The sequence below is a fragment of the Gallinula chloropus genome (genome assembly GCF_964237585.1).
Source record: "Gallinula chloropus genome assembly, chromosome: 21".
In the NCBI taxonomy this organism is placed as follows: Eukaryota; Metazoa; Chordata; class Aves; order Gruiformes; family Rallidae; genus Gallinula; species Gallinula chloropus.
This window is the reverse complement of record NC_140106.1, coordinates 10,323,052-10,388,171: the sequence shown is the minus strand read 5'-3', so window position 1 is coordinate 10,388,171 and position 65,120 is coordinate 10,323,052. Positions and strand designations below refer to the sequence as shown.

The 65,120-nt window shown below is 65.2% G+C and overlaps 10 protein-coding genes across 11 annotated transcripts in view; 4 read left to right on the top strand and 6 right to left on the bottom strand.

Annotated features, from left to right (window-relative positions):
- LOC311199686 (histone H2A.V) overlaps positions 1–2,722 on the bottom strand; it is a 4,351-nt gene extending 1,629 nt beyond the window's left edge. For both annotated transcript variants that reach the window (XM_084273820.1, XM_084273821.1), the window contains exon 1: positions 2,672–2,722. In XM_084273820.1, coding sequence (XP_084129946.1) covers positions 2,672–2,674 — 3 coding nt within the window. In that variant the 5' untranslated portion in view covers positions 2,675–2,722. The remainder of the gene's footprint in view (positions 1–2,671) is intronic.
- An 8,003-nt stretch (positions 2,723–10,725) lies between these two features.
- On the bottom strand, positions 10,726–12,255 carry PURB (purine rich element binding protein B; the record flags this gene model as incomplete). The annotated part of the gene is made up of 1 exon (XM_084273942.1): positions 10,726–12,255. One exon carries the CDS (start codon positions 12,253–12,255, stop codon positions 11,206–11,208), a length of 1,050 nt encoding a protein of 349 aa, XP_084130068.1. The 3' UTR covers positions 10,726–11,205.
- Positions 12,256–13,670: 1,415 nt separating this feature from the next.
- On the bottom strand, positions 13,671–15,731 carry COX5B (cytochrome c oxidase subunit 5B). The gene is made up of 4 exons (XM_084273812.1): positions 15,585–15,731; positions 14,649–14,722; positions 14,047–14,146; positions 13,671–13,937 (listed from the first exon to the last, which is right to left on the bottom strand). Exons 1-4 carry the CDS (start codon positions 15,676–15,678, stop codon positions 13,825–13,827), a joined length of 381 nt encoding a protein of 126 aa, XP_084129938.1. The 5' UTR covers positions 15,679–15,731; the 3' UTR covers positions 13,671–13,824.
- Positions 15,732–18,069: 2,338 nt separating this feature from the next.
- On the top strand, positions 18,070–22,445 carry KCNIP3 (potassium voltage-gated channel interacting protein 3; the record flags this gene model as incomplete). Its single annotated transcript, XM_084274012.1, has 8 exons — positions 18,070–18,172; positions 19,334–19,458; positions 19,553–19,622; positions 20,747–20,817; positions 21,614–21,721; positions 21,857–21,961; positions 22,053–22,115; positions 22,381–22,445. The coding sequence occupies 8 exons, from the start codon at positions 18,070–18,072 to the stop codon at positions 22,426–22,428; spliced, it is 693 nt and encodes a 230-aa protein (XP_084130138.1). The 3' UTR covers positions 22,429–22,445.
- A 1,465-nt stretch (positions 22,446–23,910) lies between these two features.
- Positions 23,911–29,102, top strand: LOC311199896 (oxaloacetate tautomerase Fahd2a, mitochondrial-like). The gene is made up of 8 exons (XM_084274035.1): positions 23,911–23,923; positions 26,425–26,616; positions 26,715–26,931; positions 27,037–27,096; positions 27,199–27,358; positions 28,531–28,639; positions 28,764–28,851; positions 28,958–29,102. The coding sequence occupies exons 2-8, from the start codon at positions 26,432–26,434 to the stop codon at positions 29,018–29,020; spliced, it is 882 nt and encodes a 293-aa protein (XP_084130161.1). The 5' UTR covers positions 23,911–23,923; positions 26,425–26,431; the 3' UTR covers positions 29,021–29,102.
- A 29-nt stretch (positions 29,103–29,131) lies between these two features.
- Positions 29,132–37,448, bottom strand: LOC311199785 (glycerol-3-phosphate acyltransferase 2, mitochondrial-like; the record flags this gene model as incomplete). The annotated part of the gene is made up of 19 exons (XM_084273916.1): positions 29,132–29,248; positions 29,352–29,407; positions 29,543–29,596; positions 29,782–29,902; positions 30,013–30,141; positions 30,294–30,371; positions 30,459–30,607; positions 31,388–31,652; positions 31,757–31,827; positions 32,507–32,625; positions 32,713–32,798; positions 33,628–33,738; positions 33,822–34,028; positions 34,201–34,300; positions 34,426–34,743; positions 35,952–36,056; positions 36,384–36,494; positions 37,143–37,216; positions 37,335–37,448. The coding sequence occupies 19 exons, from the start codon at positions 37,446–37,448 to the stop codon at positions 29,132–29,134; spliced, it is 2,385 nt and encodes a 794-aa protein (XP_084130042.1).
- Positions 37,449–43,136: 5,688 nt separating this feature from the next.
- On the bottom strand, positions 43,137–44,506 carry ADRA2B (adrenoceptor alpha 2B). Its single transcript, XM_084273836.1, has one exon. The coding sequence runs from the start codon at positions 44,421–44,423 to the stop codon at positions 43,275–43,277; it is 1,149 nt and encodes a 382-aa protein (XP_084129962.1). The 5' UTR covers positions 44,424–44,506; the 3' UTR covers positions 43,137–43,274.
- An 847-nt stretch (positions 44,507–45,353) lies between these two features.
- On the bottom strand, positions 45,354–49,810 carry ELMOD3 (ELMO domain containing 3; the record flags this gene model as incomplete). The annotated part of the gene is made up of 9 exons (XM_084273828.1): positions 45,354–45,808; positions 46,413–46,540; positions 46,825–46,901; positions 47,488–47,618; positions 48,372–48,494; positions 48,691–48,814; positions 49,034–49,125; positions 49,370–49,431; positions 49,650–49,810. Coding segments are annotated over 9 exons (1,083 nt in total), but the record flags the coding sequence as incomplete, so codon positions are not given.
- A 494-nt stretch (positions 49,811–50,304) lies between these two features.
- RETSAT (retinol saturase) lies at positions 50,305–59,028 on the top strand (the record flags this gene model as incomplete). Its single annotated transcript, XM_084273915.1, has 11 exons — positions 50,305–50,467; positions 51,011–51,193; positions 52,348–52,589; positions 52,969–53,170; positions 53,710–53,907; positions 54,009–54,128; positions 55,057–55,195; positions 55,370–55,479; positions 55,731–55,897; positions 56,205–56,364; positions 58,737–59,028. 11 exons carry the CDS (start codon positions 50,305–50,307, stop codon positions 58,880–58,882), a joined length of 1,830 nt encoding a protein of 609 aa, XP_084130041.1. The 3' UTR covers positions 58,883–59,028.
- Positions 59,029–60,640: 1,612 nt separating this feature from the next.
- LOC311199783 (caspase-7-like) lies at positions 60,641–63,670 on the top strand (the record flags this gene model as incomplete). The annotated part of the gene is made up of 4 exons (XM_084273914.1): positions 60,641–60,830; positions 60,992–61,164; positions 63,194–63,323; positions 63,423–63,670. 4 exons carry the CDS (start codon positions 60,641–60,643, stop codon positions 63,668–63,670), a joined length of 741 nt encoding a protein of 246 aa, XP_084130040.1.
- Between the last annotated feature and the right edge of the window lie 1,450 nt (positions 63,671–65,120).

Sequence of the window (65,120 nt, the reverse complement as noted above, 5' to 3'; positions counted from 1 at the left end):
AATCCCTTGATTCATGAGAAGTCTGGAAACCTGGGAGGAATGTCCTGGATTTGCCAGGCTCTCTCACATTTCTGCTTGAAGGAAAGCCCTGGATTCCAGGGATATGGAATGCTGTGTCGCTTAGAGAGGTGGGAGCAGCAGGGCTTGGGAAGAACCCACGTGAGGGAAGGCGTGCTGCTGAACACGTGGGGCTGTTCCCAGAGGGAAAAGGGAACTGTCTCTTGGAGATGGGAATGACATTTCCCACACACCTGCTGCTCCCAACCCCAAATCTGCTCTGTAACCCCCAAATTAAGTCTCCTGGCCCACAGTGAGCGGAGAAGCCCCCGTACAGCAAAGGGAAAGCAGAGCCCTGCAAGGATCTTTATGTGTAATCCCTGTTTTTACTCAGGGTATTAATCCCACAATCCCTGTCCTCTTCAAAACTAAAGGGGAATTACGTTCTCAGTGGGAGTGCTGAAAGCTGCTGCCAGCCCTGAGGAGAAGCCACAGGGCTCCAGCCATCCCCAGGAGACAGAGGTGACGCTAAGTGAGCTTATTATTCCTTAAAAACAAGGCACTAGTTTAACACAGGGTGTTCCTGCTCCTGCCAGCCCAGTTTAAACCCCAAAATAAATCCTAAGGGGGAGAATATGGCATCTGGAGGGAACAGAACAGCAGAGCAACGCTGTGCAAACTGGTGGGAGAGCTGGGCTGGTGTCCCACAACACCAGGCACAGGGAGTTCCTCCCCGTGGCAGCGCCAAGGCCGCCGGCTGAGCTCCAGCTGTGGGAAGGTGGCAGCCAAGGCCAGGCTGGGAGTGTCTTGGGAAGTGTTTGGGTCCAGTTTGTTAGGAGGGAGACTGGGGGAGTGGTGTCTAGAAATGCTTTGAAGAGCAGCTCGATGCTCCCTTGGCGGCAGCGAAGCGTCAGGAGGTACTGTTATGGCTGGGAAATGTCCCTCAGCAAAACTTCCCTCCTTGGGAAGGGAGATTCAGGGATATTTCCTCGCTCTAGGAAGAAAAGGCAGCTCTGGGAAAAGCCCTGCCTGTTCACAAACAAGGGCTGTTATCAGCCAGCTGTGAACTTTCCCACTTCTCTGGCAAGTTTTCCAGCCGGCAGCTGCCCACCTGATGGTTCATTCCATGATACTGGACTAAAAATGAGGAATAAAAAGTCTCACAGCACAAGCCCTGAGGTTTGTCTCCGACTTCACCAACATCTAAACCCTCTGCAAGGTGTGCAAAGGAAAAGCCACAAGTTTCCCTACCGCTCCTGGCTCCCTGCAGCAGCTCATCCCCCTCCCAGCCACAGTCCTGGTGGAAGGAGGAAGGCTGCAGCATGGAGATTCCCTCCTCTTCCTCAGGAGAAGAGGGTCTCACAGGGGCTCAGTCGGAGCAGAGACAGCAGCGCTGCTTCTTCAGCACCCATTCCCCAGGCAGGGCGCTGACAGGCACAGAAACTCCACACCCTCCCTTCTCCCCAAAGAACCGGCTCTCTGCAAGCTCATTCCCACACCAAAACTACCCGACTGTAAACACCCAGCTGCCAGCAAGCGGCTTTCCCTCCCCCTTTTCGCTTCAAAAGGGGCTGAAACACTTCAAAAAAGCGACTTTTTATCTATTGCCACAAGTTACCGCGACGGTGGGGGGAGAGTTGCGTAATCTCAGCGAGCATAGTTAACCCTTCGTGATCGGGGCCCTTCTCTCTCTCTCTCTCTCTCTCGTATCTAAGCGACGGTTGCCGAGTCTGTGACTTCCACTAAAGTTTCAGACAGGGCATCCCAGTCTTCTCTCCCCCTCCTTCCCCTCCAAGAACCAGACTTCTCCTCGGGAAGAAGCCACTGCCAAGCTGTGCCGAGAGGCAGCGGGCACAGAGACCGGCGTTAGAACCCAAACCATGGAAACCAAACAGCCGGGGGGGGGGCTAGCTGGGGGAAGGCAGCCGGGAAGCTTCCCTGACATCCCTCGGGTCGCTCAGCCCCGGACAGCTGCTTCCTCAAGAAACAAATCAGAGCTCACGTAGTAGCGAGAAAAAAGGGAGCAGCTTCCCTCCAAAACTGTGAGCGGCGAGGTAAAGGCACCTCTCAGCCTCCCCGGGAACGCTGTGACAGCACCACGGAGACACCGGCTCCGCCACTCGCCTCCCACCGGCGGGGTTCAGGGCTGTGGGGAAGCGGCACACATCACCCCCGGGATGGGCTCGCCAGAGCCGGCGAGAGGCTTCGGTTACACAACGGCGGCAGCCGCGGGGAAGGCGGGGAGGGGGGGTGGGGAAACAGGGGAAAGGCAGCCGGGGGAAGCGGCATCTCGGGCTCCCGGGGAGTCCCTCGGGAAGGGCAGGGCGCGGCGCCGTGCCCAAGGTCACGGCTCGGTGACAGGAGCACCCGCCCGTCGTTCCAACACCCCCCCCAACACACCTCCCTCCCTCCCGCACCCCGCAGCAGCTCCAGCCCCTCGCCGAGCGGAGCTGCGGCCCTGAGAGACCCCCCCAACCGCGGCTCCCCACTGACAGCGGCGGCTCCAGGCCTCGGCCCTGTCACCCCTCCGGGCCGCCGCCGGTTGCCTCTGCCCAGGCCGCCCCGCCGCTGGGCTCGCCCTCAGCCTCCTCCCGGCTCCGCTACCGACACTAAGACCCTCCCCGGCGCCCCAAGAAGCCGCAGCAGCCCGCCCGGCCCCGCTCTCGCCCCTCACCATCTCACCGCCGCCCTCTCTCGAGTTGGGGTCCGGAGCCGCCTCAGGAGGTGCCAGACAATAACCCTCCGGAGCGCGAGGAGGAAGCCCGGCCCGCCGCAGCCTCCCCGAGCCAATCAACTCGCCCCATACTGATTTGAACGCCTCCCCGCAGCCAATCGCCGCTCCGCTTCTTTGCCGGCTCCCTCCGGGGCCCCGCCTCGCGGACAGCTCAACGGCTGTCGCGCCTCTCTGCACACGGCACGCAGAGGGAGGGAGGGAGGGAGGGGGGGGGATGAGGAGCGAGAGGCGTGCTGAGGGAGGGAGGGGGGGGGGGAAGAGGGGGGGGGCGGAGCGACGCGGGCACTCAGCAACAGAGGGGCGGGGAGGGGAGGGGGCGTGGCGCCCGCTTGACGGGCAGCCCGCGCAGCCAATGGGAGGAGAGAGCGGTTTCCCGCCCGGGCGCTCGGCCCGCCCCCTTGTTTGCTGTGCCGCGCGCGCTCTCCACAGGCCGCCTACGGATCCCCCCCCCCACCCCGGGGCTGGGCCGCTGCCGGTAGCGGGGCCGCCTCAGCCTCCCGCCCGCTCCCTGCCCGCCCTGGGGCCTTTCGTTTCCCCTCCAGCGGCCGAGCCTGAGGCGCAACAGGGTGCTGGGCTGCTCCCGGCCTTCAGGCTGCCCGTCCCCGCCTCATACAGGGGCAGGACGGAGCCTCCCGCCCGCTCCCCTCCCTCCCTCCCGCCTGAAGGTTCTCGGGTCTGAAGGCGACCGGTGGCCCCCCGGGGGCCCGTGAGGCGAGGAGTGGACCTGCGGGGAGGCAGCAGCCAGGTACCGGGCTGTCCCTGCAGCCCCGGGGGCCTGGAGAGGAGGGAACGGGATCCGAACCAGCCCCAAGGCTGCCCCCGGGCTGGGCGGGTTGGGGTTGGGGGTGTGTGACAGGGAGGGGGGGGGGGGGGTAAAACCTCCTGCTTCCTCCTCTTAGCCCGTCCCAGCATCGAGCCCGACCCCCCTGTGACGGGGTTGCAGGGAGCGAGGGGTGATGGCCAACAGGAGCAGCCCTGGGGGGTTGACATGCCCCAGGATAGGGGGGGGGATGGAGCTCGGGGAGCCTGCCCGGCCCCTCGGAGGAGAGGATGGAGCAGGTGCAGTGGGGGAGGAAGGGGTGAGGAAGGAACCTTTGGGCTATCACTTCCCTGCTCTGCGTGTCCTGGTTCGCGCCCTGTGCCTCAGTTTCCCTCTGGCATCGATCAGTGGGGTGCAGCTGCCACGGTGGGGGGGGGGCTCAAGAGTCCCCCCCACTGCAGGCAAAGAGCTGGAGGGGGGGTAGCCTGAGCCCCCTGGCCCCGCGGCTGTTCCTGATGCCCCCATGGGGAATGCAGCCCACACCTGCCCCACGGGCACCAACTGCTGCGGGCGCCGGCTGCCTATCCAGGGCCCCCTCAGCTGTCCCCCCCATGCTCCCCCCCCCCAGCTGTCCCCCCCATGCTCCCCCCCCCAACAGCCCCCTCCCTGGCTCCTTCAGCAGGGCTGGAGCAGCTGCCTTCCCCGGCATCCGGGGTGGGACGTGAGGGATGGAGTCCCTGTGGGTGCTGCCAGCTGCTCTGACACCAGTCAGAGGGCTGCAGCCCCCCTCCCCACCCGCGACAGGGTCACGCCAGGCCCCGGCTACCCGCAGCGCTGGGGACGAGCGGCTGCGGCGAGCGGCTGCGGCTCATGCGCAGGCAGCTCCCGCTCGTGTCCTCAGATGAGCCCGTGCCCGCAGGGAGCCGCAGAGCTAAATGCGGCGTGGGCTGCGGCGCCTGCGTCACCGCACGCCGGCCCCCCCCCCCCTCCACCCCGGCAGCGAGCTGCCATCCCTGCCACGGGCAGCACGGCTTCGCCAGCGCCCGGACCCGGTGCAGGCCGCACGCCACACACGTGGCCGCGAGCACGCCGCACGGCGCACGCGCCCTACGCACCCCACGCGGCCGGCTGCGTGGTAACTGTGGCTCCCCCACGCAGCACACAACAGTGTGGTGCACCAAACCCACCACCAGCACTACCAACACATGGTACCCAGCACTCACACCCCTACGTACCCCAACTCTGGGGACACCACCTCCTCACAGTATCCAGCCTTCACGCCCCTACGTACCCCCAACTCTGGGGACACCATCTCCCCACTGTACCCAGCCCTCACACCCCTACGTACCCCCAACTCTGGGGACACCACCTCCCCACGGTACCCAGCCCTCACACCCCTACGTACCCCCAAATCTGGGGACGCCACTTCCCCACGGTACCCAGCCCTCACACCCCTATGTACCCCCGACTCTGGGGACACCATCTCCCCACTGTACCCAGCCCTCACACCCCTACGTACCCCAACTCTGGGGACACCATCTCCCCACAGTACCCACCCCTGACACCCCTACATACCCCCAACTCTGGGGACACCATCTCCCCACGGTACCCAGCCCTCACACCCCTACGTACCCCTGACTCTGGGGACTCCGTCTCCCCATGTTACCCAGCCCTCACACCCCTACGTACCCCCAACTTTGGACTCCCCTCCCCACGGTACCCAGCCCTCACACCCCTACGTACCCCCAACTCTGGGGACTCCCCTCCCCACAGTACCCAGCCCTCACACCCCTACGTACCCCCAACTCTGGGGACACCATCTCCCCACGGTACCCAGCCCTCACACCCCTATGTACCCCCAACTCTGGGGACTCCCCACTGTACCCAGCCCTCACATCCCTACATACCCCCAACTCTGGGGACACCACCTCCTCACAGTACCCAGCCTTCACGCCCCTATGTACCCCCAACTCTGGGGACTCCCCACGGTACCCAGCCCTCACACCCCTACGTACCCCCAACTCTGGGGACACCATCTCCCCACAGTACCCACCCCTGACACCCCTACATACCCCCAACTCTGGGGACACCATCTCCCCACGGTACCCAGCCCTCACACCCCTACGTACCCCTGACTCTGGGGACTCCGTCTCCCCATGTTACCCAGCCCTCACACCCCTACGTACCCCCAACTTTGGACTCCCCTCCCCACGGTACCCAGCCCTCACACCCCTACGTACCCCCAACTCTGGGGACTCCCCTCCCCACGGTACCCAGCCCTCACACCCCTACGTACCCCCAACTCTGGGGACACCATCTCCCCACGGTACCCAGCCCTCACACCCCTACGTACCCCCAACTCCGGGGACTCACCTCCCCACAGTACCCAGCCCTCACACCCCTACGTACCCCCAACTTTGGACTCCCCTCCCCACGGTACCCAGCCCTCACACCCCTACATACCCCCAACTCTGGGGCCACCACCTCTCCACCAGGGACAAAGTGGCCCACAACCCCCTCTCTAAACTCCCACTCCAGAGCCCCAGAGACCCCTCAACACCACCCACCCTGCCCACCCATCCCAAAGATGAGTGAGGTGTGTCCCCCCCCCAACAAGGAGCGAGCCGGGGCCGGTGGGGTTTTTTTTTTCATTCACTTTTCCGCATACTTTTTATTTGTTACAAACATACAATTCTTTAAATATAGACTTGTAAAACTCCATTTTGCAAAAATCTGCTACGGTGAGGAGTGCTCGCTAGCATGAGGAGTTCGTCAACGTCGGGCGTCATCTTTGCCTAGTGGTAAAATCCAGGAACCTGCCTTCGGCAACCGCCGGCCGCTCCCCGGCGTCTCCCGAAGCCGCCCCGCCGGCCGCAGAGGAAGGGAGAAAAAGAGGGGTGGGGGTGTGGGGGGGGGGCATGGAGGGGGGGGTGGGGGGAGGACCGGGACACCCCCCCCACACACACACACACCCCCCCGGGGCGCCGGCAGCCCCGCTCTGGGCCGCCTAAAGTGCATGGTTTGCTTTTATTTTTTGTTTTTCTTTCATTAAAAAAATAAGAGGAATAAAACTTTTCTTCTCTCTTCAAGGTACTTCGGGGTGAAGGTTTTGGTCTCTCAGCAGATACTGGCCGAAGCCGGTGCCGGCCCCGGTGGGGCTCTTGGTAGAGGATCCGGCTCTCTTCACACCGATGTTGACCGCCTGTGGTCCGTTCCCCAACGCTGCCCTGGGGATGAGCTGTGTGTGCCAGACCCGCTGGTGGTGGCTGTGGCGCCGGTGCCGCGCTGGTAACGCGGTGGTTTGGATGTTGACCGCCTGTGGTCCGTTCCCCAACGCTGCCCTGGGGATGAGCTGTGTGTGCCAGACCCGCTGGTGGTGGCCGTGGCGTCGGTGCCGCGCTGGTAACGCGGTGGTTTGGAGGTCTCATCGCCACCACCACCACCACCACCAACTCCAAGCGCCTCCGACCGCCAGCCCAATGATCGCCGCCGCCGCCGATGCCGCGCTGCTCTCCCAGCCGCTCCTCTCCCAGCTCAGCTCAATCCCAGCTCCATCATCCCAGCGCCCGGATTCAGAGCTCCCACGCCGACACAACAGCTCCTCTTGGCGCAGGCACCGCTGGCTCAACCGGCTCCACGACGGAGGAGGAGGAGGGTGACGACGGCGCCCGCGGCCCAGCCTCGCCCTACAAGGAACATCTCCAAGACTCCATGGAGCCACCGCCACGCCGAGCCGCTTCAGCTTTCCCACGGGGACCCCTCTCCCGGCGAGTATCTGCTGAGAGACTCCTTGTGCATCAGCTCAAGTACCGTCATCATCGCTCGCTCACGCTTCTGTTTTTGTTTTTTTTTCTTATTTTTTCCTTTTTTTTTTTGAAATTTTCTTTTTTTTTTTTCTTTTTTAAAAGAGAAGCCAGCGAGGGTTTGGTTTGGTTTAGTTTGGTTTGGTTGGTTTGGGGGGGGTTGGTTTTTCTTTTCCACCAAACAAGAGAAACCACCGCTCTCCCCGACACGGCAGCTCCAGGAACCCATCACCTCCCTCCAAGTCACCCTCCGCTGCCCTTCGACTGGATTCTCATGCCCATCATCCCAAAACGGCTGCAAACAAGGCAGGATAATTCCCATTTTTTGATTTTCTTCCATATTTTTTTCTCTTGGGAAAGGGAAGGGGGGGAAGGAGAAAGAAACTGAAGCAGTTTGAACTTTAACGGAGCCGCCGCCGGCTCCCAGCCCGGACGCTGTGGGTATTTACACGGATTTTGGGGCGCTATACAGGATTTACAGCGTTTCTAGTTTGTACAGCGATAAGTTGCGCTCTCAAACCGTCCCTTCTGGGGCAACTGAAATCTGGAAGCTCCAAGAATTTGGGATATTACCCCCCCCAACCCCCCCTCACCCCCTTTTCTGGTTTAAAAAAAAAAAAAAAAAAGCTATTTGCCCATTTTCTCTGCAATCCAACCCAAAACCCCAGCCCAATCCCATATATACACACCCCCACGTGTGGATATACAGATATATATATATATAACGGCTCCGCGGAGAGACGCTGACAACAGCCTGACTTGGGGCTTAAGCATCAGCACCCCGCTTCCCTCGGCAACGGCGCTGCGGCACAAGGGAGGGGGCTCCCCGTTAGCTCCCCCCTCTCAGCAGCCAAACCCCAAAAAAACCCCAAAATTCGCCAAAATAAAACAAACACCCCCCCACACACACAATATTCTCCCTCACAGAACACCCTCCCCCCGCAAATCCTCGGCCGCCCGCTCTCCGCATCGCTCTCGCCGGCGTGGTAAAAAACCACCTTATTTTGGGGTTGTTTTTTTTTCCTCTTTTCTTTCCCATTTTTATCTCATTTCTCAGATGGTTTTGCGTTCGGTTTCCAGGGGGGGTGGTGGTGGTTTTCCCACTGCCAGCTCTCCCCCCCCCACAACGCTCTCTCCTCTCCTCTTCGCGCCGGAGGTTTCCGTGGCGCACAGGATTCCGGTTGCCGATGCGAACACCGTCTGCTGCAGCGGGGTCCTGGCTTCCATTGGGTGGTTTTTTTGGTCAGGTTTTCAGTTGCTGTTGGGGTTGTTGGGGTGGGTTTTTTTTGGCCTTTTTTGTTTCCTTTTCCATCTTCCAGGTATTTCCTTAGGCGGCTACCGCGAGGTGAACCGGGCCGGCGGCGATTGTGCCTCCAGCCCGGAGTAGAAAAGTAAGGCCAAAACCCCCACAATTCAGCCAAAAAAAAAAAAGGAAAAGAAGAATAATATATATATATTTTTTATGTATATATATATATATATATATGATCCTCTTCAAAAATAAAAGGAGAGGTACCGCCTGCGCCTTCGCAACCGGCTCCCGGTAGCCCAACACCGGCAAGTCCATCGCTGCGGAGCCGGGCGTCTTCCCCCCCCCCCCCCCAAACCCCCTTTCCCCGGTGCGGCTGCCGCTGCCACCGCCGCCGTCATCATCATCATCATCATCAATCATCATCATCATCATCATCATCATCTTGCTGCTTCCTTCCCACCCCCCCAACCCAAAACCCAGCACGGAGCTGGGATGGGAGGGAGTGTTGGGGGGGGGGGTGTTTTCTCAACCCTCCGCGGCGGCGGCGGCGGCGGCGGGGGGAAGCTGCGCGAACGCAAAACCAGACCGATGTGTGTGTGGATACAGCAGGACGTCACTGGAAAGAGCTGCCTTAGGGTACAAAATACAGTACGGACGCGGTTCGGACATGGAGATAAAAGACTATTGCTCCCGTGTTGAGTGAGGAAACCCAGTCCTGTGCCAAGGAGGAGGAGTAAAAACGGGAGAAAAGGAAGAAATTTTCGCTTTAAAAATCCCTTTAAAAAGAGCTACGGAGGCGACAAAGGGCAGGATGGATGGACGGACAGACGACGGTCCCCCCTGGGGCTCTGCTGGGTTTCTGAGGAAGGAGAAGGGGTATTGGGAAGGGAGAGTAAAGGGGGGGGGTGCAAGAGAGTCGGCGTCCCCTCCGTGCGAAGGTGAAGTCGCTGCCGGCTGTTCCTCGCATCCCAACGCACAGAGGGAGCGAGCGGAGAGACGCCGGGGATCCGCGACAATAAATTAAAGGAGGCAGCTGAGCTGGAGAGGGTGGGTGCTGGGCTCCCAAACAAGCAAAAGGAGGAGGAGGAGAAATTCAATTAAAAAAAAAGAAAAATAATAATAAACAATCCCCCCCCCCAAAAAAAAAAAGTCCTAAAATTGGAGAGAGAGAGAGAGAGAGAAAAAAAATCCACCTGAAAACTTTGGAATGGAGAGCGATGAACTCGGGTCAGTCCGGAGTTCCTGGGTAGGGAAAAACAAACACACACACCCCCCCCCCAAACACCTCCTGGAAAGGGCAGGATTCAGCTGATTAAAAGCAAAATTGAAAGAATTTAAAAAAAAATAAAAATAAAAATAAAAATAAAAACCGTTTTGAGTGGAAAAATCCATTTAATGGGAGAGGCACCCAGAGCAACACACCCCCCCCCCCCTCCAACTCCCAGCTCCGGGCACGGCTGGCGGGGAGAGGCAGCGCCAGCATGGCCAGGCTGGGAAATGACCCCAAAATCCATCATGAAAAGTGGGTAAAAAGGTGGATTTTGGCGCTTTCTGTGCCGGTAAAAACGGTGTAAGAGGGAAGGACGCCTGGCTGGGCGCTCCCGGGATGGAGCCGGCGCTCGCCTTATTTGGAGAGAAGGGGAAGATGTTGCACCCCGTGGAGTTGTCCTTGTGCTTTGTGCCTGTGTGAACCTGCCTCTCCCTACAACCCCCCCATCCCCCAGCAACACGGGGGTGGGTGGGTGGGGGGGGGATGGAAGGGGTGGGTGGAGGGGAGAAGAGGTGGGGGGGTTGGAAAAAGAATCAGGAATCCTCAATCAGAGAAAGTTCACCTCAATTTGTAGGGATTTGGCGGCGTGGTGCCGGCTCAGGGCAGGGAGGGAGGGGGGGTGGGTTCTGGTTTGGAGCACCCAGGAGTTTAGAGGTTTGCATCCCATAAAAAAACCCCACCACAACCCCCCTCTCCAAAAAAAAAAAAGCCAAAAACCAACCAAAAAATCACCTGGAAAAAGGGGGGAAAAAAAGATTAAAAAAGGAAAATAAAGGGAAAATGAGAGAAGAGAGAACGGACGTTGGTCCAGGAATGGCCTCCCCACCCCCCCTCTCGCTCCCGACAGCTCCTGCTTTGCCGGCTTCATCGCTCCCTTCACCCTCCCCTCCCTCCCTTCACCCAGCTCCTTTTCCGCTGGCGAAGGCTTCAGCGCGTGGCGGCCGGCCCGGTGAGCCGCGGCGACGGCTCTTCTCTGGCGCACCGTGGGCGCTGGGATGCTGGTTTCGATGGTGGTGGTGGTGGTGGTGGTGACGGGCACCGTGTTGGCTCTGGGAGAGCAGAGAGTATCCATCTGGTACCCCCCTTTGCCTCCCCGATCCCCTGGAAAACAGGGAGTCCTCGAGGTCCTGGCAGGAGGAGGGAGGGATGGCGGCGGCATCGCGGTTGGGCCGGTGTCTCTCTCTCTCTCTCTCTCTCTCTCCGGCGGCAGCGGTGGGGGAACACGGGGACCCCTTTGCCGGGCTGGAGGGGAGAGGAGGTATGGGGGTGGGGAAGAGGACTTGGGGTGGAAGTTTGGAGGGGGAAGGTGGGAATAGGTATGGGAAGGGGGTTGCAGAAGGAGGGGGGGGGGGGGTGTCCGGCGGCAGGGTTCAGGTCGAGGGGGAAGGCTCAGTCGTCGTCCACGTCGTCTCCGTCGGAGTCATCTCCAGCGCCGCTACCGCTACCGGGTCCCGGGGGTCCCGCACGTCGGTCGTAGAGCTTGTCCCGCTGGCGCTCCTGGATGTCACGCATCTCCTCGGCGTAGCGGCAGAAGGCGCCGCCAAACTTGGCCCAGGCCTTGTAAGGGACGGTGATGGCGTTGCGGTACGACGGCTTCACCTCGCTCACCCGCAGGAAGACGCCGTACTTGTTGCAACCCACGTCGAAGAAGAAGCGCTTGGAGTCCACCGTGATGGAGGTCCCCTCGGGCAACTCCCCGTAGAGCCCCCCGCCGCCCGGCCCGCCGCCCCCGGGGCCTCCCAGCTCATCCTCCTCTCCCCCGTAGTCGTCGATGAGCTTGGCCAAAGCGTCACGGAACTCGATCAGCCCTTGGGCGGGGAGGGCGATGGTTTGGCCGCTTTGGAGCCCCGGGGGGCCACCCGGGAAGCCTCCCGGCCCTCCCGGCCCACGGTTGACGGTCTGGCGGATGCGGAGGAAGCGCCCGCGCTGGTTCTCCTTCAGGTCCAGGTAGTATTTGCGGTTCTCCCGCACCAGGAACTCGCTTTTAAGGGCGCGGCGGGGGCCGGGGCCGGCGCCGTCCTCCCCGGGGGGTCCAGCGGCCTGTGCCAGCTGCTCGGGGCTGGAAGGGCCGAGCTGGGCGTAGTGCTCGATGAAGTCGCCCAGGTAGTCGCGGAACTCGGCGGCCACGGCCATGGAGAGGGTGAGGCGGCTCTTGGAGCCTCCCGCCCCGACCTCGGCGATCTTGAGGAAGCGGCCCTTGGCGTTCTGCTTCACGTCCAGGTAGAACCGCTTGTTCTGGATGTCCAGCCGCTTGGAAGCCAGTTCCTGAGTCTCCTGCTCCGGTCCGGCGCCTCCTCCGCCACCTCCGGAGCCACCCCCGGAACCGGAGCCTCCTCCACCCCCTCCTGAACCTCCTCCGCTTCCTCCTCGGGCGGCCGCGAACCCGCCGCTGCCGCTGCCGCTGCCGCCGCGCTCGCTGCCGCTGTCCCCGTCCGCCATCTTGTCCGCCCGCCCGCCCCGCGCCGGGCCCCTTCCGCGCGCGCGCGCGCCCGCCCGCCCGCCCGGCTTCCGGCGCGCGGCCCCCGCCCCGCCCCTCTGCGACAGGGGTGACGTCACCGCCGCACTCCGCCAGCGGGACTCACACCCCCCCCCCCTCCTTCTTCCCGGGTCACGTGGTACAGGACGGGCCCCGCCCGCCGCGTCCCCGCGCGCCCCCGGCAAAGCCCCGCCCCCCTCCCTCCGCCAGCTGTCAATCAAACGCCGCTGCCGGCTCCTCATTGGCTGCTCCGGCCCGCTCCCAGCCCCGCCCCTCCGGCTCGCGGGGGGGTGGGTGACGTCATCCAGAAGGGCAGCAGAGGGAGGGGCCAGAGCTGGAAATCTGGGGGGGGGGCCTTAGGGGAGGGGAAGGAGCAGCCCTGGTGCCGCCCCCCCCCACCCCCCCCCCATCCCTCCATCCCCACAGGGTGTGTGTGACCCCCCCCCGGGGCTGGGTGGGGGGCGGGGGGGGCTTGGGCACAGCTGGGGCCTGGGCAGGGACAGCTGAGGGGGGGGGTTGGGGGGGGGGGGGGGATGGGGAAGCGGCAGCTGCTCGGCCCCAGAAGGTGCTGGAAGGGCCAGAACCCCCCAGGGGTGGGGGACACGTGAGGTCACAGCTGTGACGTGGGGGGGGAGGGGGGGGGGGGCAGCAGACGTGCACCCAACAGCCCAACACCCCAACCCCCCAGCCCCAGCGTGGCCACCCAGGGGCTGTGCCCCCCCCTCCCCCCCCCCCAATTCCCAGTGTGAGGGCTGGTCCCAGAACCCCCCCCCCCAGCCCCAGTGCAGCCACCCAGGGGCTGTGCACCCTCCCCCCCCCCAATTCCCAGTGTGAGGGCTGGTCCCAGAACCCCCCCCCCCCCAGCCCCAGTGCAGCCACCCAGGGGCTGTGCCCCCCCCCCAATTCCCAGTGTGAGGGCTGGTCCCAGAACCCCCCCCCCCCAATTCCCAGTGTGAGGGCTGGTCCCAGAACCCCCCCCCCCAATTCCCAGTGTGAGGGCTGGTCCCAGAACCCCCCCCCAGCCCCAGTGCAGCCACCCAGGGGCTGTGCCCCCCCCACTCCCAATTCCCAGTGTGAGGGCTGGTCCCAGAACCCCCCCCCCAGCCACACACTGGGGTCCCCATACCCAGGGTGGAAGGACATGAAAGTGGGGGCCCCCCCAACCCAAATGCCCCCCAAGGTCACAAGCACCTCCCAGGGCTCCCCCCCCACCCCCTCCCCTCCAATCCCCTCCCCACTCTGTGACCACAATAATCACTTGAAATCCACCCCCCCCAACCTTTCCCCCCCCTGTCACTGCACCCAGGGGTGCTGCCCCCCACCCCCTACACCCCCCCTGGGTGCTGCCCCCTTCCCCCCCCCCAAACACACACCAGGGTCTGACACACAAACTCTTTATAGGTGACACACTCAGTGAGGGGGGGGTGGGGGGGTGATGGGGGCGGCTCAGCTCAACCCAGCAGCTTCCAGGGGGGGTCGGTGTGACCCCACAGCAGGTGCTGGGTGGGGGTCCCAGCCCCCCCCTTTTCCCTTCAGTGGGGCAGCTCGTGGGGGATGAGCTTGTAGTGGGCGCCGCAGGAGGGGCAGCGCTGGGCTTCTCCCTGGTGCAGCCAGAACCAGACCACGCAGCTGTTGTCCTCTTCACCTGGGAGGGGAGGGGAAGGAGGGGGAAAAAAGGGGGGTAGGACGGATGGATAGAGGGATTTTGGGGTGGGGGGACACAGGACCAGGGAGGGGGGGGAAGGGGAACTCACAGACACAGCCCACAATGCGCTTGGTGTTGATGGAGGGGACGAGGTTGGGGTCCTCCTTGGTCCCTGCGTAGCGCTTCGGCCGGAACATGCTGTAGGGGTCCTGGGGGGAGGGGGGGGTGAGTAGTTGGGGGTGGGGGGGGGAAGCACCCAGACTTGGCCCCTCCTTACAATGGCACCCTGGGCTACAGCCCTCCCTGCCTCAAATTGGGGTCTTTCCCACCCTGCCCACCCTGGGGGCCTCCACAAGATGCCCCCACCCTGGGGTACCCCCCAGGATAACCCCAGCCTCACCTCACCCTAGGATACCCCCCACCAAGGAACCCCAACCCCTCCTCACCCCAACCTCCCCACTGGACACCCCAACCCCACCTCCTTCTTGATCTACCCCCCCCCCCAGGACACCAGGCTCCCCCCCCTCTGGCTCCCACCCCTCATTCTGGGGTCCCGTCACTACATTCCCACCCTAACCTGGGCCTCCCCCCAAGGACACCCCTATTTTAAGCCCCCCCAGGAAACATCCCCCCCCCCCCCACCACCACCCTGTCTCATCCTCATCCCCCCCCAGGACACCCCCTCATGCCCCCCCCAGGCGCTGCACTCACCAGGCCCTTGCTCATGGCCTCCATCACCTTCCGCTCCAGCCCTGTCGCCTGCTCCTCATCCGTGGCGAGGTCGCCTGTGGGGAGGCCCGGTCAGGGGGAGGGGGGCCCGGTCGGGAGGGGGGGTCCCGGTCATGGGGGGACCCGGTCAGGGGCGGCCCGATCGGGGGGGGTCAGTCGGGAGGGGTGCGGGGGGGGGGGCCCGGTCAGAGGGGCGGGGTGGGGCCCGCTCAGAGGGGCGGCCGGGTCAGGGGGGCCCAGTGGGGGGGGGCCTGGTCAGGGGGGGGCCCGGTCAGGGGGGGGGGCCGGGTCAGGGGGGCCCGGTCGGGGGGGGGACACTCGGTCAGGGGGAGGGGGGCCCGGGTCAGGGGGGGCCTGATCAGGGGGGTGGGCGCAGTCGCGGGGGGGGGGGGGGGGAGGGCCGGTCACGGGGGGACCCGGTCAGGGGCGGCCCGGTCAGGGGGAGGGGCCGATCAGAGGAGGGGGTGCCCGGTCGGGGGGGGGTCCGGGTCAGGGGGGCCCGGTCGGGGAGGGGGGCGATTAGAAGAGGGGGTGCCTGGTCAGGGGGGGGTCCGGGTCAGGGGGTCCCGGTCAGGGGGAGAGGCCGATCAGAGGAGGGGGTGCCCGGTTGGGGGGGGGGGGGGCCGGGTCAGGGGGGCCCGGTCGGGGGGGGGTCCGGTCAGAGGGGTTCCGGTCAGAGGGGGGAGGGCGGTCAGGGGCGGGGGTGGCCGGTCAGGGGGGGTCCCGGTCAGATGGGGGGGGGCCGATCAGAGGAGGGGGTTCCCGGTCGGGGGGGGGGCCGGGTCAGGAGGGCCCGGTCGAGGGGGGCCCAGTCAGGGGGGGGGCCCGGCCTGGCCCTGCCCACCCCTCATTCCCCATGTGCCACCGCCCCGCCCACCCCCACCCCCACCCCCGTTCCCGTTCCCCTTCCCGGCTCACCGGGCGCGGCGAAGCGCCGGGCGGGCGCGGCGCGGGCGGAGGCGGCGGGCAGGAGCCGCAGGGCCGCGCTCACCCGCAGTAACCTTGAGGCCATGGCGGACACCGGCGCTTCCGCAGCGGCGGCGCGGCCGGAAGTGTCGTCACGGGGACGGGAGGAGGGGGAGGGGGGGGCGTGGGGGTGCTGAGCGGCCGCTCCCATTGGGCGGCGCCTGTTCCATAGCAACGGGACACGCCCATAGCAACGCGAACCGGGGCCGCCTATTGGCCACGTCCCTGTCGCGTGGCCACGCCCCCTCCCCACCCCAGCTGGCCCCGCCCCTCGGGGGCTGGGGGATCCCGGGGCGGGGGCGCCCTGGGGGGGAGGGGGGGGGAGACCCGGGGCTTGGGGACACCCTGGGGGGGCGGGGACAGGCTGGGGGGGCAAGGAAACACTTGGGGGGCTCGGAGGGGGGGCAGGGACATCGTGGGGGACACGGGGACACCTTGGGGGGGCTTGGGGATGCACACAGACATCCTGGGGGGTCTGGGGGACACGGGGACACCTGGGGGGACACAGGGAGCCATCCTGGGGGGTCTGGGGGACACAGGGACACCTTGGGGGACACAGGGAGCCATCCTGGGGGGTCTGGGGGACACAGGGACACCTTGGGGGGGTTTGGGGATACACACAGAGCCATCCTGGGGGGTCTGGGGGACACAGGGATATCGTGGGGGACACAGGGACACCTTGGGGGACACAGGGACACCTTGGGGGACACAGGGACACCTTGGGGGGGTTTGGGGATACACACAGAGCCATCCTGGGGGGTCTGGGGGACACAGGGATATCGTGGGGGACACAGGGACACCTTGGGGGACACAGGGACACCTTGGGGGGGCTTGGGGGATACACACAGAGCCACCCTGGGGGGTCTGGGGGACACAGGGACACCTTGGGGGGGGCTTGGGGATACACACAGAGCCACCCTGGGGGGACACAGGGACACCCTGGGGGACACAGGGACAACCCTGGGGGACACAGGGACACCTTGGGGGACACGGGGACACCTTGGGGGGCTTGGGGGATACACACAGAGCCATCCTGGGGGGTCTGGGGGACACAGGGACATCCTGGGGGACACAGGGACACCTTGGGGGACACGGGGACACCTTGGGGGACACAGGGAGCCATCCTGGGGGGTGTGGGGGACACAGGGACATCGTGGGGGACACGGGGACAACTTGGGGGGGCTTGGGGATGCACACAGAGCCATCCTGGGGGGTCTGGGAGACACAGGGACACCTTGGGGGACACAGGGACACCTTGGGGGACACAGGGAGCCATCCTGGGGGGTCTGGGGGACACAGGGACACCTTGGGGGGGCTTGGGGGATACACACAGAGCCATGCTGGGGGGTCTGGGGGACACAGGGACATCCTGGGGGACACAGGGACACCCTGGGGGGGCTTGGGGATACACACAGAGCCACCCTGGGGGGTCTGGGGGACACAGGGACACCCTGGGGGGACACAGGGACAACCCTGGGGGACACAGGGACACCTTGAGGGGACTTGGGGATACACACAGAGCCACCCTGGGAGGTCTGGGGGACACAGGGACACCAGGGGTGGCAGGTGTGTCCCCTCAGGCCGTGGGGACATGCCCCCCTCTGCCATGCCCCACACCCCTGGAGATGGGCACTGGTGGCACTGGGGGCCAGGACCCCCCCCCTGGGACCCCAGGGCCAGGACCCTCCTCCCATCCCCTGCCTCAGTTTCCCCGGGGAGCCTTTCCCTCTGCTTACTCATCCCCATCGATCCCGGCACCGCTCGTTTGCCAGCCCGGCGCTAATTACCTCCCAACCCCCCTGGGGGGGTGCAGGGATGGCGGGGGGGGGGTGGGGGAGGTGTGGGGGAGGGGGTGGGGGGTACTACCTCCTCTTCCCAGGGAGGAGGGGGGGGGGGGGGCAAACCCAACCCCTCCTACACCCCCTGTTACAATCCAGGCCTGTTTGCCCCCCCCCCAGTTTGGCACAATTGGGGTGCAGGGGGGCAGTGGGGAGGTGGAGGGTGGGGGGGGTGGGGTGGGGGTGGGGTGGGGGGGGGCAGCACCCTCCATTCCTTGGGGTGGGGTGGGTGGGGGGATTGAAAAATATAAATAAAAGGAGAAAAATCTGACTCTAAAAATAGCACCAGAGGGGCTGGAGCAAAGGTGGGGGGGTGGGGGGTGGGGGGTGGGGGGGGGCCGTGGGCCTGTGCCAAGGGAGGAGGGGAGGGCAGGACGGACAGACGGCCGGACAGACGGACAGACGGCCGGGGCAGCCGCCCCACAGCGCTCAGCGGGACGCCGGCCGGCTGGCAGCACCCTTACCCCACCCTGGGGTGCTCTGCTTTGCCTTGGTTCCTTTTTTTTTAGGGGGGTGGGGGACACCCTCCTTATTTCCATATCCCACCCCCCCTTCATCCCCCAGACCCCCCCCCCCCCCCCCATCCTCCTCTGCCAGCCATGGGGATCCAGGGCATGGAGCTGTGCGCCGTGGCCGTGGTCATCCTCCTCTTCATCGCCGTCCTCAAGCAGTTTGGCATCCTGGAGCCCATCTCAGTGGAAGGTAAACCCCCCCCCCCACACCCCTCAAACCCACCCCCCCCCAATTCATTCAGTCTGGGGGTGTCCCTGTCCTGCCCCCCACCCCACCTTACAGGACCCATTGGGCCCGGCTGTGGTGCTGTGTGGGTGACACCTGCTTGGTTTGGGGGGGGTGGGGGGGGGGCAGGACACCCCCCCCCTCCCATCCCAAGAGGGTTTGGGGGGGTGTGGGGGGGGAGCTGGCAGCCCCCTGCCCCCCCCCCCTGCCCTTGCTGCGTCATGGCCCAGCCTTGCTCTGACCTTCCCTGGGGGGGGGGGGGGCTGGGCTGGCTTCAGCCCCCCCCCCAAAACACCCTCCAAAGGGATGCTGGTGACCCCCAGTCTGCATCAACCTCCAGCCCCTCATGAGGGGTGATGCTGGGGGAGCCTCCGCGCCCCCCGAGACCCCAAGACAGGTCGATGAGGACGCCCCCCCAGGCCACAGTTACCCCTAAGCAGGATGGTGGGGGGGCTCCAAGCCTGCAATGCCCCCCCCCCCCCACCTCAAACCCTCCTGTTGGGGGGTCTCTGAGCCCCCACTGACCCTCCTGGAGATGAGACCCCAATCCTTACCCCTTCCCACCCCTCCAAACCCAGCTCACAGAGGGTGGGGACAGGGGGTTAACCCCTCCCAACCCACAGCAGCACCAGTGGGGGGGGGACCCCCAGGCTTTTCCAGGGTATCCCTACCCATACTGCACCCATCCCCCCCCCCCCCCCCCAGCTCCCATCCCAGTTTTCCCAGCCCTGACATTCCCATTAACCCCACCTCGGTGCTGAACGGGGTCTGGGGGGACTTCCCAGGCGGGAATTATTAATGAGCCATCATTTATTAATTACCTTCCGCCAGGCCGGGCGCGGGCGGGGGGGGGACCCATTAGCGGGGTGAGAAGTGGCTCCGGGATGCTCCGCGCTCCGGCGGCGGGACAAGGGATCCATCGGCTCTTGTGGGAACCCCTCAGCTGGGCCGGCGGCTCCCTTGAGGGGGGGGGGGGGGGATGCTGAACCCCGGTTTTCCTCCTGGAATGAGAGGATCCACCACTGGGTTGGGAGTTGGGAGTTGGGTTTTTAGGCCGGGATGGGATAGAGCTGGAAAGGCCTCTGGACACAGCGGAGCTGGGGCTTTGCTGGCGTCTCCTGGCAGACGGCGGTGATGCCGAAGCGGAGCTCGCGACCGTCCGGCACCAACCGGAGGGGCTGGAGCAGCTGCTGGCACAGACCAAGTTCAGCAAGAAGGAGCTTCAATCCCTCTACCGAGGCTTCAAGACTGTGAGTGGGGGGGACACAAGCTCATCCCGGCCCCCCCCACCCCAGCGCCAGCACCGGGGCTGGATTTTGGTGGCTCAGCCGCTCTCCTCCCCAGGAGTGTCCCAGCGGCCTTGTGGATGAGGAGACCTTCAAGCTCATCTACTCCCAGTTCTTCCCACAGGGGGGTGAGTTGGGGATCCCCTGTGGGGTGCTGGGGTGTTGGGGTGGTGGGGTGCTGGGGTGCTGGGGTGCCAGGGTGTCGGGGTGCTGGGGTGTTGGGGTGCTGGGGTGCTGGGGTGCTGGGGTGCTGGGGTATTGGGGTGCTGGGGTGTTGGGGTGCTGGGGTGCTGGGGTGCTGGGGTCTTGGGGTGGGGGGATGCTGGGGCGCTGGGATGCTCGGGTGCTGGGTTGTTGGGGTGCTGGGATGCTGGGGTGCTGGGATGCTCGGGTGCTGGGTTGTTGGGGTGCTGGGGTGTTGAGATGCTGGGGTGCTGGGGGATTGGGGTGCTGGGATGCTGGGGTGTTGGGGTGCTGGGGTGCTGGGATGCTGGGGTGTTGAGATGCTGGGGTGCTGGGGGACTGGGGTGCTGGGGTGTTGGGGTGCTGGGTGCTGGGGTGCTGGGATGTTGAGATGCTGGGGGACTGGGATGCTGGGGTGCTGAGATGCTGGGGTGCTGGGGTACTGGGATGCTGGGATGCTGAGATGCTGGGGTGCTGGGGTGCTGGGATGCTGGGATGCTGGGGTGCTGAGATGCTGGGGTGCTGAGATGCTGGGATGCTGGGGTGCTGGGATGCTGGGGTGCTGGGATGCTGGGATGCTGGGGTGTTGGGATGCTGGGATGCTGGGGTGCTGAGATGCTGGGGTGCTGGGGGACTGGGGTGCTGGGGTGTTGGGGTGCTGGGTGCTGGGGTGCTGGGATGTTGAGATGCTGGGGGACTGGGATGTTGGGATGCTGGGATGCTGGGGTGTTGGGATGCTGGGATGCTGGGATGCTGGGGTGCTGAGATGCTGGGGTGCTGAGATGCTGGGATGCTGGGGTGCTGGGATGCTGGGGTGCTGGGATGCTGGGATGCTGGGGTGTTGGGATGCTGGGATGCTGGGGTGCTGAGATGCTGGGGTGCTGGGGGACTGGGGTGCTGGGGTGTTGGGGTGCTGGGTGCTGGGGTGCTGGGATGTTGAGATGCTGGGGGACTGGGATGTTGGGATGCTGGGATGCTGGGGTGCTGGGGTGCTGGGATGCTGGGGCGCTGGGATGCTGGGGCGCTGGGGTGCTGTGGCTCAGCACCTCTCTCTTCCCTCCCCTCGCAGACGCCAGCACCTACGCTCACTTCTTGTTCGACGCCTTCGACGCCGACCGCAACGGGGCTCTGTGCTTCCAGGTGAGCATCCCAGCACCCCGGGCTCCATCCCGGGAACCAGCCACGCGCCGCCGGCGCTCCGCTCGCTCCTCGAGCCGCCGGGAGCTGTACGCGTGCCCAGCGCCGTGATTCATCACATCTCCGCCGTGCCCCTGCGTGGTGGGGGGAGTAAGAGCTGAGCACAGCAGCACCAGCCTCAATCCATCCCCTCCATGGTGGGGGGAGTAAGAGCTGAGCCCAGCAGCACCAGCCTGAATCCATCCCCTCCATGGTGGGGGGAGTAAGAGCTGAGCCCAGCAGCACCAGCCTCAATCCATCCCCTCCATGGTGGGGGGAGTAAGAGCTGAGCACAGCAGCACCAGCCTCAATCCATCCCCTCCATGGTGGGGGGAGTAAGAGCTGAGCCCAGCAGCACCAGCCTCAATCCATCCCCTCCATGGTGGGGGGAGTAAGAGCTGAGCACAGCAGCACCAGCCTCAATCCATCCCCTCCATGGTGGGGAGCGTGTGCCGGGGGGGGAGCTCCGGGCACTGCGGCAAAGGGGCTGCTGACAGGGTGTGGGGGGGTCAGTGCTGGATTTACCATGGTGATTAAAAATAACCCTGAGCAAGAATAGAAACAGGATCAATAGGGGGAAATAACAACCCTCACACACACACACACAACACACACACACCCCAGGCATCCCAGGATCGATGGCAGCGCTGGGAGGTGGGTGGGGGGGGAACAGGCTGAGTGGGTGGGATCCCAGCCCGTCTGTGGGGTGTGGGGGGTGCTGGTGGGATGTCCCTGCTCATGGTTGTGGCTCTTCTGGCAGGATTTTGTGGTGGGCCTCTCGGTCCTGCTGCGGGGGACGGTGAGCCAGAAGCTGAAGTGGGCCTTCAACCTCTACGACATCAATAAGGACGGCTACATCACCAAGGAGGTGACACGGGGACACCCAGCCCAAGGGAGGGGGGGGGAATTGGGAGCACTGTGGGGATGGTGGGAATGGGTGCTAAAGGGGCTTTGCTGGGAGGGTCCCTTCGCCCTGACCCCCCACTCTGGGGTCTCCTTCTAGGAGATGCTGGAGATCATGAAGTCCATCTATGACATGATGGGGCGCTGCACCCACCCCAGCCTGAGGGACAGCGCTCCAGCCGAGCACGTGGAGCTGTTCTTCCAGGTGAGCTGGTCCCACCTCCTCCCCAAAATTCTCTGGGGCTGTCCCTGCTGCCAGGGAGGTCCCCTCTGAGCCCCTCTGTGCACCCTTGCAGAAGATGGACCGGAACGGTGACGGCGTGGTGACCTTCGAGGAGTTCCTGGAGACGTGCCAGAAGGTCAGCAGCTCATGGGGCAGGGGGGGTTTGGGCATCATCTCCATCCTCCTCCTCCTCCTCCTCACTGCCAGACCCCCCAAGGCCAAGATGTAACCCCCACCCCACTTTACTTCCTCACCCCATCCCAAAATGGGATGGGGAGGGGGATGGAGAGAGGTGGGGGGTGGGGGGCAGCTCTGGTCACACTGGGGCTGGCGGGAAGGATGGGATGAGGGGATGGAGGGACTGAGGTGTCTGTCTGTCTGTCTGTCTGTCTGTCCCACAGGACGAGGACATCATGAGCTCCATGCACATCTTTGAGAACGTGATCTAGGACGGGGGACGTGGCCCCGCCAGCGCCCGGGGGGCTTCATCCTGACTGTTCCAAGCCCAGGCCAGGGGGCAGCGGGAGCGGCGCCCGGCTGTGAGGACACACGCGGGTGACGTGACCGGCACACCCGCCTCAGCCCCCCTTGTCCTGCTGCTGGGCCTGTTGCTGGGGGCACTGAGCCCCAAACTGGGAGGGTCTCTCTGTGCTGGGCAGTGCTGGAGCCGCGGCTCAGGACACACGTGAAGCTGCTCTCCCTGCTTGGCACACCCAGTGCTCCGGGGTCACACTGCCCCGGGGATGGGATGGGATGGGATGGGATGGGATGGGATGGGATGGGATGGGGATGGGGATGGGATGGGGATGGGGATGGGATGAGATGAGGAGGGGGATGGGATGAGATGGGGAGGGGGATGCGATGAGATGGGGAGGGGGATGGGATGGGGATGGGATGGGGATGGGATGGGATGGGAGGGGATGGGATTGCGATGAGGATGGGATGGGGATGGGGAGGGGAATGGGATGGGATGGGATGGGATGGGATGGGATGGGATGGGATGGGATGGGATGGGGTGAGATGGGATGGGATGGGGATGGGGATGGGAAGGGATGGGATGGGATGGGATGGGATGGGATGGGATGGGGATGGGATGGGGATGGGGATGGGATGGGATGTGAGGGGATGGGATGGGAAGGGATGGGATGGGGATGGGATGGGGATGAGATGGGATGGGATGGGATGGGATGGGATGGGATGGGATGGGGAGGGGATGGGATGGGATGTGGAGGGGGAAGGGATTGGAATGGGGGGGGTGGGATGGGATGGGATGGGATGGGATGGGATGGGATGGGATGGGATGGGAAGGGAAGGGATGGGGATGGGGATGGGAAAGGATGGGAAGGGATGGGATAGGATGGGATGGGATGGGATGGGGATGGGATGGGATGGGATGGGAAGGGATGGGAAGGGATGGGAAGGGAAGGGAAGGGATGGGATGGGATGGGATGGGAAGGGATGGGAAGGGAAGGGGTTGCGCTGCGCGTGGCGCTGGCGCTGGGGGGCAGCACGGGGTTTGTTTTCCCAATAAAAGGGCGGGCGGCGATGCCGGGCGAGCTGTGCTGCGGGCGCCAGGCCACGGGGCGCCGGGAGGGGGATGCCGAGCCTCGGGGCGGCGGCTGCCGGGAACTATGAGGGGGGAGAGTCCGTCCCGGGACCCGCCCGCTCCCCCCCTCACTCCCCTCCCGCTCCCGGGCAGCGGCTCCACCGGCGCCATCATGGCGGCCGCTCGCCGTATCCTAGCAACGGCTCTGCCCCGCCCCTCCGGCCGCCATTGGAGGAGAGGCCCCGCCCCTCCGGCCGCCATTGGAGGAGAGGCCCCGCCCCGCCGCGTTCTCATTGGTCGGCACGGGGTGGGGGGCGTGCCCACGGGGTGAGGGGCGTGGCCACGGGGGGAGGGGGCACCTTCACCCTCACGTGGGTGGCGCGGGGTCGGCGCGTGACGTAGGTGGCACGGGGCTCCCCTGGGCCCCCCAAACCCGCCCCCCCCACCCCCCACCGGGACCGGGCATGGGGGGGGCCTCTGGGGTCGGGGCCGTGCGGGGAGGGGGCGGCCCGGGCTGGGGGAGGCCCCGGGATGGTGGGATACGCCGAATGGGGGGGGGGGTCCCGGCATGGGGGGTCCCGGGTTAGGGGTCCCGGCATGGGGGGTCCTGGGTTAGGGGTCCCGGCATGAGGAGTCCCGGGTTAGGGGTCCCGGCATGGGGGGTCCCGGGTTAGGGGTCCCGGCATGGGGAGACCCGGGTTAGGGGTCCCGGCATTGGGGGTCCTGGGTTAGGGGTCCCGGCATGGGGGATTCTGGGTTAGGGGTCCCGGCATGGGGGGAGTCCCGGGTTAGGGGTCCCGGCATGGGGCGTCCCGGGTTAGGGGTCCCGGCATGGGGGGTCCCGAGATAGGGGTCCCGGCATGGGGGGTCCTGGGTTAGGGGTCCCGGCATGGGGGGTCCCGAGTTAGGGGTCCTGGCATGGGGGGTCCTGGGTTAGGGGTCCCGGCATGGGGGGGGTCCTGGGTTAGGGGTCCTGGCATGGGGGGGGGTCCCGGGTTAGGGGTCCTGGCATGGGGAGACCCGGGGTAGGGGTCCCGGCATGGGGGGGGTCCCGAGTTAGGGGTCCCGGCATGGGGGGTCCTGGGTTAGGGGTCCCGGCATGGGGGGGGTCCCGTGTTAGGGGTCCCGGCAAGGGGAGTCCCGGGTTAGGGGTCCTGGCATGGGGAGTCCCGGGTTAGGGGTCCCGGCATGGGGGGGGGGGTCCTGGGTTAGGGGTCCCGGCATGGGGAGTCCTGGGTTAGGGGTCCCGGCATGGGGGGTCCTGGGTTAGGGGTCCCGGCATGGGGGGGTCCCGGGTTAGGGGTCCCGGCATGGGGGGGGTCCCGAGTTAGGGGTCCCGGCCTGGGGGGTCCTGGGTTAGGGGTTCCGGCATGGGGGGTCCCGGGTTAGGGGTTCCGGCATGGGGGGAGTCCCGAGTTAGGGGTCCCGGCATGAGGAGTCCCGGGTTAGGGGTCCCGGCATGGGGGGTTCCCGAGTTAGGGGTCCCGGCATGGGGGGGTCCCGAGTTAGGGGTCCCGGCATGGGGGGTCCTGGGTTAGGGGTCCCGGCATGGGGAGGGGGCTGGGCATGGGGGGTCGCGGCATGGGGGGTCCCGGGTTAGAGGTCCCGGCATGGGGGGTCCTGGGTTAGGGGTCCTCGGGATAGGGGGCTAACGGCATGCAGGGTCCTTGGATGTGGATCCTGGAAAGGGGGGGTTCCTGGGAGGGGGAACCCCAGCATGGTGGGGTACCCAGCACGGGGAGGGGGCCGGGCATCGGGGGTCCCTGGGATGGGGGATCCCAGGATAGGGAAGTCCTTGGAAGAGGTGGTCTCCAGCATAGGGGTGCCTGGGATGGGGGTTCCCAGCACGGTGGGGGTCCCAGGTTAGGGGTCCCGGGTATAGGAGGGTCCTGGGATGGGCAGGGTCCCAGCACTGGGGGGCCCTGGGATGGAGGATTCAAGGGTTAGGGGTCCCCGGGATGGGGGGGTTCCAGGTTAGGGGTCCCGGGATGGGCAGGGTCCCAGCACTGGGGGGCCCTGGGATGGGGGATTCAGGGGTTAGGGGTCCCCTGGATGGGGGGGTTCCAGGTTAGGGGTCCCGGGATGGGCAGGGTCCCAGCACGGGGGGGCCCTGGGATGGAGGATTCAAGGGTTAGGGGTCCCCGAGATGGGGGGGGGTTCCAGGTTAGGGGTCCCGGGTATAGGAGGGTCCTGGGATGGGCAGGGTCCCAGCACTGGGGGGCCCTGGGATGGGGGATTCAGGGGTTAGGGGTCCCCTGGATGGGGGGGTTCCAGGTTAGGGGTCCCGGGATGGGCAGGGTCCCAGCACGGGGGGGCCCTGGGATGGAGGATTCAAGGGTTAGGGGTCCCCGAGATGGGGGGGGGTTCCAGGTTAGGGGTCCCGGGTATAGGAGGGTCCTGGGATGGGCAGGAACCCAGCACTGGGGGGCCCTGGGATGTGGGATTCAGGGGTTAGGGGTCCCCGGGATGGGGGGGTTCCAGGTTAGGGGTCCCGGGATGGGCAGGGTCCCAGCACGGGGGGGGGCCCTGGGATGGGGATTCAAGGGTTAGGGGTCCCCGGGATAGGGGGAGTTCCAGGTTGGGGGCTGTGTTGTCCTATGGGGATCCCCCAGCGACCCCCACTGTGCAGCACTGGGGGACCCAGAGGGCTGGACCGTGTGTGGCTGGGACTGGGGGGCACACCCCAGGACCGGGGCTGTGGGGGATCAGGGGGCTCAGGTGATGTACCCACCCCCCCAGCCCTTCCCGTGCTGGGATCCCCCCTCCCTCTGCCACCCCCCCTGTGCCAGAGGCAGGGCCGGGGGGCTCTGGCCGGGGCGCTTGGGGGGGGGCGAAGTCCCAGGTGAGGGGGGCAAAGTCCCCGTGCCGGGGCCGGGCTGAGCTCCAGCGGGATCCCCAGGCTCTGGATGCGGCTCCCGGGGGCCATGAGGCTGGTGCGGTTCCGGGGGGCCGGGGGCGGTGACCCCCGGCTGGGGCTGGAGGAGACACCCGGGGGGGACCTGGTGGACCTGAGCGCGGCGGAGCCGACGCTGCCCCGCTCCATGCGCCGCTTCCTGGAGAGCGGCCCGAGCGGCCTGGCCGCTGCGCAAAGGTGGGTTGGAGGGGTGGGGATGGGGTGTGGGTTGGGGGTCCCGGGGCTCCCAGGGCCTGATCCTGGCGCTGAGTCCCCGGGGGGGGGGGGTCCCGCAGGGCGCTGGAGTCGGGGGGACACCGTCTGCCGCGGGACACCGTGCGGCTCCTGGCGCCGGTGGGGGACCCGCAGAAGGTGATCTGCGTGGGGCTCAACTACCGCGACCACTGCCTGGAGCAGGCGGTCAGGGTGCCCACCGAGCCTGTCATCTTCAGCAAGTTCCCCAGCGCCATCGCCGGCCCCTTCGATGACATCGTGCACCCCCAGGAGAGCAACGTGAGTCCCATCACCCCCACCCACCACCACCACCCTCCTGGGACACCCCCGGGGATGGGCAGCCCCTCCGAGCCCCTCCCAACATCCCGGTCTCTGCCCCACCAGGAGCTGGACTGGGAGGTGGAACTGGCCGCGGTCATCGGGAAGAAGGGGCGGCACATCCAGGTATCCCCCCCAATTTGCCCCCCATCCTCGCTCAGGTGGGGGGATGCTGGGGGAAATGTGTCCCCGCTGCCACCCCCCACCCTGCCCTGGACCCCCCCCCAGGAGTCGGCGGCGCTGGAGCACGTCGCGGGCTTCACCGTGGCCAACGACGTCAGCGCGCGGGACTGGCAGAGGCGGAACGGGCGGCAGTGGCTGCTGGGCAAAACCTTCGACACCTTCTGTCCCCTGGGGCCAGCCCTCGTCACCAAGGAGGCGGTGACAGGTGGGGACGGGACGGGACAGGGTGGGGATGGGAGTGGGACAGTGTGGGGATGAGGTGGGGATTGGATGGCACGGGATGGATGGGGTGGGATGGGGATGGGATGGGGATGAGGTGGGGATTGGGTGGGATGGGACGGGATGGGACAGGCATGAGGTGGGGATTGGATGGCACAGGCTGGATGGGGTGGGATGGGGACGGGATGGGATGGGGATGAGGTGGGGATTGGATGGCACGGGATGGATGGGGTGGGATGGGGACAGGATGGGATGGGGATGAGGTGGGGATTGGATGGCACGGGATGGATGGGGTGGGATGGGGATAGGGTGGGGATAAGGTGGGGATTGGATGGCATGGGATGGATGGGGTGGGGTGGGGACGGGATGGGGATGAGGTGGGGATGGGATGGGGATGAGGTGGGGATTGGGTGGGATGGGACGGGATGGGACAGGGATGAGGTGGGGATTAGATGGCACAGGCTGGATGGGGTGGGATGGGGACGGGATGGGATGGGGATGAGGTGGGGATTGGATGGCACGGGATGGATGGGGTGGGATGGGGACAGGATGGGATGGGGATGAGGTGGGGATTGGGTGGGATGGGGACAGGATGGGACAGGGATGAGGTGGGGATTGGATGGCACAGGCTGGATGGGGTGGGATGGGGATGGGATGGGGATGAGGTGGGGATTGGATGGCACGGGATGGATGGGGTAGGATGGGGACAGGATGGGATGGGGATGAGGTGGGGATTGGGTGGGATGGGGACAGGATGGGACAGGGATGAGGTGGGGATTGGATGGCACAGGCTGGATGGGGTGGGATGGGGATGAGGTGGGGACTGGATGGCATGGGATGGATGGGGTGGGATGGGATGGGGATGAGGTGGGGATTGGCTGCCACGGGATGGATGGGGATGGGATGGGATGGGGATGAGGTGGGGATTGGCTGGCATGGGATGGATGGGATGGGGATGGGATGGGATGGGGATGAGGTGGGGATTGGCTGGCACGGGACGGATGGGGATGGGATGGGGCCAGGACAGGAGGCAGGTGCCCAATTTCCCTGCCAGCACCCGTGCTCTCCCCGAGGCTGGGGTGGGGTGTGTTGGCGATGGGTGGGGGGTCCCTGCGTGTCCCCCACCGGCGCTGTGACGCGTCGCCGCGCTCCCCTCAGATGTCCACAACCTGAGCATCCGCTGCAGCGTCAACGGGCAGCGGGTGCAGGACAGCAGCACCAGCCAGCTCGTCTTCAACCTGCCCCAACTCATCGCCTGGGTGTCCCGGTAAGCGGGGCGAGGAGGGGGGGACACAGCCCACCCAGCACACCGGGGATGGGGGGGGTGCTGCTGCTCCCCGGGGGATGGGATGGGATGGGATGGGGGGGCCACAGCTGCCACCTCCCCCCAGGTTCGTCACGCTGGTGCCCGGGGACGTGTTGCTGACGGGAACCCCTCCTGGTGTGGGGGCCTTTCGGAAGCCCCCCGTCTTTCTGAAGGTGAGGGACAGGGCTCTGGGGGGCTCACAGTGGGGCTGTGGTGGACACAAACGGGGACAAGGAGAGGGAGGGGCTGCCAGCATCTCCCCCCACCCTGTCCCAGCAGAGAGGAGACGAGGTGCAGTGTGAGATCCAGGAGCTGGGCACCATCTGCAACAGGGTGGTGTGACGCCGGCGACGCCGAAACCACCGCATCCCCCCCCCACCTCCCCAAACCCCCCGACACGGGGTCAATAAATCCCCAGCCGTGGTGGGTCCCTGGGTCTGGTTTATTGGGGGGCTACAGCTGGGAGAACTGGAGGATGGAGCCTTCCAGCTCCTCCCGGCGGGCGCTGGAGCGGAAAGGCTGGGCCAGGTGGAGCAGGGGGCCGGCGGGGGTCTGCTCCTCCTCCAGCACCTGGGGGTTGGGGGGGGGACACGGGAGCATCGCAGCAGCACTGGGGTGGGGGGAAGGAGCTGGGTGTCAGTGGGTGGGGGGCAGAGCCCCCGCTCACGCTTACCCCCATCTCCTTGAAGGTCTGCAGGGAGCTCAGGGCCAGGCTCCTGGTGGGGGGGTCTGGAGGGAGAGAAACCCCGTGGGAGCACCCCCAGCCCACCCCCCCGAGCACCCCCAGCCCCAGCTTTTGGGGGTGCTGCCCCTGAAGCAGGAGGGACACCCCTTCCCTCCTTCCTTCCCCCCGCCCCAGCTCACCGAAGCTGTCCTCCTCGGCCAGGAACTGCAGCAGCTCCTCCACGTAGGCTGTCTCTGGGGGGGGGGGCAAGAGGTGGGGGGGTCAGAGCTCAGTGCCCGCACCTCCTGGAGGGGGCAGGACCCCTCTCTGCTCTCGCTCCGGAGCCAGGGAGCTTCACCCCTGCCTCAGTTTCCCCACGAGCCAAGCCAAGGGGGGGGCTCGGGGAAGCCTTTGCCGGGCCCGGGGGGGGGGCCTGTACCGTGCTGGGGCCAGCAGGGCCGCTCCAGGAAGGCCACAGCTCTGCCCAGCGTCCTGAGCGCCGGGCGCAGGAGCCGCCAGAGGAAGGGGAGGAAGCCGGGAAAGGCCTCGGGCTCGCTGAGCTGGCGGGGAGAAGGCAGAGCATGGCCCGAGCAGCCCCCCTCCCACCCCCCCAACCCCACCCCGGCGTGGGGGCAGCCGGGGCGCAGCGGGGTCCCCCCGACCCCGGTACCTTGAAGCAGCGCTTGCGGACCACCGCTCCCTCGCTGCCGCTGTCGCTGTCGAAGCCCAGCGAGTCCCAGAGCCGCCTCTTCCAGTGGGGCTCGTCCTCCAAATCGCAGCCCCACTGCTGCCCCTCCGGCTGTGGGGAAGGGCCACGCCGCCTCTGACAGCACCCTGTCGCCCCTCACCCCCCCACAGGCACCCCGCTCCCTCAGCCCATCCCCATCCTGGCCCCGGAGGGGCTGAGCCGCCCCAATGGGGGTCCTGGGGGTGTGGGTGGGGGGCACCCACCTCCTCAGACTCCAGCAGCCCACACAGGAGGAGCTTGTCCACGATGTCCTCGCTCTGGAAGTCGAGGGGCTGGCAGGGCTGGGAAAGAGGAGGACGGGGCTGGGTGGGGACAGGACCCCCCCTCCCTGGGCGATGGCAGCACCGCCCCGGGCCCCCAGCCCCTACCTGGAAGCCCAGCAGGTTGGGGGGCAGCAGCCGGAGCAGCTCCAGGGTCTTGCGGCACAGCTCCTCGTGGCTGAACACGATGCCCAGCAGGCTGCCCGTGGGCGGGAGGAACGGCAGCACCTCCACCAGCAGGGCGTGGATGGCGCCGGCTGAGGAGAGCGGCGGCACCGGGACCCCGGTGTCACTGGGACCCCCCAGCATTGCCCCAACCCTGGCATCCCCTCCAAACCCAGCATCGTCCCAACCCCAGCATCGCCCCAACCCCGGCATCGCCCCGACCCCGGCATCGCCCCGACCCCGGCATCGCCCCGACCCCGGCATCGCCCCGACCCCGGCATCACTCCAACCCCAACATCCCCCCGACCCCAACATCCCCCCAACCCCAACATCCCCCAACCCCAACATCCCCCAACCCCAACATCCCCCCGACCCCGGCATCCCCCCGACCCCGGCATCCCCCCGACCCCGGCATCCCCCCGACCCCAACATCCCCCCGACCCCAACATCCCCCCGACCCCAGCATCGCCCTGACCCCAACATCCCCCTGACCCCAGCATCGCCCTGACCCCGGCATCACTCCAAACCCAGCATCCCCCCAACCCCGGCATCGCCCCACCCCAACATCCCCCCAACCCAACATCCTCCAACCCCAACATCCCCCAACCCCAACATCCCCCAACCCCAACATCCCCCAACCCCAGCATCGCCCCAACCCCGGCATCCCCCAACCCCAGCATCGCCCCAACCCCAACATCCCCCAACCCCAACATCCCCCAACCCCAACATCCCCCAAACCCAGCATCGCCCCAAACCCAGCATCGCCCCAAACCCGGCATCGCCCCAAACCCGGCATCGCCCCGAACCCGGCATCGCCCCGAACCCGGCATCGCCGCCCCTCTCCCCCCCCCCCTTCCCTGCCCCCTCCTCACCTCCCACCGCCTCGCTGCCGAAGACGGGCAGGATGGCAGCGCTGTGGCGACCCAGCTCCCTCCGAGCCTCCGCCGAATCCTTGGGGATCACCAGGACGTCCCGGATGGAGCCCAGGTGGTAGGAGGTGAGGTGAGGCCGGAGCAGCCCCAGGCTGTGCTGCACCAGGCCCAGCAGCTGCCCGGAGAAGCCCACGTCGTGCCGGCGCCGCAGGATCTCCTCCAGCAGCGCCGAGAAGCTCTTCATCAGCCGGGACACGAAGACACCCTGGTGGGAGGCAGGGAGGGAGGAAGAGGAGGGTGAGGGGGGTCCCATGCCCGCTCTGGAGATGTGGCTCCTCAGGGGGGGGCCTGGAGCCCCCCGCATCCCACCTCCCAGTGCCGGTACAGCAGCAGCGCCGATGTGATCTCCACGGCTGTGATGGCCGAGCAGGCGACGCTGTCTGAGGGAGGAGAAGGAGCTCACTGCGGGGGGAACCAGCCCCCAGCCCCACTGTGCAGGGTGAGGGGCACCGGCCAGGGGGAACCAGCCCCCAGCCCCTCTGTGCAGGGTGGGGGGCAGCAGTGGGGGGAACCAGCCCCCAGCCCCTCTGTGCAGGGTGGGGGGCAGCGGAGGGGGGAACCAGCCCCCAGCCCCTCTGTGCAGGGTGGGGGGCAGCAGTGGGGGGAACCAGCCCCCAGCCCCTCTGTGCAGGGTGGGGGGCAGCGGAGGGGGGAACCAGCCCCCAGCCCCTCTGTGCAGGGTGGGGGGCAGCAGTGGGGGGAACCAGCCCCCAGCCCCACTGTGCAGGGAGAGGGGCAGTGACAGGGGGGAACCAGCCCCCAGCCCCTCTGTGCAGGGTGGGGGGCAGAGACCAGGGGGATCCAGCCCCCAGCCCCTCTGTGCAGGGTGGGGGGCAGCGGCAAGGGGGAACCAGCCCCTCTGTGCAGGGTGGGGGGCAGCAGCGGGGACGTCCCTGGGGATGAGGTCGGGACCCCAGGGGTGTCACCCAGCCGGTGCCAGGGGGGCTTCACCCCAAAACACCTGGTGCCAGCACAAGGCGGGAGCGTGGCCGTGCCACAGCCCCGTGCGGACAGACAGACGGACAGCTGGGTCCCCCCAGCCCCCGGCAGCCCCCTCACCGCTCAGGCAGTGCAGGCCCAGCCTGGTCACCAGCAGCTCCTCCTCTGCCCCCAGAGCGGCGGCTCGCGGGGGGTCGGGACCCCCAACCTCCGTCGCCTGGCTGGCCAGAGGGGCGGGGCTGGGGAAAGACGGGGGGCAAAGGGTGAGGAAGCAGGAGGGGGGTGGGATGCTGCCCCCCCCTTCCACCCCTGGCCCAGCTCCTCACCACGGCCCGAGGGCGCTGGGCTGCTCTGGCTCTGCCGGCGGGTTCCAGGCGCAGCTCTGCTGGGCGAGGGTCTTGGCCACAAACTCCTGGGAAGGATGAATGGGGCCAGTTGGATGAGCCCCCCTGGCCCCTGCCCAGACCCCCTCAGAGACGGGTTCACCCACCCACACACCCAAGCCCCACCCTCCGTGGCCATGACCCCCAACAGAGACTGGCTCACCCACCCCCCTGACCCTGGCACCCCCAAACATGGGGTCACCCACCCCCCCAAGCCCCAACCCCCCAGAGATGGGTTCACCCACCCCCCCAGCCCTGAGCCCCCCAGAGATGGGTTCACCCACTCCCCCAAGCCCCAACTCCCCCAGAAATGGGTCACCTACCCCCCATGGCCCCAACTCCCCCAGAGATGGGTTCACCCACCCCCCCAGCCCTGAGCCCCCCCAGAAATGGGTCACCCACCCCCCATGGCCCTGACACCCCAGAGACGGGTTCACCCACACCCCCGGCCCTGAGCCCCCCCAGAAATGGGTCACCCACCCCCCCTCACCCCGACCCCCCAGAGATGGGTTCACCCACCCCCCCAGCCCTGACACCCCCCAGAGACGGGTTCACTCACCCCCCCCAGCCCTGAGCCCCCCCAGAAATGGGTCACTCACCCCCCCCCGGCCCTGACACCCCAGAGACGGGTTGACCCACCCCCCCTGCCCCGACCCTCCAGAGATGGGTCACCCACCCCCCCAGCCCCGACACCCCCCAGAGACGGGTCACCCACCCCCCCCGCCCCGACCCCCCAGAGATGGGTTCACCCACCCCCCCAGCCTTGAACCCCCCCAGAAATGGGTCACCCACCCGCTCCCCGGCCCTGACACCCCAGAGACGGGCTCACCCACTCCCCAAACCGCCCCCCCGCCGTACCCGCAGGGAGAAGGGCTGCCCCAGGTCCAGGCGGGCGCAGCCCCGCGGTGCTCGCAGAGCCCGTCCCGCGGCCCGGAGACAGGCGCCGAGCCCGAGGGGCCGAGCGGGGCCCTGGGGGGAGAGGGGACGGGGGTCAGTGGGGGGGGTGAAGGGGAGGAGGGGGCGCTGGGACGGCGCGGGGGCTGCGTCCTCACCCCTTGGTCCCGGGGCGAGGGGCCGGAGGGCAGCTCGTAGGCGATGCCCACGGGCACCAGCAGCACGTCGGGCACGGCGCGGCCCCGCACGGCCCCGCACACCGCGGCCAGCCAGTGCCGGGCGGGGGCCGAGAGGCGCCGGGGCTCCCGCGGCTCCTCCAGGAAGATGAGCAGCGGCTGCCGGCTCCTCAGCACCTCCTCCACGTACTGGGGGGGGGGCGGTGGGATGAGGCCGGGACCCCCACCGCTCGCCCCAAAAGGCTGGGGCAGCCTGCGGCAGGGGAGGCTCGGGGAGGGGTATGGGGTGGGGGGTGGGGGGTGGGGGGGTGGGGATGGGGGGGTCTTTCCTCCTCCCCCCCGCACCCGGGGCAGGACCTACCGTGGCCAGCACAGCCCCCCGCAGCCCCTCGCCCCCGCCGCTCGCTGTCTGCTCCATCCCCGACGGCAGGAAGATCCCTCCCAGGCGCCGCAGCAAAGCTCTGCGGGGGGGAGCCGAGGGGCAGGGTGGGGGGGGGGGGTGCCCACCTCGCCCCCCTCCCCAGCTCACCTCCACCCCCCCACCCCCCCTCCGGCAGCTCCCCGAGCCGGCGGCCGGGCCCCTTACCGCAGGGCAGGGCTGCAGGGCTGCTCGCCCACCGTCACCCGCGGCACCCCCAGCCCCCGGGAGAAGAGGAGCAGGGAGAGGAGCGGCCCGTCCAGCTGCGACTGGTGCCTCGAGAGGAAAACCAGCGGCACGGCGGGCTGCGAGGGAAGCGGCCGGGGCTCAGCACCCCGCCGGCCCCAGCCCAGGCGCGGGGCCAGCCCGGCTCGCCGGTTCCCTACCGTCCTGGCAGCTCTCAGCACCATCTTCAGCTGCCCTTGGTGCAGCTGCACGCTGAGGAAGAGCCGGTCCAGGAGCTTGAGCAGAGCCCAGCTGCACAACCTGGAGGGAAAGGAGGCAGGGAGAGAATTGGTCACCCCCAAATCCTTCCCCCGAGTCTTTACCCACCCTTCCCTGCCTCAGTTTCCCCACCCGAGGCAGCTGAGGGGAGGGGGTTGCACGAGCCGGCTCAATCAGAGAAGCAATTAGGCTGCGATGCTGCTGTTAATTGCCGGTGTCTCCATGGCAGGGGGCAAAAAGCAAAGAGAAGGGAGAGAAAGGGAAAGTTCCCCCTGTGCTGCTTTGATTTCCCCCCCTCCCAGCTGGTTCTGGGGTGGGGGGGTTTCTCCCGCTGCTGTAGCCCCGGGGGGTCTCTGCATGTGGGTCCCCCAAGGGATCCATGGGCATCCTCTGAGGGATCCCCTGAAGGACCCACCCCTCCCCCAAAGGATCCATGGACATCCCCCAAAGAACACCCCCAAAGGATTCATGGACATTCCCCAAAGGACACCCCAAAGGATCCATGAACATTCCCCAAAGGACACCCCAAAGGATCCATGAACATCCCCCAAAGGACACCCCCAAAGGATCCATGGACATCCCCCAAAGGACACCCCCAAAGGATCCATGGACATCCCCCAAAGGACACCCCCAAAGGATCCATGAACATTCCCCAAAGAACACCCCTAAAGGATCCATGGACATCCCCCAAAGGACACCCCCAAAGGATCCATGGACATTCCCCAAAGGACACCCCAAAGGACCCCTGGACATCCCCCAAAGGACACCCCCCAAAGGACCCCCAAGGGATCCCACATCATCCCCCCAAAGGCTCCCCCAAAGGACCCCCCTGAAAGGATCCCCAAAGCATCCCCCAAAGGGACCCCGAAGATCCTGAGGCACGGCCCAAGGGATCCCCCAGACGATCCCCACACATCCCATAAAGGACCCCCAAAGGGTCCCTGCACATCCCCCAAGGGATCCCCTAAAGGCCCCTCCTAAGGCATCCCCGGGCAGCCCCCAAAGGACCCCCCCAAAGGCCCTTCCCCCCAAGGACACTCCCTCCTGAGGAACCCCCCTGGGGTCCAGGCACCCACCCTCCCCACAAACCCCACCCGCCAAGCGCCAGAGCCCCAGGGGGAGGGGTGCAGGGGGGCTGGCAACACCCCAACCAGGAACCAGGACCCCTCCTGGAGGAGGGGGGAGATGCCGGTGCAGGGGGATCCCCCCACCCCCCCAGCCCACCCCACCCCCCAAGGGGGAGCACAGACCTCAGGGTGAAGAGGGAGAGCGGGGCCTGGATTTCGGCCAGGGTGCTGAGCGCCTCCTGCTCCCAGTGCCGGTGGGATTCCCCGTCCCGCCTGGAGCTCCGGACCCTGGTGGGGGGGGGGCACGAGGGGTCACCCCCCCTGTTCTGCGCTGCGCCAGCCCCCGGCACCGCAGGGATTTGGGGGGGGGGGGGAGGGGGCTGCTTGGCGAGGCCACACAGCCTGGGATGGGGATGGGACCGACCCGGAGCAGCCTCGGCACATCCCGGGATGGGGCGCCGGCCCCTTTTTGGGGGTGCTGAGCCAGGGGTGGGGGGGGGGTGAGTGAGGGGCTGCAGTGAGGAAGAGCAGGCAAGCGCATCCCTCCCTCCAGACCCCCATCCTGCCAGGGGATCCTGTGGAGAGACCCCCCCCCCACTGCCCAATCCCACCTACCTCCGGCTGCGGCAGACCCTGGCCGGGAGATCCCTGGGGGTGTCGGCAGGAACCTCCCAGCTGCAGACGGCGAGGAACCCACAGACCCTCCGGACCAGCCACCCCCGGTACCTGGGCAGGACACACGGACACCTCAGAGGGGGGTTGTGTCCCTGGGGGTCAGCTCCCCCCCCAGCCATTCCCAGCCCAGGTTTTAGGGGGATTTCATTTCCTTTCTCCCCATTCTACAGCTGGGAAAACATAGACCCACCCCCCCCCCCGACTTCCCCCCCTCCCCAAATCCATCCCCAAACCTGACTGTGAAAGGCAGAGCTGGGAGATTGTGAAATGACCCAATTTGGGGTGAAGGGGGAGAAATGATGGGGAAAACACGGCTCAGAATTGCTGAGTGGCCGGGAGGGAATTGGGGAGGGGGGACAGGGACACCCCCCCAAACTAAAACCCAGGAACAGGCTCCTGGCTTCCCACTGGCACCCAGGACGGAGGAGAAGGTGGGTTGGGAGGAGCTGGGGGGCAGGGGGGTGACATCCTGGGGGGAGGGTGAGGAGCAGGAGAGCATTTTGGGGAAGAAAATGGCCATTTTGGGGGGGGGCTGCCCCCCACCCCAGCCTCACTCCAAAGCTAATTAAGGATGGGGAGCTAATTAAGGACCCTGTGGAAAATCCCTCCCACCACCCTGCAGCCTCTCAGCATCCTCAGTAAAACAGCTGGGAGGGGAATGAATATTGGGGAGGGGGGAAGCGGGGGTCCCATCCGCACCGCGTGTCCCTCTCCGTCACCCGGCCGGCGTCGAGGAAGCCGAAGGAGTTGAGATCCTCATGGTAGAATCGACCCTGGAAGGAAAAACCCTGGATTCAGCAGCAGGTGGGTTCTAATGGGATTGGGGAGGGATTAATTTTGGCAGGGCTAAGGGGGGGGTCACCCAGCCCCAGCCCCGCTCCCCACACTCACCCAGCTGCACGGGGTGCAGGTTGGGCAGCAGCGCCTCAAGTCCGGCCGGAGGGTGCCCAGGAATGGGATGAAGAGTTCCACTGGCTCCCCCGAGGCGTAGACCCAGGTCTTCATCTGGGGGGGGGGGGGGAAAGGAGTTGGGGGGGGAAAGATTTTGGGGGGTGAGAAGTTTCAGGGGGGGCAGGGAGAATTTTCGGGGGGGGGAGAAGTTTCTGGAGGGGGGAGAAGTTTCGGGGGGGGAGAAGTTTCGGGGGGGGGAGAATTTTCGGGGGGGGGAGAATTTTCGGGGGGGGGGAGAATTTTCGGGGGGGGGAGAAGTTTCGGGGGGGAGGAGAATTTTTGGGGGGGGAGAAGTTTCTGGGGGGGGAGAATTTTTGGGGGGGGAGAATTTTTGGGGGGGGAGAATTTTTGGGGGGGGGAGAATTTTTGGGGGGGGGAGAATTTTTGGGGGGGGGAGAAGTTTCAGGGGGGGGAGAAGTTTCTGGGGGGGGGAGAAGTTTCTGGGGGGGGGAGAAGTTTCTGGGGGGGGAGAATTTTCAGGGGGGGGAGAAGTTTCGGGGGGGGGAGAATTTTCAGGGGGGGGAGAAGTTTCGGGGGGGGGGAGAAGTTTCTGGGGGGGGGAGAAGTTTCGGGGGGGGGGAGAAGTTTCGGGGGGGGGAGAAGTTTCGGGGGGGGGGAGAAGTTTCTGGGGGGGGGGAGAAGTTTCGGGGGGGGGGAGAAGTTTCGGGGGGGGGAGAAGTTTCGGGGGGGGGGAGAAGTTTCCTGGGGGGGGGAGAATTTTCGGGGGGGGGGAGAAGTTTCGGGGGGGGGAGAAGTTTTTGGGGGGAGGGAGAAGTTTTTTGGGGGGTGGGAGAAGTTTCAGGGGGTTGGTGCTGACCCTGGAAGCAGCCAGCGTGGCTGAACGCTCCCAAAAACACCCGAGGGAGGAAGAGTCGTTCCTGGAGGGGGGGGAAATACAGCAAATTCACCCGGGGTCGCAGGGGTGGGGGGGGTGTCTGTGCCCCCCCACACACCCCCACCCCCCCGAGGGGTGTCACCCAGCCCCTCACCCCACTTCAGGCCTTGAGGGGGGGGGAAGGGACCCGCTCCTGGGCCGGGCAGGGGGTGGTGAAGGAGGGGGGGGGTCACCCTCCCTCCCACCCACCCCCACTGCCAACCCGCCCCCCAAGGCCCCGAAACGCCAGATCCCGAGCCCCCCCAGACTGAACTGGGGGGGGGGGGGGTGTTTCCCCCCCTCAAAGAAGCCCCGGGGCTGGGAGGGGGGAAGGGGGAGGGGGAGGCCGAGCCCCTGCGCCCCGCGACCCCCCCACTCCCCCCCCCCAGCGCCAGGCCGGGCCCTACCTCGGGACGGGCCCTGGGGAGGCGGGAAAGAGCCGCGTGCCCAGACGAGGCTCTGGCCACGCCCCCTCAGGACACGCCCCCTCCGCGCCAGACCACGCCCCCCCCCCTGCCCGGTAGGACACGCCCACTGCCACAGGCCACGCCCCATTCTCCCGGGAGGCCACGCCCACCACATCAAACACCCCCGCCCCCTACGCTCACAGGCCACGCCCCCTTGTTGAGGCCACGCCCCCTCTCCTACACAAACCCCGCCCCCAGCCCCTCCCGGGCCCCCAGCACCGCACTATGGCCCCCCACCCCTCCAGCCTAACCCATCCCGGGTCCCCCCCTCATCCCGGGAACTCCCCCAGCCCCTTCCTGGGGCCCCATCACCGTTGGGGACAGGCCCCCTGCCCCCATCCTGGGGTCTCAACCCCACCCCAAGTGCCCCCCACCCTCCCGGGGGCTCCATCCTAACCCCACCCCCCAACCCCGCTCCCCATACCCCCCCCTGCTGACCCCCCACCCAGACCTCAACAACCTCCAGGCAGGGAACAGCGTGTGTGTGTGTGTGTGTGTGTGACCCCAACGGGGCTGAATCTGCCTGAAAACACCCCAAAAATGCCCCCACCTTCCCTCCCCCACCCCCCCCTCCCAGAAGGGAAATGCCTCGGCCAGTGAAAGTGGCCAAATTTCATCCAGAGCCTAAAAATAACCGGGAAGATCCCGGGAGGGACCATCCTGGGGGGGCCGGCGCCACGGGGTTTGGCTCCGCTGTCGCCCCAGGACGCTGTGTCATCACTGAGCAGCGTTAATGAAACACACACACCCCCCCGGCCCCATCCCTCATCCCCCCCCTCGTGGGGATGCCATGAGCCAGCCCCAGTTAGAGCAGGCTGAGGCCTGGCAAGAACTCATCACACCTCCCGGCAGATACCCGCCAGGTTTATCCCACGCTGGTTGAAGGTGGCGCCTTCCTACTGGTCCCAGTTTGGATCCTGAACATTCCCCTCCCCACACACACACACACCCCTCCCCAGCTCAAAACCAGCAGCCCCAGGGCGGGCAGGGGGAGATGTCAGCAATTAATATTTCTGCTTAATTAACCTCCCCCTCCTGCTGCTCCCCCAGCGCTAACGAGGGGCTGGTAATTATTCCAGCAGTGATAACACCGGGTCAGCGGCACGGCGGCTTCACACGGGGGTCAGTCACTGTCCCCAGCGCCACGGGACAGGACGTCACCCCATTTTATCCCAGTTTAACCAGTTTCCACCAGTTTTCACCCATTTTCAGCAGGAAGCTCCCCCCGCTTCGAATTCCCAGGGCCCTTTTCCTGCAGCAAACCTGGTTCTGCTGAATATACGGGGGGGGAAGGGGGGAAATTAAGGCATTGCCATGGCAACCCGAGGCTGCTTTGGGGAGTCGGTGGGGAGTGGGAGAAGGTCTGGGGGGGGGAAGAGCTGGTGGTGCTGAGGGGGGGGGGGAGGGATTTGGGGGTGGGTGGAGGAGGGTATTGTGTCCCAGCCCCACAGGACCACATCCAGCCCCATAGGAGTGTGTTCTGCCCCACAGGACCACATCCAGCCCCACAGGACCACATCCAGCCCCATGGGACCACGTCCAGCCCCACAGGACATTGCTCAGCCCCATGTCCAGCCCCATAGGACTGTGTTCTGCCCCACAGGACACATCCAGCCCCAGGGGACCACACTCAAATCCCCAGCCCCACAGGACCACATCCAGCCCCAGGGGACACATCCAGCCCCATGGGACCACGTCCAGCCCCATGTCCAGCCCCACAGGACTGTGTTCTGCCCCACAGGACACATCCAGCCCCATGGGACACATCCAGCCCCATAAGACCACCAAAGGACATTGCTCAGCCCCATGTCCAGCCCCATAGGACACATCCAGCCCCATAGAACTGTGTTCTGCCCCACAGGACACATCCAGCCCCATGGGACCACACTCAAATTCCCAGCCCCACAGGACACATCCAGCCCCATGGGACCACACTCAAATTCCCAGCCCCACAGGACCACATCCACCCCCATAAGACGATGTCCAGCCCCACAGGACATTGCTCAGCCCCACGTCCAGCCCCACAGGACACATCCAGCCCCACAGGACCACGTCCAGCCCCACAGGACATTGCTCAGCCCCACATCCAGCCCTATGGGACACATCCATCCCCACAGGACCATGTCCAGCCCCATGGGACATTGCTCAGCCCCACATCCAGCCCCATGGGACACATCCAGCCCCATAAGACGATGTCCAGCCCCACAGGACATTGCTCAGCCCCACATCCAGCCCTATGGGACACATCCATCCCCACAGGACCATGTCCAGCCCCATGGGACATTGCTCAGCCCCACATCCAGCCCCATGGGACACATCCAGCCCCATAAGACGATGTCCAGCCCCACAGGACATTGCTCAGCCCCACATCCAGCCCCATGGGACACATCCAGCCCCACAGGACCACGTCCAGCCCCACAGGACATTGCTCAGCCCCACGTCCAGCCCCACAGGACACATCCATCCCCACAGGACCACGTCCAGCCCCATGGGACATTGCTCAGCCCCACATCCAGCCCCACGGGACACATCCATCCCCACAGGACCACACCAAGAACCGCCCCCCGCCCCCCTCCCAGCCCCACACAACCATTCCCAGCACCCCACCGAAACCACAGCCGGCCCCACATCTCCCCCCAGCGCGGGGTGCGGAGCAGTGGGGCAGCTGTGGGGCCGGCCAGCCCCGGCGGGACGCAGCCTGGGCAGGCGGGAGCGGGGCCAGGCCCCCCCCTGGGGCCGGGCTGGCGGGGGCCCAGCGGCTCGGCGTGCGCAGCGCCGCGACCCCGGCCCCGTTCGCACGACCTGTCCCACCCCCAGCATCCTCCCAGCGCGCCGGGACGGGCCAACGGCCGCCAGCCGGGACGGGATGGGGCTGGGCTGGGGGGGTGGGAGCTGCCGGGCTGGGAAAGGGCATCCCAAAAGCTCAGCTGGGATTGGGGCGGGGGGATGAACCCGAGAGATGGGGCCGGCTCTGCCACCCCAGAGGAGAGGTGGCCCCCGGTGATGGGGTGGGGGTACCCTGGTGTGAGGTCATCGTATGGGGGGTGGGGGGGTCATCACACCCCATGGGGGGGGGGGTCATCACACCCCATGGAAGGGGGATCATCACACCCCATGGGGGGGAGGGGGGGTCATCACACCCCATGGAAGGGGGATCATCACACCCCATGGAAGGGGGGGGTCATCACACCCCATGGAGGGGGGGTCATCACACCCCATGGAAGGGGGATCATCACACCCCATCACCACCCGCGCTGGTTTGGGTCACCACCCGCCACCCGTGAGTCACGGCACAGTGGGGTGAGTCACCGGTGACGGGTCACAGCGCGGCCTCTGAGTCACGGCACAGCAGCGTGGGTCGCGATACCCTGCTGTGGGTCATGATACCCCACTGTGGGTCATGATACCCCACTGTGGGTCATGACACCCCGCTGTGGGTCGAGATACCCCACTGTGGGTCGTGATACCCCACTGTGGGTCGCGATATCCTACTGTGGGTCACGATACCCCATTGTGGGTCGTGATACCCCACTGTGGGTCGCGATACCCTGCTGTGGGTCGTGATACCCCACTGTGGGTCGCGATACCCCACTGTGGGTCACGATACCCCACTGTGGGTCGCGATACCCCACTGTGGGTCATGATACCCCACTGTTGGTTGCGATTCCCTGCTGTGGGTCACGATACACCATCACCAGCCACCACACACCACTGTGGGTCACAACACCTCCCTGGGACCCCTGCTTACACCCAGGCGGGTCATGACATGGTGTCACAGGGTCACAACACGCTGGCCTGGGTCACCCCCCCCAAACTCCCCCCCACACCCGTTGCCCTCACCCCAGGCAGGCAGCACAACCCTGTACGAGGCACCAGCCAGTCATCCCCCCAACCCCAGCAGGGTCCCCAGACACCAGGCTCCATCCCCCATCGGGTTGAACGTCCTTGGGGCCGGCGGTGGCTCCGGTTTCTCTTTGGGGCTGTTTAGGGGTATTTAAACATTTCGGTTGTTTCTCCCTCCCGGGCGCTGCCATAAATAACCCCCCCCAACACCCCCCCCCTCAGACATCGTGTTCCCTCTCCACAGCACACATTCCTCCCGGCCGCGCTGCCGGCCGTCACGGGCCACAGCACTTGTCCCCAGTGGTCCCCCTGGGAGCCTTGGGAGGGGGGGTGGACACACACCCCTGCCCCCCCCCCCACCCCCAACCCCCCCTTGACAAAAAGTGACATTTTTTTCTTATTACAAAATATCTTTTATTGTTAAAAGGCTGCAGCACTGGGGGAGTGGGGGAAGGGGGGGCTGCCAGGATGGGGACACGGTGGTGACGCAGTGGCGTGTGCCCCCCCCCCCACATCCCCCCACCCCACCCCACCCAGGGTCCCCAGGGAAATCCGGCAGCGAGGGAAAGCAGCAGGTGGGAGAAACACCCCCTCCCCCCAAGCCTGAGGGATGCTCCAGGCAGTGAGTACAGCCAGGAGGAGGAAGAGAAGGAGAAGAAGAGGAGGAGGAGGAAGAAAGGGGGCGGCCTGAGCCCCTCACCAGGGCGTCGGGGCTCGGCGGCGGCAGAGGATGCGTCGGAAAGCCTTGCGGAAGTCCTGGTTGAAGACGGTGTAGATGACGGGGTTGAGGGAGCTGTTGCAGTACCCGATCCAGAAGAAGAACTGGAAGACGCCGTCGGGGACCTTGCAGTGCCGGGGACACAGAGCGCCCAGGCTGTAGAGGAAGAAGAAGGGGAACCAGCAGAGGACGAAGACGCCGATGACCACGGCCAGCACGAAGGTGAAACGCTTCTCCCGGTTGACCTGAGTCTTCCTCCTCCAAGGGTTCAACGCTGGTGGGCGACGGGCCAACACCACCCGCCCCGTCCCGGTGGCCAAAGTGTCCCTGGGGCGTCCCCCGGACTGCGGGGATGTCCCCGCCCCGGGGTTGGGGGATGTGGGGGGCTCCTCGGGGCTCAGCAGCGAGGTCCTGTCCGCCGGCGGGCAGGTCCCCGGGGGATCCGCAGCGGTAGGTGGGGGGGTGGCGTTTGGTGGCCCCGCTCCTGGGGGTTTGGGGGCGGCAGGGCGGGAGCGGTGGCGGCGTTTGGCGATCAGGTAGATGCGCAGGTAGACGAGGATCATGATGAGACACGGGGCGAAGAAGGAGCCGACGCTGGAGGAGAGGACGTACCAGGCCTCCTCGTTGAGCTTGCACTGCGGCCGCCCCCCCGCCGCCGCCTTCTTCTCCCCCTTGTAGACCAGGGGAGGGAGGGAGATGACGGCGGCGATGGTCCAGACGATGAGGATGCTGCACTTGATGCGCCGCGGCGTGCGCTTGGCGTTGTACTCGATGGCGCGGCTGACCGACCAGTACCGGTCCAGGCTGATGGCGCAGAGGTGGACGATGGAGGAGGTGCAGAAGAGCACGTCCAGGGCCAGGTAGATCTCGCACCACGTCTTCTCGAAGTACCAGTAGCCCAGGAGCTCGTTGGCCAAGGAGAAGGGGATGATGAGGGTGGCCACCAAGATGTCGGCGGCCGCCAAGGACACCAAGAAGAGGTTCTGGGGCGCGCGCAGCGAGCGGCTGCTCAGCACGGCCATGATCACCAGCACGTTGCCCGCGATGGTGAAGAGCACCAGGAAGGTGATGGCAGCGGCGATGGCAGCGGTGGCTTGGACCGAGTAACCGCTCTCCGGACCCTCCATGGTCCCAGCAGACACCAGGGCCGGTGCTCAGCGGTGCCCCGGGGTGCGGGGGGATGGGGCTGGGGGGTGATGGGGGGTGCTTGGGTCCCTCATCATGCTGCCCCCCACCCCCCACCCCTGTCCACCCCCTGCCCGCTGCCCCCGCACCCCCCTGCCCTGCCCGCACCCCGGTGCCCCGCGCTGCCCGTCCCTGCCTGCCGGTGCCGGTCCCGGTGCTGCCGGTCTCTGCGCCGCCGGGCGCCGCCTCCTCCGACGGGTTTTAACGGGGAGCGGGAGGGGGCTGAGACGCCTCCCCCGCCCCCGGGGCGGAACCGGGGGGAGGAACGGGGACACCGACGGGGCCGGGCTCCGCGTACCTCCCCGGTACCCGCACCCACCCCTCCCGGGCCCCTCCAGCACCCACACCGGGACCGGGAGCGGGACTGGGGCAGTGGGACCAGCCGAACCGAGGGTTCCCCATCCCGGTCCGGAGCCTCTCCAGCCCCCCACGTTTTCCTTCCCGCTCCCCCCTTCCTCCCCCTCCAATAATTAGGGCAGGAAACGCCCCGAACAGAACCGGCACCGGGCTGGGCTCACCCTGTTCATCGGCTTTCCCAGCCGGGGGGGGTGTGGGAAGTGCTGCCCCAGCCCCCGGGCTGGTCACAGCCGTGTCACAGAACCCGGTGCCAGACAGGGTTGGGGGGGCGGGGACGGACTCTGGCCCCCCTAGCACTGAGCCCAGGGTGTTTTAGGGGGGGCTGTCCCCTCTTTTGAGGGGTGACACAGCTCAGGTGCCAAGGGGGGCACGGGGGGGGGGGGGGGGGAACACTCCCTCTGCCTTCCAGTACAGACTCCAACCCCGTTCTCTCCTCTCCAGAGCTCTGATCGCTGAGCCCCCACCCCACTCCTCTGCCCCCCAAGAAGGCTGCCCAAGACCCCTAGAAGTGTTGTCCTGCTTTTAATAACACGTCACTCCAATGCCAAAGGCCCTGGGGGGGGGGTCCCCAGAAGCAGGGGGGACACACAAGCTGCCCTCCCCCCTCCAATCCCAGCACTGGGGCTGTGCTGGTGCTCACACCCCATCGCCAACACCGTTGGTTTCTCAGGGCAGCGGCTGCTCCTGTGGCCACACCCGGCTCTTCCCAACCCCCTGAAACCAGAGGGGATGGAATCCAGGGGTCCAGTGAGAGGGGAGCTCCCTGGGGCTGGGCTCCCTCTCTCTCAGCTCTGCTGGGATTCTCTTTCCAGCTCAACCCGCAGGTCACAAACGCCAGTGAAGTTGATTTCCTCGCTGCCAGAGGAAGAGGATGGCAGCTGAAGGCCGCCGGCAGCGGGGCAGCGGCTCACGTAAGCCTCCAGGGACTTGAGGAGCTGCCTTGGCTTCTTTTTGGTGGATAATTCCAGCTCTGGGGAGGGCAGAAAGACAAACAGGGATGTCAGAGGGGGTGGAAGGGAGTAAAGTTTGGACCTGCAGATTGTTCCCGGTGTCCCAACACCTCCCCTGGGGCAGGGTGATGCTCTGCTCAGGGTGAAGGAACGTGAAGAGCTCCTCTCCAAAACACCCTGTTCCCCTCCCCAGAGTGGAAGCAGCGCCTGGTGACAGCTGGGTCGGGTTTGAAGAGGGATCCATTAGCGCGGCGCATCCGAGCGGCTGCGCTGCCATCAGCCTCCTCCGGAGTAAACAACCCCCCCCAGTTCACCCAGTGCTGCTGCAAGCACGGCACCAGTGACCCCACTTCCACCCTGCGCCCCAAAGAGGGCTGACACAACAGGGCAGCGAGCCTGAAATGCCCCTCTTTGTCACCCACCCTGGGCCACCACAGCATGGCACCCCTTGTCTTGAAGATTTGAGGTGCAAAACAGGGTGGGGGGGGAAATGAAATGGGGAGCGGGCGTCAGCCCCCTCGGGGTGGGCTCAGCCAGGCACAACTGTGCCCTGTACACACAGGGTTTGTCCTTGATGACCCCAGTTACTCTGCTGGGCTGGGAGGGGGGAGTGGGGAAACCCACCCTTGAGGAGGAAGCCGGAGTCGGCGATGGTCTTGTGCTGCTGCTTCCAGACGCGGTAGAGCTGCAGGAAGGCGGCAGCGTACAGGTCGTTGAGCACGGAGATCACCTGCCGCCTGCGGTTGCACTCCCTGCAACGGGCAACAGGGGCTCAGCCACCTCCCCACACCCCAGGGGATGCCAGGGAGGAAGCCTGCTCAGCAGGAACCAGCCACAAGTGTTTGTTTGGGACCCCCAAACCCCATTCCCCAGCTCCCAAACCCCAGTCCCCAAAGCCCCACCTCCCAGCCCCCAAATCCTGTCCCCCAGCTCCCAAGCGTCATCCCTCAGATCTCAAGCCCCACCTCCCAGTTCCCAAATCTCAGCCCCCCTCTCCCAAACCCTGCCTCCCAGCCCAGCTACGGAGCTGCCTCACCTGGAGAGCCGCTCCTCCCGCAGGGCCTGGAGCACGATGTGGGTGATGTTCACAGACATGATGCAGAAGGGGAAATTCTGCAAGAGAAGGAGCGTTGGGGCAGCTTGGCAACACAAAACCCCCTCTCTTGCAGCACAGAGCCCCCCACAAAGCCCCCCAAGCCCTTCCATGCCATGTCTGCACAGCCCCAACCCCCTGGCACAGCAGCCACAGGCAGTGGACCCACCCAGCAGGGTAATCCCACCACTGCTCCCAGCGTAGCTGAATGCCATGGGTCAGGCTGAGGTGGTATCTAAGCTTAAACCCAACCAGATCTGAGACCAAACCACCCAGTTCAAGGAGACAGGCTCTGCTCAGCCCCGTTTTCCCAGCACACTGCTCTGCAGCCCTTTTGCCCCACCAAGCTCAGCCCCACAGCAGGACACCAGCTGCAGATCCTCGCTCTCCCCATCATGCTGCCAAAAATCTCATTCCCAGAGCAATGCCAACACTTGGAGCTCAGCTTCAGCCTCAGCCCAGAGCTCCTCAGAGCCACCATCGCCTTCCCCTTCTCAGCAACAATCAATCCCTTCCGGGGAAGAGAAGGTTCCTGTGCTTCCCATTCCCTGAGCGATGGAAATCACCAGGGAGACAGGATGCAGGGAGGGAGGGGGAAGGACGTGCCTGGGTTTCATGCTGGGATAGATGGAAGATCTCTCGTGCCAGGGGCAGCGTCTGGGAGTCCATGACGAAGAAGAGCATCTGCATCAAGGCCAGCATGCCCGTCCCTCGCAGGTCGGTGCCGGGGTCTGAGCCTGGAAGGGAGGGACAGCCCACTGAGCAAGGGAGGGAGCAGCTCCCTGGTTGTACCCTGAGCCAAGGAAGCCCAGGGAATCGTATCCCCCCTCTGGGAACTTCCCTCAGCGGAGCCAAACGGGCACCCAGCTCCTCTCTGGCGTGGGCACGAACTCCCACGCTCATCCCCACCTCTCCAGGAATGAGAAGCTTTTGAGCTCGACCCACCCCAGCGTGGCCTCAGCACCCTCAGAGCCAGCTGTGGCCACGCCAGGCTGGCAGAGCAGGAGCTGTTCCCTCCTGCTGAGGGGTTTCAGGCCTCATTAAAACCTGGCTTATTTAACTCCTCAGCCCAGCAGCCCCAGAGCTCCTGCGAGGCCGCACGTGACAGCGTTAATCGCGTTGTTTTTCCCAGGCTGGAAGCCACCTGTGACACCACCTTAGTGACAGAGCCCAGACCTGTGCTTCCATTAATAACCCCGTTCTCTGAGCTGGCTCATTAGCTGCAGGGATCGTTTGCTAACCAAGAGCATTAACGGCAACCGCGGCAACCGGGACAGGGGGGGATCTGCCCAACTGAATCCGGGTGTTGGTTCAGCGTTGGGTTTAAGGGTTGGACTTGATCATCCTCAGGGATCTTTTCCAAGCTTAATGATTGTAAAGAAACAGTGGCTGTGGGAAGGGAGAGGGAAGGAGCAGCGAGACCTTTGCACTGTCTCTGGGTCCCAGCTCCGGGGAGGGAATGGAGGGCAGAGTCCCCCCCTCAGCCTTACCTTGGAAGCCCAGCTCTTCCCAGTGTGCCCCATAGCGTGGGCAGCCCAGCTTGGAGCGTGTCAGCTTCTTGTAAATAGTCTGCAGGATCCTCATGTGCACCCACTCGTTGTCATCCAGACCGCCTGGCAGAGAGGAAACACAGCTCAGTGTCTACAACCCCCCCTTGCTCTCCCCAAAAACCCATCTATGTCCACAGCACGGAGCAAAGGAGGGAGAGAAGGTGTCCTTTGGGACAAGCAGCTGCCCTGGGTAAGAGGGCTACACCCCTGGCTCACCACAAGCCCCCCAGAAGCTGTCAGGATAGAGAGGGACACTCACACTGCGCCATGGCCAGCGCCAGCTCCCACTCTCCCCGCAGCTGCGGCTGGAGCCGGGGAGGCCCGAAGAGGAAGCGGAGCAGAGCGGCCAGGCCCCTCCGCCCGGCCACCGCCCGGACTTTCTTCTGCAGAGGAGAAAAGACACAGAGAAACCATCAGGGCTGGTGCCACGGGGAGGGGGAGAACCCACAGGTAGAGCTGGGAGGGATGGGAACGCGCCCAGGGCCCAGCCGAGGGAAGGAGGAAGGGGAAGGGGGGCACTGAGCATCTCCGGCCGCCCTCCCCTCTCCTACTTACTAAAACTACACCCTGAGAAGGGTCAGAGCGCGGGGCCCGGCCCGTACCCTGCACTGGGAGAGGTCAGCTGTCTGGAAGTACTGCAGCGCTTCGTTGAAGGAGATGGGGGGCGCAGCAGCAGCCGAGGGTCCCCCCAGCCCTGCAGGGAGGCAGAGAACCGTGTTACCCCTGCTCCTGGCACGGGCCCTGCCCGCCACTCCAGCTTCCTGGTGCTGAAACAAGCTCCCACCTCACAGCAGTGGTACAGGGAGCTCACTCCCAGCTCAGGAGCGTGAAGACATGGGGAGCTGGGAGAAAGCAGCGAGTTTCCCATCCCCTCCATCTCCCTCCAGCCCCTTCCCCAGCTCTCTCCTCCCCCAGGGCGCTGCTGGTCCCAGCCCTACCCGGCTGGATCTCTTCCACAGTATCCCATTCCTCCAGGCTCGCTGCAGCTCCTCGCTGATCTCTGCGGAAAAGAACGCAGCTGGAGGGGCAGGGCGGCTGGGAGACCCCGGCAGGGTGTTTACTCCCTTCCCCCAGCGCTGCCCAGGGCAGAACATGCCCTTCGTGGGGGGTAAAACCACCACACCGGAGACCCCCGGGTCCTGCGAGCTTTGCCGGGAGGGCTTCCCCGGGAGCCCCCTCCCGCTCCCCAGGCCCAAAGGCAGCAGTGGACCGGCTTACCGAGCCCCGCCGGCCGCCCCGCTCCCTGCACCGGGAGGCCGCTCCGTTCCCGAGCCGGGATCTACGCGGGGGCACAGAGACAGCGTCAGGCCCGGCGCAGGCCCGGGACGGGGCAACCCGCCCGCCCCGGGGTAGAGACCCCCGGACGCTGAGCGCTTCCCTCAGCGGCCCGGCCCCTGCTCACACGGCCAGGCCGCTGGGCAGGGAGGCGAATCCCGGGAGGGCCCGGAGGCCTTCGGGCCTCCCCCGCGGCCCGGTCCGGCCTCCCCCCGGCTCCCGGCGCCGCCGCCTGACCCCGCGCCCGGTGGAAGCAGCAGCGGCGGCGGCAGCGCCCGGGCCTCAACCTCCCGCCCCCCCCCACAGCCGCCTCAGACCCGCTGTGCGCAGGCGCGGCCGCGCTGCATGCTGGGAGCTGTAGGCAGAGCCGCCTCCCGCATGGGACGCCGAACTACAACTCCCGGCATGCACCGCGCGGGGCGGCCGACGGCGGCGCGGGAAGGTCAAGCCGCCAAGAAACGCGGCCGCTCGCCGGGGTGGAGCTGGGTGGTTAGGACCGGTGCCAGGTCCCGGTTCTTCCCCCCGCCCCCCCATCCCGTTCCCCTCCCTCCCCGCTTCCCTCGTGCCTGCCGGGGCCGAGCCGCCAGACGCCGGCGCGATGTGGCCGTACGCGCTGCTGCTCCTTGTTCTCGTCCTCGTCCTCTTCGCCTGGGTCCTGCGGGGCGCAGCCGGCGGCCCCAACCCCTTCGCAAGCGATGCCCGGCGCCCGCCCGCCCCGCTGGTCACCGACAAGGCTGTCCGCAGGACGGTGGTCAAGACAGGTACCGGGCTCCCTCCGCCTCCCGCTTCTACCCCCTCTTCCCGGGGGGAACCCCCCCCCCCCAACCCTGGGCTCTGCCGGGGACACACACACCCCCTCCCGGACGGCATCAACCCCCCCGGGTGGCATCAACCCGCCCCCCCCCCCCCGGGCGGCACTAACACCCCCTGCGTGGCATCAACCACCCCCGGGGCAGTATCACCCCCCCCCCACCCCGGCTTGGGTGGCATCAACGCCCCCGGGGCAGCATCACCACTCCGGGTGGCATTTACCGCCCCCCCCCGCGGGGCATCAACCTCCCCCCCGGGCAGCATTACTGCCCCCCGGGTGGCATCAACCCCCCCCGGGGCAGTATCACCCCCCCCCACCCCGGCTTGGGTGGCATCAACCCCCCTGGGGCAGTATCACCCCCCCAACTGAGGGGCATCCCCCCCCCTTCCCCCCCAGGGCAGTATCACCGCCCCCCCCCCGCGGCTTGGGTGGCATCAACCCCCCTGGGGCGGTATCACCCCCCCACTGAGGGTCATCTCCCCCCCTTCCCCAGTTTTCTCGGCAGATAAAGTCCCCGAGGGGCTCGATGCCATCGTGGTGGGCAGCGGCATCGGGGGCCTGGCCGCCGCGGCGCTGCTGGCGAAGGTGGGACGGAAGGTGCTGGTGCTGGAGCAGCACGGGAAGCTGGGGGGCTGCTGCCACACCTTCACTGAGAAGGGCTTCGAGTTCGACACCGGTACGGCTCCTGGGCTCCCAAACTCACCCCCGGGGAGGGGCGGGGGGGAATCGCCCCCAAAACACCTTGTGGGGACACAGACCCGGTGACCAAGCGCTTTTCATGCATGAGCGATGTGGGGTCACCTTCCTTCCCCCACCCCAAAATCCTCCAGCTGAAGGATGAGGTGCTGCCACAGTCACCCCTGCACCCCTAAAACTCCCCAGAATCCAGCTCAGATCCCCTAAGATCTCCCATAATCCAGCTCAGATCCGCTAAGATTCCCCAGAATCCAGCTCAGATCCCCTAAGATTCCCCAGAATCCAGCTCAGATCCCCTAAAATCCCACAGAATCCAGCTCAGATCCTGCAAGATCTCCCGGAATCCAGCTCAGATCCCCTAAGATTCCCCAGAATCCAGCTCAGATCCGGCAAGATCCCCCCGAATCCAGCTCAGATCCTGCAAGATCTCCTGTAATCCAGCTTAGATCCGCTAAAATTCCCCCGAATCCAGCTCAGATCCTGCAAGATCCCCCCGAATCCAGCTCAGATCCTGCAAGATCCCCCAGAATCCAGCTCAGATCCGGCAAGATCCCCCCGAATCCAGCTCAGATCCCCTAAAATCCCCCAGAATCCAGCTCAGATCCTGTAAGATCTCCCATAATCCAGCTCAGATCTGCTAAGATCCCCCAGAATCCAACTCAGATCCTGCAAGATCCCCCAGAATCCAGCTCAGAACCGCTAAGATTCCCCAGAATCCAGCTCAGGTCCTGCAAGTTCCCCTGGAATCCAGCTCAGATCCTTTAAGTTCCCCCTGCACGAGGGCTGTCAGGCCATGTCCAACAAAGTCCATCCCTTTATTAATCCCCAAACTGCACGGGATTAATTATTTACCGCAATATAGAGGGGGGGCAAAGAGAGCCACGTGTCACAACCTTCCTAAGAGCTGCTTAAAAACAGGCCAGGGAGCCCTCAGTTGTCCCTCCAACCCAACGCAGGGAGCAGGGGCTGCCCAGTTTGCTCCCTTTCCCATCCCTACGGAGCTGCTGGGCGAGGTTGGAGAAAGGAGAGGAAGGTCCCGTACACCCCAGGGTTAAAAAAACATCCAAAAGCACCAAAATAACCCCGAAACCACCCTGAAATAACCCCAAACTAACCCTGAAATGCATCCCCCAGGTATCCACTACGTGGGGCAGATGTACGAGGGCTCCATCGCCCGCTTCACGGTGGACCAGCTGACGGAGGGGCAGCTGGAGTGGGCTCGGCTGCCGGCTGTCTATGATGCAGTGATTTTGGGGGAGCCTGGCAGCAGCAGGACGTACCACATCCATTCGGGGAAGGAGGAGTATTTCCAGGGCTTGAAGGAGCAGTTTCCCGGCGAGGAAGCCGCTATCGATGAGTTCAGGCGGCTGGTGATGGTACAGGGGGGGATGTGGTGGTGGTGGTGGTGGTGGTGGGAGGGGGGGTGTGTGTGAGAAGGGAGGGGAGAGGAAATGTTTTGGGCTGCAGTTCCTCAGGGAGGGGAAGTTCCCCTGATACCCAGATATTGGGTAACTACCGGGAATAGCGGCGTTGCACAACCTGCCCCCGCTCTCCTGACCCGCAGCTCCTGCCTTGCCCAGACGCTGCCACCTCCCTGCAGCCCAGCAGCAGATTTAAGGGGATCCCCCCACCTCCCCCACCCCAAAACAAACCCATCCTTTCCCCCCCTTACGATGCTTTTGAGCACCTGTGGAGCCCAGCCTGGGGTTGTCCTCAGCCCGGGCGGATGCTCAGCACCGTCCTCCCGTCCCACAGAGCATCGACAGAGGGACGATGCTGGTGGGAGTGCTGAAGATGATCCCCCGGGCCCTGGCCTGGCTGCTGTGCAGCTCGGGGCTGCTGCGCCGGCTCAGCCCCTTCTGCCGCCTGGCATCGCGCAGCGTCAAGGAGGTGGTGGACGGGCTCACCCCCAACTGCGAGCTCAGGGCCATCCTCAGCTACATCTTCCCCACCTACGGTAGGCAGCCAGGAGGCCCCGTGGGGGTGAAGTTCAAACCCTTTGGGAAGAAAAATACCCAGAACCCCCCCCCCCCCCCTCTTTTTTTTCTTGGCTGTGGCAGTCTGTGGGTGAGGGATGCTGCGTGCAGGGATGCTCTGCCAGCATCTCTGTCCCCAAGCCAGCAGCCGGTTGCCTCCATCGCCCACCTTCACCTCATCTCCCCCCTCTCCCCGTGTCCTTCAGTTCCCACCCACCCTTAACCTCTCACACCATCACCCTTTCGCTCCCCCCATCTCTTCCCACCCCCCCGCCCCAGGAATTTGCCCCCCGGTGACTCAGCCCGAGTTGCGAACGCGCCACCGGCTTTGCCACGGGGCCACCCACATCTGACACCCTCCCGCTCTTCCTGGTACCCACAGCCCATCACTTCCCTCCCACACCCATCCTTCCTGACAGCCTCACGTCCAGCTGGGCATCCCTCATCCTAAAAACCTCCAGGATCAGGCAGGAAACCCAGCTGGGGCACAAACTGACCTCCCACCACCGCTCCCTTTCAGGCGTGATCCCCTCCAAGGCCAGCTTCTCCATGCACAGCATCCTGGTGAACCACTTCCTCCGCGGCGCGTGGTACCCCAAGGGTGGGGCTGGGGAAATCGCCTTCCACCTCATCCCCGTGATCCGGAAAACCGGAGGCAACGTCTTGGGAAAGGCTCCAGTGCACAAGATCCTGCTGGATTCCCAGGGCAGAGCCTGCGGTGAGCACCGGCACGGGAATGGGGGGGGGGGCACACGGCGGCTTCTCCCCGCGGCGGCGTTAACCGGAGCCGTTGCTCCCTGCTTCGCTTTCCCCTCCCAGGTGTGAGCGTGAAGAAAGGCCAAGAGTTGGTGAACATCTTCGCTCCCATCATCATTTCGGACGCTGGGATCTTCAACACCTACGAACGGCTCCTGCCGCCCGAGGCGCGAGCGGCGCCCGGTAAAACATGGCGGTGGCGGTGGCGGGTTCCACGGGGGTTACGGCTGCAGCCGTGCCCCATCCCCAGCCAAAGGCTTCTGGGCAGGGTCCCAGTTGGCCAAAATGAGCAAATCCCAGATTGGCAGAGCGGTGGGGGTTGGATGGACCTTTGGAGGGACCTTTGGAGATCACTGGATGCGCGGTGTTGGGAAGGACCTTTAGGGGTAACCTAGTCCCACCCCTGCAGTGAGCAGGGGCATCTTCACCAGATCTGGTCACCCAGAGCCCCATCAAGCTTGACTTTGAGTATCTCCAGGGATGGGATCTCCACCACCTCTCTGGACAACCCATGGCAGTGTCCCACCACCCTCATATTGAGGAATTTCTTCCTAATATCCAACCTAAATCCTCCCTTTTTGAGTTTAAAACCATCACCCCTCAGCCTGTCGCTCCACACCCTCGGGAACACATCATCCAGTCCGGTCCCTGCTAAAGCAGGGTCACCTCAAGCAGGTCCCACAGGATGGGGATCGCATCCAGGATCACGGGGTTGGGATCTTCCCAACTGCTCTGGGCAGCCTGTCCCAGGGCTAAGACACCTTCATGGAGGTTTGTGCCCATCACCCCTTGTCCTGACACTGGGCACCACTGTGAGGAGTCCACCCCCTTCCCCTGGATCTTTACAGGCATCAACCAGACCCCTTCTGGGTCTTCTCCAGGCTGACAGTCCCGGCGACGGCGCTGCCTTCCCTGCGGTTGGCAGGAGCTGCCGTTCCACCCCTTGAGCACACAGAGGCTGTTTGGAGCTAAATCAGTGTTGCCAGCCAACATGGGAGCAGCACAGATAGGAGTGGGGCCCCTCCAAGGAGAAACCACTTCTCCAGAGCTGAGGATCCCCCCCCCAAAACCCCCCTAATTCTCCCCTTTCCCCCCCCTCTCTGTATGGCAGAGATCCAGTCCCAGCTCCGCATGGTGACACACGGCGAAGGAGGTTTCACCATCTTCATTGGGCTCAACGGCTCGAAGGAAGAGCTGGGGCTGGAGCCCACCAACTACTTCATGTACCAAGGAGCTGATCTGGAAGGAATGTAGGTCTGGTTTCACCTTAGCTGTGCTTCGTTAAGCGTGAGGAGATGAATTCCTGGGTGGTGGCTCAGAAAACGCCCTGGGCAGATCCTGACCGTGCGGGGATCCGGGTGGAGGGAGCGGTCAGGGCAAGGATTCCATCAAAACCCACCTCAGCCCCTTGTATCCCTCTGCAGAATGAATCGCTACCTGGCTTCTTCAAGAGAAGAAGCTGCCAAGAACATCCCTTTCCTGTTTGTCACCTGCCCATCAGCCAAGGACCCCACCTGGGAAATGAGGTACCCAGGTAAAGGCTGAAACCCAACCGCACGAGGGTGGGGGTGGCTTGGAAACTCTTGGTGGGTTTTGGTTGGTTGGTTGGGAGTTTCTTCCAAAATAGCCCCAGTCAGAGCTGCTGAGCAGCTTGCTCTTGGAAAGGGGTCTCCAGGGTAGTGGGATGAGAGATATGGGACATCCCAGGTCTTTGCACAGGGGAGGGTTGGGCTTGTGGCAGAGAAACGGTGGCACGAGGGTGACCCCAACCTTGTTCTGCTGCAGGTAAATCCACACTGGCCATCGTCACCTTCGCCAAATACGAGTGGTTTGAGGAGTGGAAGGACAAGCAGGTCAACAAGCGGGGGGAGGACTACGAGGAGCTGAAGAAAACCTTTGTGGATCACGCCATGCAGGCTGTCTTCAAGCTCTACCCTCGTATCCAGGACAGGGTGAGGAAACTCAGGGTCCTCCAGCTCCTCTCCTGGGTCCTGTCTGCCCAACCCCACCCTGCAAACACAGGAGCTGGGTCTGCTGGACCTGAGGTCCAGCGTGGCACCAACCAACTGCCTCCTGACCGTGCGTGGTGCAAGGGGAGGATGGTGGTTCTCCAGGACCACCCTGGCTAGAACCACCACCCAAGGGGTCTGCAAGGAAACCTGTCCTGGCTCACACAGCCCATGAAGGCAGCTGCCTAGAGCATGAGACACCCCACCCCATCCATGCCCACCCCACCCCTTGTCCCCTGGTGCCTTGCAGATCGAGTACATCTCTGGAGGAACACCCCTCACCAACCAGCACTACATCGCCAGCCCCAAGGGCGAGATCTACGGCGTGGCCCACGACATCGCCCGCCTGCAAGCCGGGGCCATCGCGGCCGTGAGGGCGCAGACAGCGGTCCCCAACCTCTACCTGACAGGTACCACGGCCACCGCCCAGGCACCCCGTTCTCAGATGAGGACACGCCTGGGGCAGCAGGATATGGGGGCCAGGGGGAGGTGGGTTTCATCCTAGAGGGGAAGGGGGAGGTGGGTTTCATCCTGGGGGGGCAGGGGGAGATGGGTTCCATCCTGGAGGGGAAGGGGGATGGGTTCCATCCTGGGGGGCAGGGGGAGATGGGTTCCATCCTGGGGGGGCAGGGGGATGGGTTCCACCCTGGAGGGGCAGGGGGATGGGTTCCATCCTGGAGGGGCAGGGGGATGGGTTCCATCCTGGAGGGCAGGGGAATGGGTTCCATCCTGGAGGGGCAGGGGGATGGGTTCCATCCTGGGGGGCAGGGGGATGGGTTCCACCCTGGGGGGGCAGGGAGATGGGTTCCATCCTGGGGGGCAGGGGGATGGGTTCCATCCTGGGGGGGCAGGGGGAGGTGGGTTTCATCCTGGGGGGCAGGGGGATGGGTTCCATCCTGGGGGGCAGGGGAATGGGTTCCATCCTGGAGGGGCAGGGGGATGGGTTCCATCCTGGGGGGCAGGGGGATGGGTTCCATCCTGGGGGGCAGGGGGAGGTGGGTTCCATCCTGGGGGGCAGGGGGAGATGGGTTCCATCCTGGAGGGGAAGGGGGATGGGTTCCATCCTGGGGGGCAGGGGATGGGTTCCATCTTGGAGGGGCAGGGGGATGGGTTCCATCCTGGGGGGCAGGGGGATGGGTTCCATCCTGAGGGGGCAGGGGGATGGGTTCCATCCTGGGGGGCAGGGGGAGGTCGGTTCCATCCTGGAGGGGCAGGGGGAGTTGGGTTTCATCCTGGGGGGCAGGGGGAGATGGGTTCCATCCTGGGGGGCAGGGGGATGGGTTCCACCCTGGGGGGGCAGGGGGAGATGGGTTCCATCCTGGGGGGGAAGGGGGATGGGTTCCATCCTGGGGGGGCAGGGGGATGGGTTCCATCCTGGGGGGCAGGGGGAGGTGGGTTCCATCCTGGGGGGGCAGGGGGAGATGGGTTCCATCCTGGGGGGCAGGTGGATGGGTTCCATCCTGGGGGGGCAGGGGGAGGTGGGTTTCATCCTGAGGGGCAAGGGAATGGGTTCCATCCTGGGGGGGCAGGGGAATGGGTTCTATCCTGGGGGGGCAGGGGGATGGGTTCCATTCTGGGGGGCAGGGGGAGATGGGTTCCATCCTGGAGGGGCAGGGGGATGGGTTCCATCTTGGAGGGGCAGGGGGATCGGTTCCATCCTGGGGGGCAGGGGGATGGGTTCCATCCTGGGGGGGAAGGGGGATGGGTTCTATCCTGGGGGGCAGGGGGAGATGGGTTCCATCCTGGAGGGCAGGGGGAGATGGGTTCCATCCTGGAGGGCAGGGGGAGATGGGTTCCATCCTGGAGGGGCAGGGGGATGGGTTCCATCCTGGGGGGGCAGGGGGAGGTGGGTTTCATCCTGGGGGGCAGGGGGATGGGTTCCATCCTGGGGGGGCAGGGGGATGGGTTCCATCCTGGGGGGCAGGGGGAGGTGGGTTTCATCCTGGGGGGCAGGGGGATGGGTTCCATCCTGGGGGGCAGGGGGAGATGGGTTCCATCCTGGGGGGGCAGGGGGATGGGTTCCATCCTGGGGGGCAGGGGGAGATGGGTTCCATCCTGGAGGGCAGGGGGAGATGGGTTCCATCCTGGGGGGGCAGGGGAATGGGTTCCATCCTGGGGGGGCAGGGGGATGGGTTCCATCCTGGAGGGGCAGGGGGAGATGGATTCCATCCTGGGGGGGCAGGGGGATGGGTTCCATCCTGGAGGGGCAGGGAGATGGGTTCCATCCTGGGGGGGCAGGGGGAGGTGGGTTCCATCCTGGAGGGGCAGGGGGATGGGTTCCATCCTGGAGGGGCAGGGGGAGATGGGTTCCATCCTGGGGGGCAGGGGGAGGTGGGTTCCATCCTGGAGGGCAGGGGGAGATGGGTTCCATCCTGGGGGGCAGGGGGAGATGGGTTCCATCCTGGAGGGGAAGGGGGATGGGTTCCATCCTGGGGGGCAGGGGGAGATGGGTTCCATGCTGGGAGCAGGGGGATGGGTTCCATCCTGCACGGTGCTGTGATGCAAGAGCTGCTGGAGCACATTAGAGTGGAGCTGCATAGTCCCAACAGGAGGAGGAGAGAGCTGAGCCTCCTCCAGCTCCAGCATGTGATCTCCCTGCCCAGTGCCTGTGTATTTTACTGGGCAGGATGAGGCCCTTCCCCTGCTGGGGAGGAAGAAGGGGCCAAGCAGAGAGGTTCTGCGGGCTCAAACTCAAGGGCTGATGTGGGGGAAGGTGGATGGTGGTTGGGATGCTCAGAGGGGACCACAGCCACCACCATCACCACCTCCCTCTCTCTTCCAGGGCAGGATCTGTGCTTAGGAGGCTTCATGGGTGCCTTGCAAGGAGCCCTCTTCTGCGCCAGCGCCGTCCTCAACCGCAACCTCTTCCTGGCCGTGGCGCAGCTGAGGACGCGCACGAAAGCCGCCGGCACCAAGAAGGGAGAGTAACCAGCTGGCACCTCCCTGCCCCTCCCAGCTCCCCAGCACCTCCCTTCCCCTCCAGCCCCCCCTCCCACCACCACCCTGGATCACCTCAGTGCCTTATTCCCCGCTGGTCATCGCCCTGGTTCACCCTTCTGTAACGCAAGGCCAAAGGTCACAGCCCAGGAAAACACCCTTCCCAGTGCCCAGCCAGTTTGCCTTGGACTTTACCCACCTGGAGCTCCCTGCCTTCCACCACAACGCCTGCCACTGACCCTTGGTCACCCTTTGGAAGGCAAAGCCCTTCTCCCAGCTCAGGGAAGAGGGAGATGTCAAGGAAATCCCCAAACCCAAGCTGCAGCATAAGGCAAAACCCAAGAGGTTCTGCCAGCAAAACCCATCCCCACCAGTGCCTGACATCCACCTGGACCACCCATGGGAGGAGCATCAACCTTCACCCTGACACACTGGGCCAAGGGCAGCGAGCCCCAGGGATGCTTTTCCCCCTTCAGGTGGCACCTCCAGCACCGAGTTGGGCTCCTAAAGCTCTCCTGGGCTCATCGGCTCCTCCTGGGTCTCTGCAGCCCTGGGGTGGAGGAGGCAGAGGCAGCGGCACCTCCCAGAGCCAGGACTGTGCCCAGCTTTGTCCAGGCACCCTCAGGCAGGTTTGGTAAAGCCCCACCAGCCACTTGGCTGGGGGGAAATCAGCCCAACCCAGGAGAAGCTCATGGACACGGGGTCTTTGGGAAGGAACCTGCTGCTGGCGGCGGAGCAAGCGGCTCCTTCTGGCATCCCAAGGGCCAGGCAGGAGTGCTGGCTGGATTCAAGCAGCTCTGAAGCTGTTTAAGGGCAGTGGTGCTTGCTGTGTGGTGCTCTCAACGCTGTCCTTCACTGCAGGGGAGTAGCAGGACCAGGGTGCTCTACAGCAGCACAGCCCCTCGCCGCTGCCGGTGCTTTGGTGCTGCTGTACCCCACTGTCACCCAGAGATGGGTGATGGGGCTTGCACCCACTCCTTTAGCTGTAGAAACGAGCCCAGCCTTTGTCTGCTGGGAGAAGCTGGGGATGATGGAACCCTCCAGGCTTCCCCTGGGGAAGGGAAGCAGGAAGAAATAAAATCATCATCATCATCATCATCATCGTCATCATCATCTTGTGATCCAGGCCTTGTGATGGGGGATCACAAGAGGGCTGCAGGTTTGGGGGGAGGGAAGGCAAAGGGATGCAGCTGAGACCTGGCCTTGTGAGCACGTGGCTGGGGGCTGGTCCTGCACCAGCACAGCCTGGTTTTGGGGAGGAATGAGCGGGGAAGTGCTGTAAATGGGGCGAAGGTTCCTTGGCAGGGTGAGGCACTGGCCATGCTGCCTGGAAAGGAGCTCCTGGGGAAAGGTCAGTGCTGGGAAGGAAGCAGGACCTGCTTTGGGGTGAGAACAGCAGCTGAGGGGCTGCCTGGCTGCTCCCAGGGGGTTCCTTCCCCTTGGAGGAAACCCAACCCAAACCAACCCTCTTTCTTTTTCCTTCCCCACGGGGCAGCCAGGGATGCCTGCTGAGCCCAGGGCCGAGCCACAGCCCTCCCCATGACTCACAGCCAGGTGCCATCTCACTCTCAGCAGGGTGCTGCTCCTGCCTTGCCCTTGACAAGCAGCCCCACGGGCGCTGAGTCAGCCAGCCCAGCAGGATATGCTCCCTTTGCACTTCCCCAAGCAGCACTCCGGGCTCACCCCTTGCCAAGCCTGCACGGTGGGGGTTCAGAGAGCCCCCCCACATCCATCCAAGGGGGCAGCACCATGTCCCAGGCAAGGCAGAGCCGGGCTCTTGTCATCGTCAACACCCATTTCAGTGACGGGGCGCTGGGGACGCGCCGAGGAGCCAAGAGAGAAGCAGAGAAACTTTCCAAGACACTCTCCTGCCTCAACTACCAGGTGAAGCTGGTGCACAACAAGACAGCTGAGGAGATAGAGGACCTTTACCAGCAAGGTACACAGCCCCCTCACACCCTGCACCCCCCTCCTCGTCCACCCTGAGCCCAGCTACCCCCCCACCCCCTCCCCATTTCCCGCTCCCAGACCCAACACCCTCAGTGACACCCTGAGGTGGTGACAGCCTGAGGTGATGCCTGTGGCTGTGTGCTGTTGCAGAGTGCCACCAGCAGCACGGGGAGTACTTTGTGAGCATCATCTCCAGCCATGGTGAGGAGGGGGTCATCCTGGGGTGCGACTCAGAGCCCGTTCAGCTGACCCGGATTTTCCAGATTTTATCCTCTGAGAAGTGCCCAGTGCTCAGAAAAATACCCAAAATCTTCTTCATCCAGGTAACACCCCCCCCCCCAGATGGGGATCCCATCCCTTGAGACTGGCACAAGCAGGAGGCTGAATGCTGCTGCCAGTGTCAGGCTGTTCACACAAGAGCTTGATCCTCCCATCACCCCCCCATCCCTCTCTTCTCACACTTTCACCCCTTCCAAGGTTTCTCTGCTCACCCCAAGCTCTCCTCCCCCAGCCTGCTGACACCCACACACACGTCCCTTCTTCAGGAAGCACCCTGTTTTTTCCCCCCAGCCTCTCCATTCAGGAGTGTTTCTCCCAGTGTGGGCTGGAGGCAATTGATTTGCCGTGATCAGTGACGTTACTGGGATCAAATCTTCCTCCCACACGCCACCAGCTGGGTAAAAACCACCATCAAATCCCATCACCGGGGCATCTGGGCACAAGACACACCTGGGAACAGCTGGGAAGCAGCAATGTAGCAAGGAAATCATTCCTGCAGTAATTCTGGCAGCTTTAACACTGGGCTGATGGGGAGGGGAGGGGGTGTTAGGTCACTGAGCAAACAAACAATCCTGCAGCTGGAGAGGTGCCAGTGGGATGTGTGAGCTCAGCAGACACCACACAAACACACAGAGACCTTCTCACCTGAAAGGGGGGTAAAATCATAGAATCATAGACTGGCATGGGTTGGAAGGGACCCCAAGGGTCACAGAGCTCCAACCCCCCTGCCACAGGCAGGGACACCAACCTCCAGGCCTGGAGCTACACAAGGTTGCCCAGGGCCCCATCCAACCTGGCATTGGACACCCCCAGGGATGGGGCATCCATCCCCTCTCTGGGCAGCCTGTTCCAGCCCCTCACCACTCTCTCTGCAAAGAACTTCCCCCTGATATCTCCTCTCCCCCTTCCCTCCTCCAGCTTCACTCCATCCCCCTTGTCCTGCCAGTCTCTGCCCTTTAACAAGCTGATTCCCCTCCTGTTCCTCTGCTCCCTTCAGGCACTGGGAGGCTGCAATGAGGTCCCCCCACAGCCTTCTCTTCTCCAGGCTGACCCAGCCCAGCTCCCTCAGCCTCTCTCCATAGGGGAGCTGCTCCAGTCCTCTGAGCATCTCTGTGGCTCCTCTGACCCCTCTCCAACAGCCCCACATCCTTCTTGTATTGGGGGCCCCAGCTCTGGACCCTCCTGGTGTTGGGTTCCTTCTGGTAAAAGGCCATTCTGGGAGTGGTGAGGCAAAGCCCAGCCTGAGGAGGCTGGGCCAGGCTCCTCAGGCAGTTCAAGGGGCAAAGCTCACCCTTGGAGGGCAAACACCACAGGGCTGTGGGTGCCCAGAGCCCATGGTGCATCCCCTTGGCATCACCACGGCTCCTGGGGCCTCTGTCCACCTCTCTCCAGGCTGTGCAGCACTGGGGTGTTGCAGCCTGTTCACGGGCACCTCCACAGACCCTGTCCTGAGCAGGGATCTCTCACCACTGGAGTTTGAACTGGGAGAGGAGAGGGGCTGCTCCCCTCTGCCCTAACCCTGGGGGAGGATCCCTGCTGGTCCCAACCAACACATCCCAGCACCGGTGGCTCCAGGGAGGGTGAAACGCACCCTCAGAGCAGCTGCAGCAGCTCCAGGGTCTCCCCAGCACCTTCCCAACCCCAGCCCGGTGCTGTGTGCCTGGGAGAAAGCCCAAAGCATCACATGGAACGTGCCATGGGGAAACCTCTGCCAGCCCCTGCCCAAAGGCTTCCTGTGTTCCCTGGGGTGTTCCTGGGCTGCCACACGTGGAGGGGTACTGGAGAAGGGGTAGCAGGCTGTGAGAGGCCTGGAGGGAAGAGAGGAGGGAGCCCCATCTCCAGGCTGGTTGGGAAGAGAGGCTGTGATGGAGGAGGATGCTGGATGGATGGGATGGGAAAGGGACAGAGGGGACAGAGGAACCTGGGGGGGCTGCAGGGCTCAGGGAACACCCTGCACCACAGGATGGGTTGCAGGGGGATGGGTTCACAGGGAACCCCAGAAGTTTTAGGCTCACAGGAGGGGACAGAGGGTGTGTGTGTGGGGGGAGCTCACAGCAGCCCTTCTGCCCACAGGCTTGTCGGGGGAAAGAGCTGGACCGGGGGGCGGTTGTGGAGTGTGACAGTGGGGAGCCTGAGCCAAACTGCCTCTCCAACTGCCTCTCCATCCCACCCCAAACTGTCGTGATGTTTGCCTGCAGCCCAGGTAAGGCTTAGCAGTGACATCCCCCCCCCCCCTCCCCTCAGCAGCCCTGCCCAGGATGGGGCAGTGGCTCAGCTGACGTTGCTCCTCTGCGCTCCGCAGGCTACGTGGCTTTCCTCAACATCTCTGGCTCCATGTTCCTCCAGGCCCTGCTCAAGGTCCTGGAGGGAGAGGAACGTCACCTGGCCCTCAACCGCCTCATGACCCGCGTTAGCTGGCGGGTGGCCTTTGGCTGTGAGGCCAGGGGCACCTATGAGGGGTGCAAGGAGATGCCCTGCTTCGTCACCAACCTGCTGCAGGACGTCTTCCCCTTCTCTGCGCCCATCACAGAGGAGGCAGAAGGTGTTTGAGAGCCACCAGCTCGGCCAAAGAGCCCGAGGGGAGAAGCACAGCAGCTTGAGGGCACCGAGTTCCCTGTCAGGCATGGAGAAAAAAGGCCAAGTTCCAAGGAAACCAACAGCAAACCCCTCTGGAAAGGTGACAGGCACAGCCAGGGATGTGCCAGAGCTACCAGAGGGTTGTTTGAATCTGATTCCAGCACAGGATGGTGTAGCAACACCCTACAGCAACAGCCCCATGCCACTGCTACCTGCAGCCTTGGAGCAGGACATAAACCTGCTTCTCTCCCTGATTGTCTCACAGCAGAAAGCTGCAGCCTTGCACAGCTGAGCTCCTCCACTCTGGGGCTTTATTAAGCTGATCAAACCTGCCCAAGCCACCGGCTTTTGTCTTCCAGAGGCAAAGCTGATGTGTTTGCTTGGCTGGTGCCCTACCCATAATGAAACCCTGGATAAAGATTACCCAGTGCTGGAGCTGTTTGGTCCCAGGGCTGTTTAAGGAAACACTCCTGAAATAAATCAATGGGAAACTGTGGGGCACTCAGCAGGATTCACAGGTCGGGGGGTGTAACTTGGGAGCTGGAGGGGAGGGGAGGGAGGGGATTTGGAAGTGCTGGCTCAGGGGAGTTTTGAGTTCAGGATGGGTAACAGGGTCTCTGTGAGTTTCCTCCTTATGGGAACAAGGGAAGAGGGGGAAATGCTCCATCTGGAAGGTGAACAGAGGGGAGGGAGGGTCAGGGCCACCTCAAGGACCCCTCTGCTCCATGTCCTCCCCTCCTGCCGTCCCTCTGGAACCACAAACAAGCACGGAAGCCAACTGTGAAAGGCTTCTGCAGGCAGGGAACAGGCCCTCAGAGGGAGAAGGGGGGGTGAGCACCTCCACCCAAGCGTGCCAAAGAGAGTTTCACCCCTACTCAGGCATTAAACCTCCACCCTTCACCCCGAGGGCCTCTGGGTTAAGCCCTGGTATTTCTCAGGGTGGAATTCAGCTCCGATAAGCAGAGCCCAACCCACCTGGCAGCCTATTTTCATTTCATTTCACCTTTTTTTTTTTCCCTTGCCATCCCCAGACTTTGCCACCCTGACACAGCCCACGCTTGGCACGCGCGCGGCGCACGTGACGGGGCGCTCCCACCGCTGCCTCTCCCCCCGCAGAGGGACCCTAGGGCTGCTCCTTCCCTGCTGCATTCCATCCACCTGTAGGGATAAAAGAGTTTTGAGGTGCCTCCAGCACTCTCAAATCAGGGGGGGGGAAGCGGGCAGGGGGTTCAAAGAGCTCTTGGAGCACTGGGAGGTAGTTCAGGGCTGAGCAGCGCGCGGCCGAGCGCTCAACACAGACACACAGACAAGTTGGAGAGCTTTAATCCAGACAAGTGGAGAGCTTTAATCCCTCACTTCCAGCCTTTTTTCCTCCCAGGAGCTCTCAAGCAAGCCCCTCAACAGGAAAACAAGCCACCCCTTC

What these genes read in the sequence shown, in the direction of transcription:
- LOC311199896 (XM_084274035.1), top strand. Translation starts at nt 26,432, where the DNA reads ATGCGGCTCCCGGGGGCCATGAGGCTGGTGCGGTTCCGGGGGGCCGGG. An exon ending in GGCCTGGCCGCTGCGCAAAG is followed by an intron (nt 26,617 to 26,714) that starts GTGGGTTGGAGG and finishes GGGGTCCCGCAG; the next exon opens with GGCGCTGGAGTCGGGGGGAC. An exon ending in CTCATCGCCTGGGTGTCCCG is followed by an intron (nt 28,640 to 28,763) that starts GTAAGCGGGGCG and finishes ACCTCCCCCCAG; the next exon opens with GTTCGTCACGCTGGTGCCCG.
- COX5B (XM_084273812.1), bottom strand. Translation starts at nt 15,678, where the DNA reads ATGGCCTCAAGGTTACTGCGGGTGAGCGCGGCCCTGCGGCTCCTGCCC. An exon ending in CCGGCGCTTCGCCGCGCCCG is followed by an intron (nt 14,723 to 15,584) that starts GTGAGCCGGGAA and finishes GCCTCCCCACAG; the next exon opens with GCGACCTCGCCACGGATGAG. An exon ending in AGGCCATGAGCAAGGGCCTG is followed by an intron (nt 14,147 to 14,648) that starts GTGAGTGCAGCG and finishes CCCTCCCCCCAG; the next exon opens with GACCCCTACAGCATGTTCCG.
- ADRA2B (XM_084273836.1), bottom strand. Translation starts at nt 44,423, where the DNA reads ATGGAGGGTCCGGAGAGCGGTTACTCGGTCCAAGCCACCGCTGCCATC.